At 49.2% G+C, this 71,611-nt stretch overlaps 1 protein-coding gene across 1 annotated transcript; it reads right to left on the bottom strand.

Moving 5' to 3' along the window:
* Positions 1 to 16,831: 16,831 nt before the first annotated feature.
* Positions 16,832 to 70,248, bottom strand: CRYL1 (crystallin lambda 1). Its single transcript, XM_065902172.1, has 8 exons — positions 70,094 to 70,248; positions 66,105 to 66,212; positions 54,236 to 54,362; positions 32,358 to 32,519; positions 30,362 to 30,556; positions 21,360 to 21,465; positions 17,730 to 17,836; positions 16,832 to 17,388 (listed from the first exon to the last, which is right to left on the bottom strand). The coding sequence occupies exons 1-8, from the start codon at positions 70,141 to 70,143 to the stop codon at positions 17,278 to 17,280; spliced, it is 966 nt and encodes a 321-aa protein (XP_065758244.1). The 5' UTR covers positions 70,144 to 70,248; the 3' UTR covers positions 16,832 to 17,277.
* Between the last annotated feature and the right edge of the window lie 1,363 nt (positions 70,249 to 71,611).

The raw sequence follows: 71,611 nt of genomic DNA, 5'->3' as shown, positions 1-71,611 counted from the left end.
ACTGGATGGACTTTGGCCTTAGTGAGGACACCCCTATGCCTGCAGCCTTCCCCCTAGCCCAGGTCCACAGGCTGCTTATCCTCTACTGGGTCCCTGGTCTGGAATTGGGGACCAGATTATGCAGCTGAGTGGACTGTCAGCTGTGGGAGGGGGACAGCCCTTGGCTGCTGAGCCCCAGGGAGTGGGCTGACAGCCGGGAGGTGGGGTGTGGGGCACTGGACATCCCATCAATACAAGACTCCTCCTGGGCCTTTTCTTGAACAGGGACTTACCTTCCTGATCGCCTCCTTCTCCATGAAGCAGGGACCAGACCCTAGAATCAGAGCTTTTTAATACATTCAGCATAAATCCTGATGGTAAATTCCTGAGACAGAAACTCAACAACAACAAGAACAAACAATCCGATTACCGAGGGGCTGATCCAGGGTCCTTCCACTGGGAGTCATATGAAGTTTGCAGTAGGTGGCATGTGCCTGTGCGAGACTGTGTATACATATGTGTGCATGCGTGTACATGTGCATACGTGTGTACAGGTGTGTGTGTGTGTGTGTGTGTGTGTGTGTGTGGACTGTGCCATTCAGAGGGAAACAAGCAGGCCACAGGTGGATACAGTCCTCAGCTGGCAGGACAGTGGACTGGCCTGGACCACACAACAAAGTCGAAGCAGAGATACTGCTTATGGCAAATACTTCGCCCTGATTTCCACACCCAGAAACCCTGCCAGGAGCCAGCTTGCACCTCCGTGCACCCAGGACAGAGTGTGTGTTCTGACCACAGTGGCCTCCCCTGGAGAAGTGAGTGGGAAGCAGATGCTCCCCCCACCCTGGCCACTTTCTCACTGGGTGACTTGGAGCAAGTCACTTCACTTCTCTGAGCCTTGGATGTCTCATCTTTAACTGGGGTTAATCATAACTACCCCACCCACCTCTCAGAGTTGTTGTGAAAGAGTGTTGCTGAAGGTAAGTCACAATAGCAGTGCCGATGTTATTATTGTGATTAATCCTAATAACAGCCTTGCCGGCCAGGCAGGGCTCTAAGTCACTCTGCAAATGGGGACAGAGGGTCAGCAGCGTGGGGCTGAGTCATGTGGTGTCACAATCTGCCTGGAGAAAATAGAACCAGAACACGGGCTTCTGAAATTGAGTCCAGTGCTGTCCCTCCTGTAATACAGGTGACCTTCATCTCACATTTTATTCACAGTGGATAATGTCAATGTAACTGAGAACTATGACGTTAGATCTTTTTTCTCTCCTAAACTATGATATGAGACTTGGAAGAATGTGTTGAATTTCCCGCTCTAGTAGTTTTTTTCATCAAGATTGTGTATAGTCGTGTTCTAAATACAGATTCTCACAGCTCAGTGATCAGGAGAAATGCAAAACTCACAAACAAGACTGCCAGTAGTGGGGCATAATCACCAGTTATCTTATTAGCAATGCTATTAACTTTGCAAACTTCCCTTTGAGAAGTTTTAAATCTCTGGAAAAAATAAAGCTGTAATATCTGGCCCCCCCCCCCAACTAACTCCCTCCCTTCTCCCCTCCCTCCCTCTCCCCCTGCCCGCACCCTCTCTCTGGTTGAATTCTGATCCAGCCCAGGCCGGGTGGACTAAGGGTCAGTGGTCTGTTGAGGGTCTGTTCCTGGCCGGCTGAGGGCACAGTGCCTGGTACGACGGGCTCTCAGACCTGGTCACTGGATACGTGATCAGTGCAGCGAGTCTTTTTAGCCCTGCAGGTGTGAGAAGGATGACGACATGGACATGAACTTGAAGGTCAGAGGTCTAGACCCTGGTGCAGGCCCTGCCTCTGACCCGCGGTGAGGTCCTGGCTGCATCCCGGCTTCACCACTTCGTCTCTCCGGGCGTCCACTTCTCTAAAAGGAAAGGGTTGGACTGGATCAGGGACAGGTCACAGGTCTGCAGCTGTACGCCAACCCCAGCTGCAGTCCACCGTGGTGATGGAGGGGCAGCTGAGAAGGCTGCAGAGGCGTGGTGGGGCGCTGTCCGAGGAGGGGTGACGTCTCCTGGGGAGTGGACACCAGGCTGACACCTGCCATCCCCGGATCCCATTGCCCCTGAGACCTTGCAGTTTATGAATCTATAACCAACAAGTGTGCTCAAATTTGGTAGAAACTGAATTTTAGAAATAACTCAGACTACGCTGGGTGATTTCTGTGCTTTATGTAGGAAACTTTCCTCCCCTGTGGCCCTGGGGTGTAAGAAATAAAGACTCAGGACTGTACTTGGGGCCAGACCAGGTTTCCGGGTTAAGACAGTTTCTATGAGTTCTCCTGCCATCTCTAGGATGTAAAGGAAGTGCAGTACTGTTTGTCCCATTTTATAGGGAGAGGATTTGAGTCATAAGAGGTAGAATTATCATCCCTGGGTCATGAGTAGGTCCAGGCGTATATTTAAGTCACTTAGCTCACCCATGTTTTCCCCTCCCAGAAAAACGGGTTCCAGCTAATTCCGTGTATGCCCTGCCTCAACACTGCTGGGCAGTTCTCACTGCTCTCCCCTGGACCCTTCATCCCGGCCGGCCGTAGTGATGATTTGCGGCTGCTCCAGTGAAGGGCCTGGGTTTGTCCCTGTCACGACCCAAGCTCCACCCCATCAAATCTTGACTCTGATCAGGAGCTTTGGGGACCAAATCCAACAGCAACCTACCTCATTTGACTTTTTTCCTTTCACATCACAGCTTGTGAGGGAACATCTACTGAGCACACCATTGATGCTAATTGGCCACTTTGTAGGCCAAAGGGATGCTCAGTCCCTAGGGAGTGACTGTCACTTGGACAAACTACCCATTAGAATGTGTGAAGGTTTTGTGGTAACATCCCTGGAAACAACAGCATTCACAGGAAAAACATATTAGAGTTAGATCTGAGTTTCAACCTTGGTTTGACTTGTTCACTTGCTCAGTCGTGTCCAAATCTTTGAGACCCCATGGACTGTAGCACACCAGGCTTCTCTTCTGCACCAGCTCCTGGAATTTGCTCAAACTCTTGTCCATTTGCCCCTTCTCCTCCTTCCTTAATGTGGTAAAGTGTACACAAAACCAAACATCTTAACTGCTTTATGGTTGAAGGGGCAGCTGAGAAGGCCGCTGAGTCACGACCGCATGCCATAGAGGGGTGACATCTCTTGGGGACTGGACATGGGCCAGACACCTGCCATCACCAGACTCCATTGTCCCTGAGAACTTTCAGTCTATGAATCTGTAACCAACAAGCGTGTAACCAGCTCAGAGCATTAAGTGCACTCACGCTGTTGTAAACCATCACCTGCTCCCCCTCAGCAGCCCTCTCATCAGCTTCTTATCAATTCCAGTCCTTTTCTGCCTCCTTTCTGGGCACTCAAGTAATCTCAGTGGAATTTGTTTAAAATTATATTATTGAATGTACCTAATAAAATTCTTTGCACTCCTTCACTTTGAAAGCTTCCCCAGAAAGCCCACCAGTGAATTTACTGTAAGTTGCTTGATGGGCTTTTCCCTCAATGAGAGAAGGACCAAACTCTCCCCAGATGTAAACTCAAATGTTGGAGGGTGAACACTATCCACTGTACCCCACCTGCTCAAATAGGAGTCTTTCAGAGAACAGACTGCCCTGGAGGCGACACAAGTCTTCCTGGACAGGACACTGGGCTGGAAGAGGCAGGACCCTGGGCATGTTTAGTGGCTGGACAGGTGGGGGACCTGTCGCTCCCTCCTCTGCACTGATGTCCCCTGGCCACACAGGACCACGGAGCTGGCTGATGAACTTGCAAACATGTTGCACCTCCTGTGTGCTGAGAACCCCTGGACCATACATTCACCAAGCCATTTGGGTGAATTGTTTTCCAAATGACAAGCTAGTTATTCCAACACCACCAACAGTGTGATCCACTATAATAACTGAATTATCCTGTGTACTTAATTTTGTTTTGAAATTTCCTCCTCTGGTCTGTTGATCTAACTATTTCTACATGTGCGTGCATGAACACCATCTATTTTATTATGACAGTTTTAATATGGGACTGAAAATATGATTCTTCATTTATATTTTTGATGGAATTTAAATCTAGATTCACATTACAAAAGCTTCCCACTGGGAATACATTAAACTTTCATAGTTTAATGTGGAATGTCTCTGTTTTTGCAAAATTAAGTTTTTTCATCTAGCCACTGGCTTCTCAGGTGGCTCAGCTGTAAAGAATCTGCCTGCAATGTGGGAGATGTGGATTCAATACCTGGGTAGGGAAGATCCCCTGGAGGAAGGCATGACAATCCACTCCAGTTTTCTTGCTTGGAGACTCCCATGTAAAGAGGAACCTGATGGGCTACAGTTCATGGGGTCGCAAAGAGTTGTACGTGATTGAGCGACTAAACAACAGATTTCTCAGCTAGGACTGTGGAATTGTCGCTGTTCAGTTGCTCAGTCTTGTCTGACTCTTTGCGATCCCATGAACTGTAGCATACCAGGCTTCCCTTCCCTGTCCTTCGCAATCTCCTGGAGCTTGCTCAAACTCAGTCCAATGAGTCGGTGATGTTATCCAACCATCTCACCCTCTGTTATCCCCTTCTCCTCCTGCCTTCAGTCTTTCCATCAGGGTCTTTTCTAATGAGTTGGGTCTTTGCATCAGGTAGCCAAAGTATTGGAGCTTCAGCATCAGTCCTTCCAAAGAATATTCAGGGTTGATTTCCTTCAGGATTGACTGGTTGGACTTCCTTGCAGTCCAAGGGACTCTCAAGAGTCTTCTCCAACACCATAGCTCAAAAGCATCAATTCTTTGGTGCTCAGCCTTCTTCATGGTCCAGCTCTCACATCCATACATGACTACTAGAAAAACTTTTTGACTAAAAGGACCTTTAACGGCAAAGTAATACAGCTCTCCAGTTATTCAAGTCTTTTTAAGATTGATCAAATAGAGATGACGTTTACAGTCTAGTGAGAAGACTAACAATCTTAAAATAGCTTATTAAATTGGTGAGTATCCATAGGGGAATGTCCACAGGACTTTGAAGATTGCTGACCGATCACTTAAGTAGACACACACACACATGGGCAGGCTCACCCACGATCAAGCATCTCAGGACCACCCCTCACTGCCTCAGACCCTTGCCTGTCTGGCTCCTTCGACTTTGGGTGCTACCTCTCCCTCTCCAGCCCCTGTGCTGTCCCAGGGTGACTTCCTGTCCTTAAAACCCGGCCACATCACCCCTGCGGTGCTCCCCTCCCCTCCCTGTACATAGTTCATCACCGCTGGGGTCACCTCTATGCTGGCCACGCCTCCACCAGGTGAGCCTCAACCAGGCGTGCTTTCCCCGCCCTGACCCTCCGCTGTCTGTGGGTGAGAGGTGGCCGGACCGCAGTCTCGGCCCGCCGCTGCCCCGATCGTTGCCGCCCTGGGTGAGGCCCCAGAAGAGCTGGCTAAGAGGTGGCGGGACCAAGTAGTCTCTGTTTGCTTCCTCTGCCCTTTCTGCAGTGAAGCTCCACGTGGCCCAGGCTCCTGGGCCAGTGTTGTCCTTGGCCGAGCCTGGAGGAACCAGCCGTCCTGGGTGGAGAAACAGAGGGTCTCAGAGCGGACGCCCCACACCCTGCTCTACTCTGAACCGCTCCCTTTGCAAGACTCCGCCTGAAACAAGAAGAGCACGAGGAGGCCCTGCCCGCCCCTCTCCCCAGGTGCCCAGCAAGAGCCCTTTGTCTCTGCTGGGACTGGCCCAGGCCTCGGCGGGTGGGAGGCACGCCTGTGGGCCCATCCAAATATTAGCTGTGGACTCGTTCCTGCTTTGAAAACAGGAGATGCTGTGCGGGAGCCTCACCTCCCACAGAACACAACCACCTCTGTTTTCATTTTTCCAGTGGATCGAGGTTGACACCTGCCGTGACCTTCCCTTCACTATGCCAAAGTTTGGGAGTCACAGTTTTTCTCCACTGGGGCTCAACAGCAGGAGTGAAGCTGGAGAAACAGGAGAACGCCCAGAGGGTCTACAGGGACCCCTGGAAGACTGACAAACCTCATCATGTCTTGGTGGAGGGGCGGACTTGCCCTAAACTGATGCTAAATCAGTGCTTTGCCTCCTGCACACCTGGTGTGAAGATGGTTCCAAGATGCAGCTGTAGCCTGTAACCAAAACCAATATTTTCTATCTCACTATCTGATCACACAACAAAGCCCAATTTATCAAATTAGAAAAATGCTACACAACAAGGCAACATTGAGTCATGGCTTTAAAAAAAAATACTAGACCCAGTTGCAACTCTTGGCAATCTCATGGATTGTAGTCCACCAGGCTCCTCTGTCCTTGGAGTTTTCCAGGTAAGAATACTGGAGTGGGCAGTCATTCCCTTCTCCAGGGGATCTTCCTGACCCAGGGATCAAACCCACATCTCCTGCACTGCCAGCAGATTCTTCGCCATCTGAGTCACTAGGGAAGTCGTTTCTCTTTCTTCAGAAGAACCAGTTGAAGCTAGATGTGGCTTGTCAGGATGGGTCTTCTCAGTGTAGACTGTAAAGGAAATCGACAAGTATGTCAGGAAAAGTGAGGCTGACTTCCGAGTGTATGCAGTGTTCCTTGGACAAGATCCCTGCAGGCTGGCACTGCCAGGACCTGAGGCCATAGGGAGGAGTGGGCATGGGGTCCAGTCAGCACCTCCCCACGAGCCCAGGCTCCAACCTTGCAAGTCTACTGTGTGAAGAAACTATATTTTGTATGGTTTTAAAAACTGCTGTAATCTGAATGTGGAAACAACCCAAATGACCATTAGCTAATAAACAAATAAAACAGGACCCCTCTGCAGAGTGGAATATTAGGCCACAAAAAGCAATGAGGAGCTGACACACACGGATGAGCCTTGGAAACGTTATTCTAAGCAGAAATCAGGAAAGGACCAGATACTATACAAGTCCGTGGATATGAAGTGTCTCACGTCCAGTAGCCGTGTGCTGGGGACGCACATAGCGCTCACCTACCCTAAAGATCTCCTCTCCTCTCCTTCTCAGGCTAGAGGCTCGCTTGCTGGGCAGCACGGAGGCAGGATGAAGCCAGACTCTCCTCTTGTGTTCGGAATTTGACTGCTCCCCCAGCCAGAGTCTCGGCCAGAGTGACCCAGGCTCCAATGACAGGAGAGCGAGAGAAGCGTCTTCCTTTGGTGGCTGCATTCGACATGGAAGACAGGACGAGTTACCTGGTGAGGTTCATCTTCCCTCTCTCCTGGGAGCTTGCCTTCTGGGAAGCATTTAATTGTCTTGGCACTAAACCAGCTGTGAGAACCTGCAAGTAGTGGGGGTCACTGTGCCGACTCTACAGACCCTCCGGGCCCTGAGGAGGTTGCACCTCGCCTTGGATCTGGACGCCTCCAGCCCCAAAGTCACTCTTCTGCCTCCATTGGGCCTGGAAGCCACAGCTGCTCTCCTGGCTCCAGCCAAGTCACCCTGTAGGGACCTGCAGGAGCACATGGGCATCCACCTCCCCTCCCTCTCCCAGCCACAGGCCTGTCCTGGCCTCCCCACTGAAAGGGCCCCCCCCAACCCCCGCCAGGCTTCCCTTGAATCTCAGTGGGTAAAAAAATCTGCCTGCAACGCAGGAGACCCAGGTTCAATCCCTGGTTTGGGAAGATCACCTGGAGAAGGAAATGGCAACCCATTCCAGTATCCTTGCCTGGAAAATCTCATGGACAGAGGAGCCTGGTGGACTGCAGTCCATGGGGTTGCAAAGAGTCAGGCACGACTGAGTGACTAACACTTACTTACCCCCACCAGACCTTGGCTGCTGGTGCTCAGAGGGGCTCCCCCTTGCCCAGGCCCCAGCACCCACAAATCAGACCCAGATACCTAGCCGCATCAGGGCTGGAGGAGACTCACATTTGTTTTGTGCGAGGACGGGGGATGGGTGCCAGGAACCAGGCCTCAACTCCACACAAGGGCCCTGAAGTCAGGAGAGAACGCGTGCCAGACGGGGAGCCAGGGGCCCTGAATTACAACCACGCTGCCCCGGCCTTGGTCTGGGCAGGCGGTCTTCCCTCCATCTCACTCAGGTTCAACACCTGTCCTGCACCCAGGCTGGACTCTCTGGGCCTTCACCACTAACTGCGTCTTCAGCCCATCTGTCTCCTGAGACCCCTCTGTCCCCCGAGGCCCCTCCGTCCCCCGAGGCCCCTCCCTGAGAGCCATGCCCCACAGGCTCCCCCAGACCACTCGGGGTGTGCGTCCCCCAAGCCTATGAGGACACTGGTTGGTCCTGTATAATAATGGAGTCTCTGATAGGATCAAAAAGTCCCGGAGGAGGAACAGAGACCAGGCCGGTAGTCGTCTCATCTCCCTGAGAGGATGGAACAGAAAAAACCCTCGACCCCCACCCTCGGGAGGGCCCACTTCCTGTGTTATGCACTGGGTGTGGTGACAGCCTGCCTCCCACGTGGGTGGCGGGTCAGGACCAGAGCTGAGCTTAGAGCAGAGGCATCAAGGTTGCCCCAAAACGGGGACAGGCGGAACCTCTCTCTCCCTGAGTCCACTGCCCATGAGCTCGGGATCTTGGCCCATGAGGCCTAGCCCTGGGTCTTCCTCTCGGGCCCCCACCCCCGTGGACACAGACGGGATGGGCAGCATCCTGGGAAGTGAGAGAAAGGAGATGTGGCCCTGGTGCAGCTCTGCAACAGAACTGACCACGATTTGCACAAACCCGCTGCTCTCCCACCTTCCCCAGCACACACGGTGAGGAAGAAGCATCCTCGGGCCCTGGGGCTCAGCTCTCCTTCCTCCTCTCCAGGGGGTTCCATGGCTGCCTGGGGGTGCCCAGTCCGGCTCTGCAGATGCAGGAGGAGGCTGGAGGGTGGGTTCCGACAGGAGAGAAGAGGGCATCGCCCTCTCCCCAGAGCGTGCCCCTAAGAGGAAAAGAAAGCAAGCTGACTGGGGATAGATCGGCATGTCTATTTCCAACGTAAACCCAAATTCACTCCAAGTACTTTAAATCTGCTCTGCATTCTCAACATAAAGTGTTTTCTCCAGAAAAGATGACTCGGTGTTGCTCTGAAAAGTACAATGAAAACACGCAGGGTCCATTGAGAGCTTATCCAGTAAGATGCCTGGCACCTGAGAGACACTGCACCTGCCCTGGACTCTGAGTGCAGACCTGGGGCACAAACAAGTCGTGGACCCCAGCCTCATCCCACCCCAGCCCACGCCCACCCAATCCCTAATTAATATCTAGGAGCTCGTGAATCTGAGCTACAACAGCCAACTTTCCTCCCATCTGTTTTTATTACTTGTTCATTTCTTGCCTTTTCTGGGCAAATTCATGCTGCAGCAGACATCACCCATTTTCCAGGCCGCACGTCTGGTCAGTGCAGGAGCAGGTTCGGAAAGGCCGTGTAGGCAGCTCTAAAGTAAAACCTGAAGGGCAGCGACTCTGATGGCTACTCCAGGAAACACCTCCATTCAGGAGGCGGCTTTTTTCAGGGACGTGGTTGGGAGGTTTGTGTCCACTCAGCTCTGAGAGTGAGCGAGGGTACACAGGCTCTGGAGGTTTTAACAAACGTTCTGCAACCAGACTCAGGCCTGTCAGGACTCACACCACAGACGTCAGTGTGCGCTTTGTTGTATGTCCATGAAGCTGATGAAAACCACAGAGGTGCCTTCTCAACTGGTCACTTGGGGAAGGCGCCACCTCCTCACGCCTGTAGACGTGATGGATATTGGTTCTGAGCTTAGTAACTGTCAGAATAATGTTTACCAGGACCTGTTTTTACCTAGGTTTGGTCTGTATTCACGCAGGGAGCCAGGAGGTTCCTCTGACTTTTCAGCGGTTTCCAGGCTTAGGCTTAGGAGCACGTTTTGCCTGACTTTAAATGTTCTGTGTAGCGCTGCTCCGCTTTGGAGAAACTGGAAGAACTGCTGATTCTGTGTTAGAGTTCTCCAGAAAAGGACTTCCCTTGGGTTCAAGGGTTAAGAATCTGCCTTCCAATGCAGGGGACGTGGGTTTGATTCCTGATCCTGGAACTAAGATCCCACATGCAGCATAGCAACTAAGCCCATGCGTTCTAGAGCCCATGGGCCACAGCTAGAGAGCCCACACCCTGTTATAAGTAAATAATAAAATTAAATTAAAAGGGGAAGGCCCGGATGTGTTCCAGTGTCTAGTAGTTTATAGTCTATGGGAACTTGAATAGAATCTGTATCCTACTGTTGTATGAAAATTGTGTAAGTCTTAATTACGTTGAATTGGTTCATTGTGCTTTTCAGGTCTACTATAGCCTTCTACTTTTCTATATATTCATTCTATTCATTTTTGAGAGTTTGATATTAAACTCCAACTAAAAATCATAATTGGTCTAGTTTAAAAAATAGTATATATTATCATATATAGTGGAACAATATGTAACGTTGTTCTGTATTTTCCAAGTGTCCCATAAATATGTTATTGTACTTTCATAATTTAAAAAATAAAAACAAAAGAGAAAAAAAAGGGAAAGATCCTTCCCTGGTGGTCCAGTGGCTAAGACTTTGCACTTCCATTTTAGGGGGCATGGGTTTGATCCCTGGTCAGGCAGCTAAGATCCCACATGACTTGCAGTCAAAAATAAAAAGGGGGGAAAAAAGGAAGAACCATTAAGGACACTGTGTTGCAGAGTTGTGTGTACTGAAAACTTGCCTGATTTACACTGTATTTTCTACTTGGGTCAGTGCTTTGAAAATATCTATAAATGCTGTGTCATCTGCCTGTCGTAAACATGTGCCAAAGGAAGAACTCAGAGCACCAACCAGTTCTCTGATCATGCCCTGGGCACCTCAGACTTGCACACGCCTGCTGTCTGTCCCCCTTCCCTTCCTGCTTTTCACCACCAAACACGGAGGCAGTCGGTCCAGAAAGGGTGGAACTTGTTTTTTTAAATCTCGTCTTATTGCTTCATCAACCTTCACAAATCAGTCCAAGGATAAACATGGTGAAGAATTTATGGCAAGGCGGCTGTGGCAAGGCACAGATGGCAAGGAAATGCTCAGGTGGCTTAAGGGGAAGTCTGGCTGTGGGTGACTCAGTAGACATACCTGCCTGATCCAGGACAGGTGAGTTCACGCCATGGACACAGACAACCCTCACCCTCTTCTCCCCACCAGGAAGCCCATGCACCTGCCGATGGGCAGATTGTGTGCTAAGTCACTCAGTCATGTCCAACTCTTTGTGATCCCACGGACTGTAGCCCGCCAGGCTCCTCTGTCCAAGGAATTCTTCAGGCAAGAACACTGGAGTAGGCTGACATTCCCTTCTCCAGGGAATTTCCCCGACCCAGGGATTGAACATGGGTCCCTTGCATCTCCTGCATTGGCAGGTGGCTTCTTTACCACTAACACCCCTTGGGCGGATGTGGAGTTTAGCAAATTTAATGTCGTTAGAAGGAAGATGTACTGGAAATTAACCCATTGTTTATTTCCCAGTAAAAAATGTGCCCACAGTCCTGGTGCACCCAGCATTCGTGTACACTCAGGGTCTTTGGAAATGTGTACCAAGATTTATAAACCTTTCTATCTAGTGAAAACCTGATTCCACTTCCAATAACCTGTCCTGAGTAAGCAATTAGAGACATACTTAGCTTTAGGCACAGAATATTCTATGCAGAATAATTTATAAAGTAAAAACATTGACCACATCCTGACTCTCCTACAACAGGGAAAACTGCAAATAAGTTATGGCAACATGACAGAGTGCTATTCATTCAAATCTGAACTTTCAGTCCCTTGCAAGCGTGCCCTCCCCATGTACTGTGATGAAGCATAGAGTTAATGTGCGGGTCTGAGTTCAGACTGGCCACAAGTCCTGGCTCTGGAATGTCCACATGGCCTTGGAATGCTTGTTCATCTGACTCTTAGTTCCCTTGTATGAAAATAATGAGGCTACCATAGAATTAAGAAAAATAATTCATGAAAAGTAGAGACATACAGGGCTTCCCTGGTGGCTCAGATGGTAAAGAATCTGCCTGCAATGTGGGAGGCCTGGGTTTGATCCCTGGGTTGGGAAGATTTCCGGGAGAAGGGAATCACTACCCACTCCAGTATTCTTGCCTGGAGAATTCCATGGACAGAGGAGACTGGTGGACTACAGTCCATGGGGTTGCTGTTAGACATGAATGACTGAGTCACTAACACTTTCACACTTTCATGCTGAGACATACAAGGGCTCAAGAAACATTTCCAGTAAGTTTGGTTACACAGACGTCACCAGGTGCTTTGAAAGATACTGGCGCTTGGGTTCCACACCTGGAAAATCTGGTGGGTAGTCTGCGGTGCAGACACAGCCTCCAGACTTCTCAAAACTGCTCAGGGGGTTCTGATCCCAGCTATGGAGGAGGGCTCGTGTTGGACTAACCATCCTCACGACCATGACAGAGTGGGCAGGCATAATGACCAGTGGTTTGAAGGGCAGGAGCAGGCGCAGCCTGTCCCCCACAGCAGGACGGGACCCTGGCCAGCTCCACACTGACCAGCCAGCCAGTCACCAAATACAACGTAAAACAGGTGCTTGAGCAGAAAGTGGCCATCGAATTGGGCTGAAGACAGAGGTGAATGTTCCAAGAGGCAGGGCAGGTGGAGGGGGCAGTTCTGACTCAGTGAGTTTTCCCTCTGTCCTCACCAGTCTGTGCAAGAGGTGGAGGCCCAAGCGCCCTGAGCCTGTACTCAGGGACGGGGCTCAGTGAACCCACAGGCCATTCCTGACAAATCAGATGGACCACAGCTCAGCCACGGCTTAAGGCCATGCCCCACAAGAGGGACACCTGGAGCCCACAGGCTTGAGGCCCTGCCAGAAACTGACTGCCCCCACCACCCCACGAGCAACCCACGACAGAGGAAGATGAGACAATTCAAAGTCTCCACAGCTTATTCACAATCCCCCAAAAAATCATTTTTAGAAAAGCAATAGACAAGCAAAAAAACCTGGAATGTAGCCCATAATCAAGATGGACCCGACAGAGTTAAGCAGCTTCCCACCATGCTGAGCAAGGCAGTTTACTCAGCTGTGTTGAGGGTTTGAGTAGAATAAGTATTTTTCTGAAGGATTCATTTTATCAGGCACAGTAACAGCAGTGGCCTTAACACCAGGAAGGGTGCCGAGTTCAGGTAGCCTGTGTTTTCCTACATTACATCAGAAAGTTTCTCCAACTCTTAGTCTTAGAGAAGAATTACTGGCTCCATTTTCAAAGGTGTACTAATATCAGCGTAAGCTTTTCTCACTCCATCAACAGCATTTTCTGAGCTGGCCCGCCATGGACTCTGGCCTCCAGGCCCAGTCCGGTGAGGTGCTCCTCCATTGTTTCTTTCTGGGATCACGCTGCCCACATGGCAGGTGTCTGAGCCCTGGAAGTGTTGAATGTCGAACTAGGTCCAGTTGCCTAGGCTTTCATGGGGAGTCTAACATGATGTCTCAAGGGCGCAGTTTACTTGCAGCCCACAAACTTGGGAGATCCCCTTTCTCTTCCTGATGGAAAGTACCATTTTCTTGAAACACACCTGCCTTTCCAGTTGTATAAGGGGAATCCCATGATCAAGTCAGAGGAGGTCTGTTGTACCAGGGGTTCTGGAAAGAGCGGGTCAGAAGTCAGCAGGCCGGAAGCTGGTTCACAACTGACTGGGAGCCAAGGGTTGGAGGGATTGACTAACCAAGGGTTAGTTGAATCCAGGAGGCGGATTTGACTCAGAGTGAAAAAGACCTTCCAAGTCAGTGTCCCGAGGGTCAGACGGTCCCCTAGGGGCCTTGCAGAGATTTCAAGATGGTGTCAGGGGTTGGGGGAGGCTGCTGGCTGCTCACCTGCGTTACCTGGAATTCCTGCAAAAACACAGATCCCTGGGCCCTGCTGGGGTGGCCCCGAGTCAGCAGGACTCTGAGAGACCCAGAATCCATCTCTTCACAAGAGCCAGGCAGAGCTGAGTCCCTGTGTGGTGGTTTCAGGACATCTGCTTCGTCCCTTCCAACCAGGACTCAGCAGGTTGATGCCAGCCTATGCCAAGCTGGAGAGTGTTTAACCGTCTCTCACACGCATGCACACGCAAGCACACACACACATGCACACACACAAACAGGCACACACCAAACACAGGACTTGATTCTGAGCCTTAGCAAGTTCTTGTGTCCACATGCGTACACACTGTGTGCGCATACTGTGATGAACCTGGGGCCGCATTTCAGGCTATGGATCTGACATCAGGGACTTAGAGCTGGGAACTGACCCCCACGATGGGCCTGTAGAGCTGCCTGGCAGTCAGTGGGGCACCTGGGGCCAGTGGGTCACCCAGGAAAGGGAACCAAGGACAGAGGAACCAGCCCTATGTCCAGGAGCCCAGGTCCCCACTGGGCACCACGTGTGTGAGTGAAGCTCCAAGCACGATTGACAAGGTTTTTTAATTTCTCAGTTTCATTAGGAGCTCACAGACTTTGACACGTTGGTTGTGCTTTAACTCGTGGTGTCTGTTTTTCTTACTGACACAGAGAGAGCCTGGCTGGCGGCCCTGGTGGTTCAAGAGGTGTCCTTGCGTGCATGTCCTTCCTGGGTTTTCAGACTGGCTCAGATTCCTCATGTCTTGTGTTAGCTCTTCTGTTTGAAGATGTTTGTGTCCTCGTTACTTTTTAATTTTTTTGGTTGCGCTGGGTCCCTGTTGCGGTGCACGGGCTTAGTTGCTTTGTTAACACATAGGATCTTAGCTCCTTGACAGGGGATGGAACCCATGTCCCCTGCATTGTAAGGCAGATTCTTAACCACTGGGCCTCTAGGGAAGCCCTGTGGGCTCATTTCTCATTTGTCCTCCGTGGAGAGTTGCTCCAAGTCACCCACCCAGTTGTTACCAGAAGAGGCCTGAAGTGGACCATCAAGTCTGTTTGTTTGTGGGGCCAGTTTTGTTGAAAATCTGCTCTGTGTGAGATGCCCCCAGAAACAAGACTTGAATGATCCCTTGGCCCCTGCAGCTGGCCGGGGGTCAGACATGTGCTGCCGCAGCCGCTCAAGAAGGTCTCAAGGGAGCGGTAGAGGGCCCAGAGGGCTTCAGGGAGGAGGTGGCCCCTGGACGCTCATGCTGGTACAATAGCCCAGGGGAGACTGGGGGACCAGCAGCCCCCTACTAGCTGGACCCGCCCTGCAGCCCTGCCTTTGAGGGGCTCTGGGCCCAGTTCACAGGCCCGTGTCTATTCATCCACACTGCACAGTAATGCAGCCTCTACACAATGACACTTAGAGCAACAGAGGAAGCTCTTGGCATCCACAGTCTCCTCTCTGGGAGCCTTGTAGGGTCATCCTCACAAGAGGCCTCAGGTTAGGAGGCAGACTTTGGTCTCCAGCCAGCTTCCGGAAGGAAAGGGGTGGTGGAAGTGAAGTTATTTTGGGAATTGTTCAGGTTAAATACCCCACTCCCCCCAAAAAAAGAGAAAAAAAAAAAGAGAGAGAGAAAGCATGGTGTGTCTAAGGACACAAAATTAAAAGGCAGTTTTTCCAAAAAGGTGAAGGGATCATTTGAGATCCTCGTGGTAAGTGAAGAGACTGTGGTGGTCCAGAGGTGGGACTGGGCAGAAACCCAACACCCACCAGAGTGGCGGATGGCGGGGGGGCGGGGTGTGCAGGGAGCCGGGCGGGGGGCCAGGACCAGAGATGTTCTCCAGCCCGGGAGCTGATGGCCAGCAGGAGCGGGGCTGGAGCAGCAGGACTCCAGAGGGAGGTGTGGAATCTGGTGGGTTGGAGGAAGGGCAGTGACCTTGCTCAGAGATCTGAAAAAAAGCAGAAACCAAAAAAAAAAAAAAAAAGCCAGCTCAAAAGGAACGGAACAGAGTCTTCCCTCAGCAGAATACCAATGACCGCCTTGCCGAGAAGGAAACAAAAGGTCACCACCTCCAGCTGAGGGACGCCTTGGGACAACCCTCTGAAGTTCCAGGGCTGGACTGGCTGCAAAGCCCTTGAAGGACAGGAGCGTCCTTGAGAGGCTCGGAGTCCCTCCCACCTGTCTAGAGTCACCTGGGCAGGTGAAAGTTTGCTGGTGGGGGAATGTGTGTTCCTCTCCCACCAAGAGACCCTCCAGGGACCCCATCTTGGGTCCAGCAAGCATGGAGCAGGCTGGAGCTGAGCCCCAGGGCCCAGCCCAGAAGCGACAGCTACAGCTCCTCCGGAGGGCGTGGTGTCCTGCGGGCTGTCCAACAGGAGCCCGGCCCTGGCCACAAGGAGGCTGGCAGGGGTGGGGAGCCGCCTGGGAGGGCACCCTGGGGCAGTGGGAACCAGGGGAGTGGCCCCAGCCGGGCAGCCCTGGGCCAGCTCAGGGCAGCTGAGGGTCCCACAGGAGAGCACGGGACCTCTGTCCTGTCTGCCGTCCTCTCAGGCTAGGAGGCTGGGGCAGGTCCAGAGACGAGGACACGGTGGGGGTGAGAGCGGGGGTGAGGGGGCGGCCCCAAGGGAAGGTTGTAGGCTCCAGGGCCCCTCCCTTCAGGGTGCTGCTCTGCCTCACGCCCCAGTCTCTGGTCCAGAGCTTCTATCCTGGGTGCAGCCTCCACAGCCCAGGGTCACCCTCAGGAACCCCTTTCTGAACCGTCCCCCACACCAAGCCCTTCTCTAGGCTGAGGCGACACAGGGCCCGGGTAATAGTTATCTTTGTGTGCTCCCTGTGGGGGCGTCTGGGGGTTGTCCGCCACCCTCAGAGGGGGCTTCCTCAACACGCCTGACCCTGACCCCAATAGCACCACGGGAAACACCAGCCCAAAGTGTGGGTTTTCACCGAACGGCAGACAGGGAGCTCCGAACAAAGCATCTGCTTTACGACCTGACTATCATGGTCACTTGATGTCCATAACCAGGACACGTCTTTCCCAGAAAGAGCAGAAGAAAAGATGTCTTTATGCAATCAAACACTTTTATTTGGAATAAGGATCAGAAAAATGAAGGGAACTCCTCAAACATGTAGGACCACAGGGTCCTCAGCAAGAGATCAGAAAATAATTACAAAAACATTTTGCAGCAGATTAAAATGACTTGAAACTACAACCACTGATCATGATATGTAAACACGTGGAATTACATGAAAGTAAGCAGTCAAATCTTTGGAAGATTTGCTCTCTTGTCTGCTGGGAGTTGGGGGGGATCCATGGCCCACAGACCCCAGTGGCTGTGACTAACCCCTGCCTGGGACACGCCCTCCCCAGGCACCTGCCAGGGTGAGGACAGCAAGCAGGGCTTCCCCCCCGCCGGGCTCCTGCAGCCCCCCTCCCCACACCGGTGTCTCCAGGCCGCGGAACTGAGGGCTGGTGGTCCCCACTGGGGGTGGCAGTGGTCACCACAGCATCACTGGGGTAGCTGGCGCTTCAGCTGGGCGAGTCTCATGAGGCATCCGTCCCGCCATGCCCTTCTGGCAGCCAAGTGCTCGGCATCATCTGGAATCTTCACGCACATGGCCTGGGAAGGGGAAAAAAAAAGAGAAGAAAGGGTAAAGAAGCGTGAAGGACAACTAATTAAGCAGAAGGAAAACCACTCCTATTTGTGCACACTCTTGAATCTGCTTTCAGAGACAGAAGAAGCCTGGCAAACCCTCAACTGATGTAACTCCCCAAACCCGGGGGAGCAGACAGCTCCTCAGGACACGCCGGGGTGCGCTGCCAGCTCTCTGGTCACACTGCTCGCAAGGTCCCCTGTGACCCTGACGGGGCCGTGGACGGTCAGCAACAGGAACCTGGAGGTCAAGGCAAAGACCCCGGCTGCAAGCGACACCTCGTTTCTGCAGGCAGGAGCTCACACACCTGGTGCACCTTCTCAGCTGTGGCCCCAGAGAACTCAGGAACGGGTCCAAAAGTCTTCAGGACACGCTTCATGCCTTCGCTGTACCTGTCACAGTAGCTTAACATACCTGGAAGCAGAAGGAAACAAGAATACCTCCGGGTCAGTGAGTTGTCTCCACCCAAACCTGGGCGTGTCCGCAGAGTCTGGCCCCTGTGGATGTCGAGGGCCGGCGGGTGGGACCCGCACCCTGCTCAGCCACACTGGGGTCAGAACTCAGCCTCTCCCAGCAGTAAAGTCCTGAGAAGCGACCCGACCTCCAGGCCCCCACGGTGCCCGGGTTAGCATCTCTCAAGGACCTCGGATGGCCCAGGTCAGCTCTGAGTCCTCAAGTACCACATGAGTCCTCTTTGCACCACAAACGTCTCCTTCATTATGTGCCTATGAGGTCACCTGTGTACCTGTGTACACCACTCAAATGCATTCCCTGAGAACCAAAGATGGCAAGTTCAACTGCATCCATTCCCTACTTGCCTCTTAACCATGGGCTCTAGTTGGTCCTTCATCTCCTGGGCAACAGGTTCTCAACATGGGCTATTTACCCCCACGGGGCAGGCCCGGCTATGGCCGCCAAGTTAGGGCCCCACCAGCCCCGGGTGCTGCAGGTGACCCCTGACCACACGCCTCCCAGCACACCCGCTGACACCAGGCCTCAGTGGAAGACGGAGTCCTAGGTCCGTGGCAGAGAAGCATGCGGAGCAGAGGCTGACCCTGAAGGGGCAAAGGGGACACCGCTCTTAGGGCAGTGTCAGATGTGCGTGGGGGAGGCTGATTCCAAGAGGAAGCTGTCGGCTGCCCGCACACGGGGTGGCCTGCCTGGACGGGCCGCTCCGCACACACACAGCCCAGCCTGCCCCTGCCTGCCAGGCAAGGAGGCTAGGCCAGTCGGTGCAGGCCTGCGCTCGGGGCAGGTCTCACAGGAGCCCAGCCCAACCCCCCTCCAAATCTGCTGTGCTGCCCTGGCCCTCAGCCAGCCTCTTTCAGAACCAGGGAGACTCAGCAGTTGGTCAGGCAGGCTAAAAGGATAACAGGGAACAAACAAACTGCAGGATGTGAAGCAACCCAGAGCAGGGCTTGCACCTGCCCCACAGACACTGCATGTGCGTGCATGCTAAGTCCTTTCAGTACTGTCCAATTCTGTATGACCCCATGGACTGTAGCCTGCTAGGCTCCTCTGTCCACAGGATTCTCCAGGCAAGAATACTGGAGTGGGTTGCCATGCCCTCCTCCAAGGATCACATACATTGCATGATTCACTTAAAAGTGATCTCCAATGGACATGCCTTAAAAAAAAAGACGTATAACTTCTGTGGGGTTAGTTTTTGTGTATCTACATCTGTGTGAAGGCTTAAATTCATGAATTTCAACTGCATTTGGCTCAAATCATTTCCCTTCTCTCTAAGAAGGATGACGCCCACTTTGTCTTAGAAGAGAAAGTGGTCCAATGGGTGAAAATTCAAACACACTACTTTCCTGACATCAGCACCTGCACTTAAGCTCCAGACGCTCCCTTTTAAATTGAAGAGTTTCGCTGCATTTACCAGAAGCATGGGAGACAGTTCAGAGCTTGGGGAGGCCCCCCCCGACCTCCGCCAGTTCTCCTGGATATGCAGCATCTCTGCAACGTGGAAAATGCCCCAAACACTTGCGTACTTTTGGAAATTAAATATTTACTTCATTGTGCCTATTAGGAGGTTTATTCAAACTAAAGGTGATACAATCTAGGCACAAACACAGCTTACCCATTTTGAGGGAGCAGAGATACCCAACAGAAAACGCTGGAAAGACAGAGAGGAGAGAGCAGGCAGGTGTGCTGTAGTTGTGAACTCACCCACTTTCGGGGAAAACGAGCTGCCCTGCCCCTCCTCCCCCACCATGAGCCTCGGGACACAATTCAGGTGCCCTGTTTCACCTCCGGCTACTTCACGTCTCTCCTGGCCCCAGTGAAGTCATCTGAGAATCCCAGGGGCTTTCTTGTACCTTTTTTCCTACTGCCTTTTATAAAATTTGTAGTTTTAAAAGAACTTTTCATTTCTTCAGAACAGAATAAAATACAGTAAAACTCTTAAACAATTCATAATTCCTCCCCAACTTGCTCGAAAACCAATTAGTATTTCAGCCCTACTAATATAAGATAACTTTCTGCAGCAGGCCCTCACCTCTTGGATAAACGCTCACTGTCTGCTAGGCCAGTAGCCTGCACTCACTCCAGACACAGAAGTTTGTGGCGACTTGGAACCCGTGCTGTGAAGGAAGGTCCAGTGAAGGAAAGTTCTCCCCTCCAATTAGGGTCAAAAAGGAGGGTTTTAATTTATTTCCAACTGTAGTTTTGGCTTCTCTACACCATGAAAGTGAGTGGTATGGGAATTACTCTGGAATAATGATCTCACTGACAATGTGAAGGAAAAAAGCCACTTCACCTTTTATCCCACTCAGCTGCCCACTCCCGCCCCCCCCCCAATCTTCTTTCCATCCATGCCCTCTGCTCGGTCAACAATATCCGCTTACAAAAACTCACAGAGCTTAGGTTTCTAGAAGACCCTGAGGGACTTTCCTGGCGGTCCAGTGGCTACAAGTCCATGCTTCCACTGCTGGGAGCCCAGGTTTGAGCCCTGGTCAGGGAACTAAGATCTCTCATGCTGCATGGCACAGGCTCCCTCTCCCTCCAAAAAGACGACTTTGAACCTAACTGCTTAAGAGCTGCTTATACAGAATAAGAAAAGATGGGGGGGGGGGGGGAAACAGATTCTTATGAGATTAGAGTTAGCTCATCTCACAGTTTCTGACTCAAGCCCAGTGTCTCCATCCAGCTTATTTTCACACCACCGCTGTGAGGGTCACGGCCGCTGTACCAGTTTTACAGGTGGGTAAACTGAGGCACAGTGAACTGACCTGCACGAGGTCACGTAGCTTGCAAGTCCAGTAGGGCCCCGCCAGACACAGCTGGCACTTCACAGGGGAGTAGGCACGCAGGCCTTCTCTTTCTCAGGCACTATTTCATTAGATTAAAAACACATCCTAAAATATCTCTACCACTTCCAGATAAACTATAGCTTTTAAGACTAGTAACCAGCCTTAACCTGAGATGCTGGCTTTATGAAAATTCCACCCAAAAGGAGGCATTCCCGATACGTTTCTGGTGGCACAGTGAGGAATCACGCACATGTCCGTGGTCCTGAGCCAGATCTCAGAACTGACTCCCTCTGCTCCCTGGAATGCTCTGAAGTTGAAAGCTACATCTGTCCACCACTATCACGGTCACCCAATTAGGCTTTCTTATCAGCTGCTTTGTTTAAAAAATTGTCGCGGGCCTCCTTCCTGTCTGCACGCTGTTTGTTCTCGAGTTTCATCAGCTTCTGTTTCTATTTGTTTGAGAATTAACTGTTCTCAGTCTCTCCCTACTGATTTCTTGTGATATCTGAATTATTTTTCTCAAGGAAAAAAAAAAGGAAGAAAGAAAAAGAAAAACATGACACATACTTTCAGGCAGCGTCTCCTACATGGTGCTGCGGTCTCCTCAGTTGTAAGAAAAGGCAAGCCTGTTTACAAACCATGATAGCAGCAACCGGCACAGACCCCTCGGCAGCCCCTACCTTCCGCGTTAAGGTGCATGGTCTCCAGGGGCCCGATGAACGCGTACCGCAGGCCCAGGCCATCTGACATGACGAGGTCAAGGTCACCCGGAGACACCACACCTTCCTGAGAGGAGAGAATGGGGTCCGGAGGTGAGCTCATAGGGAGGACAATCCATTACCATTGGTCTCATCCTCATTTCTCTAAACAGGACCCCAAACACCCCAGAAGCCCTAGAACAGACTTCATCAGATGTGGCATCACACAGCGATCATACACGAACAAACCCTGAGAAAAGATCAGCTCGTGAAGTGGTTGGACAAAAATTCAGTTCTTGTCCCTACGGTCCCCACCTCCAGTGTCCTGGCTTCTCTAGCTCCCATCACAGCTTCAGGGAAGGGAAGGAGGGGGCACGGGGGATGGGGCGCCAGAGGAAACAGCCAGAAGTGTTCCCTGACATCTAAGACCCGAGGCCATCGGAGGAGCAGGAAAGCCATCCTCAGGGTCTGCCAGCCTGCAAGCCCGACCTTGCCCAGCTTTTAACGAGTTTGTAGAAGAGTGCTTCTGTGATGAAACACAGCTCAGAGCTGTGTGTTTGCAGAGGTGGGGCTGCCGTTCACAGGGCCTCCACCACCCATGCGTTCCTTTGGGAAGGCCCAGGAATGTGTGGTGACAACCTGCTCGACCCCCGGCACCCCCGGGATGTCCTGGCGCGTCCTCTGCCAACAGCTGATGCCCCCAGCGGCCTGGGGTCCCTGCCCCTGGTGCCGACACTGGGGTGTCAGGCACCTTGTCAGCGGGAGGAGTCCTCCAAGTTTCCCATTAGTTCTAAACCATCCTCGGGTTCATGTGACCACTGATGAGAGCAGATCCACTCAGGTCGCTCAAATGTTCAGTCTACCAGCCTCAGCTCCTGGGGGCAACGCTGGGGGATTAGGGGGGTGTCAGGAGGAAACAGCGCACACGAGGCCTGTGGGACCGCTCAGAACCACCAGAAACGACTGCTGGACGGCAAGGTGCCCTGCCTCCCATGTCATGTCTCCGCTGGTCCTCTCCCAGGGCTGCCCTGGCCCCTGGGGATGCTGTGAGAGGTAGCCGGGCGGGGATGGCTGACTCCCAACCCCCCAAGCCCTGGTCCCTGGGTCAACATTCCAACAGCCTGGGGTTTTCATTCCAGCACCAAACTGTGAGGGATGTGGATCCGGAGGCCAGCCTGACCTGCGATGCTGTTTGCCTTGGCTCTCTTCTTCCACAACTACGTTCCACATTTTCAGAGCTGACTTCCAAAGATTTCAAAACACCTATAAAGTGAGCCACCCCAGAGCAGTTAATTCTTGATTTGTGTCGTGAGCGGGGACAGTGACCTGACTAGACAAAGGGTCAGAGGGCTTCCCACCACCCAACACTGTCAGGTCAGGAGGACCCATACCTCCTCTGGGCTCTGGGTCCTTCCCTCCTGCTTCATCCATGGAGGGCAGTCAGGTTTTTATCAGTTGCTATTCATTAGCTGAACAAGTTAGAAAAGGGAAAAGTCTTCATGTCTCCTCTTCCTAACTGCTTCTTTCTGCTCTATATGGATTTTCTGAGGTAGACTTCTTTGTGTCTTAGTCACTCAGTTGTGTCTGGCTCTCTTTGCAACCCCATGGACAGGCTTCCCTGTCCTTCACCATCTCCTGAAGCTCGCTGAAACTCACGTCCATTGAATTGGTGATGCCATCAACCACCTCATCCTCTGTCGTCCCCTTCTCCTCCCACCTTCAATCTTTCCCAGTATTAGGGTCTTTTCCAATGAGTCAGCTCTTCGTATCAGGTGGCCAAAGTACTGGAGCTTCAGCTTCAGCATCAGTTCTTCCAGTGAATATTCAAGGTTGATTTCCTTTAGGACTGACTGGTGGAAACCTCAGCTCTGCCCTGAAGGTCATTCAATTGATTGGATGAAGTCTGCCCAGATTATTGAAAACAATCTCCTTACTTGAGTCAGCTGACTAGATGCTAATCACATGTATCAAACACCGTCAGCACTGTGTGTGACAGAATGACCGGCCCTCTGCTCAGTCGACCCTCACAGGGGAGCCTCGGGCATCCTGGGTCTGGCAGGGAGAGAAGGCGGGAAGACATCTCTAAAATACCCACTGTGGGACTTGGCCTGGACCTGGGGAGACAAGGAAGAAGGGGAGGTCCTGGGGGTCGTGCACAGTTCAGGGATGCAAAATGTGTTGAGTGAGGCAAGCCAGGGAACTATTTCCTCTACTGATCACCAGCTACAGAAATAGTCTTCCTTCTAATCAGCCTATTTTCCTACTAAATTCTCTCATTTAATTCATGTATTTTGGCATGCCCTCATATTCATTTGCTTTTCTCACGTTTCTCCTGCCATCTTTCCTGGTCTCTCTTTTTTTTTAATCCTTTTCTAGAAATTACTAATTCCCAGCTCTTGATCTTCTTCTACTTTGTTTTGCTCTACTTTTCACCACACGTGGTCCTGAATTTTCAAGTTTTTCTTGTGCAAACACTTCTCCACCTCAGCCAGCACCACCACCACCAGGAACACACTTGCCCCCCAGGAATCGGGACAAAGTTATATACAAGTTTCCCAGACCACAACCAGAGCCATCCAGGCTTCAATCCAGTGTTTTGACCAAGGCAAAAAAACATTTTACTGTTACGTGTTAGACAATGAAATTCTGTATCTGAGGGTGAAAATGAGTGAAGCCTGAAATGGTCCAGCATCACCCCCGTCAGAGACTCAGGACAAGGGGTCTCAGGGAAAGAGGCCCCTTGAGGCTTAAGCCCAGATCCCCAGAGACGATCAAGCTCGAGCCAGATGGGAATGATCCTAATGCAAGACGGTAAAGCTCAACTGGGGGCGCCAGGCCCGCCTTTAGAAAGTCCAACTCCACAGCCCGTACAGACCCTGGATTCAGAGCAAGGCAGTTACAGATGGTGGAGTTTAAATTAAGAACTACCATGGTGACATGGAGGCCGGCTTTTCTCATGAGGAAGCACCTGGAGCCATGAATTCATTCCCTCCACGCACACACACTTGCGTGTTTCCTTTCTACACTCGTTGCCAGGCACCACGTGTCCAACGTGCACCTTGAAACTGGCTCCAGAGCAAGATCGAAAGATGTCCCTTCTGACCGTCCCCACCTACAGCTCCTTCCTGGAGGAGGTGGGGCAAGGACAGGACAGGACTTCACAGGGAGGACGGCCCAGTGCTGTCGGCCAGCTCTCATCACCCGAGGCTGGCGGTTCATGAGCTGTGCATTTTCTGGGAAGCGGGGCGGGGCCATTCCCTTGGGATGACTGGGCTCCGAGCACCTTGGAGATGAGCTGACTGAACACGCTTAGCTGATGCAACAGGGCACTGGATCATAGCCCTCCCGCCCCTGTGTCCAGAGCCTCAGACAGGATCCTGGGTGGGGGGATGTGATGAGATACACGGAGAGGACTATTCCGGCTGGCAGGGCCCTTGGGATGTGCGGGTCCAGGCGGGCCCAACCCCCGGTAAGGTATCCCTTCAGACGGGTGATCCTGCTGCCCTAGTCGTCCTAGGAGAAGGAGCCAGAGGAGGAGACTGACGTGCAAAGAGGCAACATAAGGCAGAATACCTGAAATGACCTTAAAACATCCTACAACAGGGGAAAGGATAGACTTTTTTCAAAAAGATCAATGAAACAAAATACCACGAAGCTGTTAAAAATGAACACAAACTCAAGGAAAGTATTTTTAACACTAGATAAGTGTTAAGTCTTCCTAACACAAGACTAGACAAGAATGTAGAAAAATAAAAACAATCTAACTCAGGGTGGGGAACAGAAGTGGTATTTTCCCTGTGAGTATTTTTGAGAATAAAGCCTTCAGTGGAAATAACCCAAAAAATGAAAGGGAAGGAGAGGAAAGACTTAGTGCCGATCCAAGGGACAGTCTTAAAGGAAATCAGCCCTGAATATTCATTGTAAGGACTGATGCTAATGCTGAAGCTCCAATACTTTGGCCACCTGATGCGAAGAACTGACTCGTTGGGAAACATTGAAGATAGAAGGAGAAGGGGACGACAGAGGGTGAGATGGTTGGATGGCATCACAGACTCAATGGACATGAACTTGAGCAGATTCCAGGAGAAAGTGAAGAATGGGGAAGACTGGCGTGCTGCAGTCCATGCAGTTGCAAAGAGTCGGACACGACTGAGCAACTGAACAACAAAGGGACAGTCCAGAGCTGTGTTGGGCCATTCTTTGGGCCACAGCGGTGTTACCCACTTCTCTTGTAACAAAGCTCTCAGGAAGAAAAATACCAGTGGTAAAGAGGCCAACAGAAACAAAAAGTCTGAACCTTAAAACCATTCACAGCAAAATCTCTTGTTTGTGCAAATATAAGTGCACTGGGGCTCGGTGAGGCTGGGACTGAGGGTCCTTGGGAACGAAGCTCTTTACAGAGAGGTTTGATGGCAACCCACCCCAGTGTTCCTGCCTGGGGAATTCCAAGGTCCATGGGGGTCGCAAAGAGTCGGACACAACTGAGGGGCTAACACTTTCACTTTGAATCAAGCAGTGAAAGCCCCACCCCAAAGCAGGCACACACAACCCAGTCTCTGCCCCTCGGACCTCCAGGGCCAGCTCCCGCCTGCACTGGGGGCGGGATGAATAGGCTCCTGTCCAGTTGTTACCTGTGGCCCCCTTCTCTGCCTCCTCTCCTGGGGACACATTCCCACCCCACCCCCACCCCCACCAGGGGCCCCCGGCCTGCCTGTCAGCTCACACCAGAGGAGCTGAAACCTCTCACTGCCCAAGCACCTGTGGGAGAGGACACGCAGTCAGGTGTTAGAGTAACAGCACCTCACTTTGTTTTTTTTCAGAGCTATTAGAACACTAGCATAAATGCTTTTGCTTTAAACACTGTTAGAGTAACCCCAGGCATGCCAGACAGGTTTTTCTTTTTTTTTAATTGAATGTGTGGTTGGTGTTTTCATTATGTTTATCTGTTAATGGGGCTGGAGTTGTCTCTAAAATAACACAGCAGCAGCATGTCTCCTTTGAATAGGGCTTTACTGCTCGCCACTGTGGCTACTCAGAAAGTCACCTCCCATAAAACAGTAAACACTGTTATAAAAATGGTCTACTTCTGACAGATCATCGCTGCTGGAAGAGTTCTAATTAACTGATGCGGGATCGAACCCACGTCTCCTGCACTGCAGGCAGATTGTTTACCGTCTAAGCCACCCGGGAAGCCCGAGTCTGCGCAAAACCACCACTGGCCTTAGAAAAGCTCCTGTAGCCTTCCGGTTCTACAGTTTGTCACATGTGGAATAACTCAGGTCAGCTATGAGTGACCTCTAGTTTCTCTGATTGGCTCCCAGTGGTCAGTGCAAGACATTAAACATTTGCTGAGCTGTGGGTGTGCTTCTGATATAGTTCTGGGGCTTCTTAAAAATGCTGAGACCATGGGGTCCTTCCAGACTTATCCTAAAACAAAAAACGTCTCCCGTTCCATCAATCTCTGAACAAAAGGCCACTGACAGGACGCTCTTCCAACTAACAGCTGAGAAAGCAGGTGTCAGTTAATCTGGAGGATGGTAGGAGTCCCCGGGTGGTCCAGTGGTTAGGACTCTGAACGTTCACTGCTGGGAGTCCACATTCAATCCCTGGTTGGGGAACTAAGATCCCACAAGCTGTACAGCATAGCCAAATAAATAAATAGACCATAAATTTATTTTTTTAAACTCTTAAACTTTTTCTTGAAGGGGAGGAGGGGGCATGTGGCTTATGGGATCTTAGTTCCCAGATCAGGGATGGAATCCAGGCCCTCAGCAGTGGAAGTGTGGAGCCCTAACAACTGGGCCACCAAGGAATTCCCAACCCCTAAACCTTCAAGCTTAAATTGTAGACAACATAAAATGTAGAGTCCTACAGCAGAGGGCGTGGTGGCATGGAGGCAGGAGCCCGGCTCCTTCTTGGCTCCTCTGATTTCCCTCACATCCTTCTACATGAATCTCCCTGCCAAATACACAGATGGGTGTCGCCAAGGTCTGTTCAGCAGCACTTCACTCAAGCCTCTGCTTTTCCCTTCTGGCCATGCACCAGGGGAGCCAAGCTGAAGCAGTCCTGCTGTTTGCAGCACCTTCCTCTGAAGAAACCTTCTAACCAGCCCACACCCACCACCTGGAGTCAAGCTTTGAACTTGCTTCCTCTTGTTGGGGCTGCAGCCTCCCTGATCCAGGGCCGGTGAGCATGTGGCTCAGCCTGGGCCTGTGCTTTCCTTTGCTTCCTCGCTGTCCGTTTGTTCCGGTTTCATTCCAGAACAGCTGGGAGGGCCCACACTTACTGGGCTGCAGGGAACCCACTCGGGGTGATATTCGTGGAAAAAACTTCCCCCACCACCCCTGAACTCAGTAAAGGTCCTTCTCAGAGGCCACGTGTGTGTGTGGTAAACTTCCTGGATGAACTTGGACTTGGGGAACTAGGAGCACGCATGCTGACCCTGGCTCTGAAAGGAGAGAAGAAAGCCAAGGACCTCCTGCCTCCAGGTGATCACAACCCAAGCGAGAGGAATGTGAGCACTCCTCGGGCATCCACTGCCTTGGGTCCTCTCGCCCCCAGACTCCCTGGGCCGCACCACCTCCCCCAGCTGCCCCTCTGTCAAGGAGCTGCTGTTTCCCCCAGTCTAAGCACACTCTCAGGACGAGGCCAGGAGCTCACCACCCAGTGGCAGGTCTGGCCCAGGAGCACCAAACTCGCAGTGACCGGAGAAGGGACTTCTCTCAGGCCTGAGGAGTTGCCCCATCTGGCCGCCACCTTTGGAGGGACCATCTGTTCACATGATGGAGATGAGGAAAATCAGGCTGCCATCTGCACCTCCACTCCTGAAATCAAAGGCTGCACCACGATGCCAAGATGCCAAGCAGGAGGCCAGTGGGACAAGGGAGATGCCGTCTGGCGGATGGGGCGGGATTGGGGGAGCAGTGAAAACTAGCGTTCGTTGTTCGGACATGTTTGTGTTCTAAGTGAAAGTGAATTAAATCGTTTTAAAAAATCAACGTTGGGCTTCCCTGGGTGACTCAGAGGTAAAGAATCTACCTGCTGATGCAGGAGACACCAGTTTGATCCCAGGTCCGGGAAGACCCCACAGACTGAGGAACGACTAAGGCCGTGTTCCACAATTACTGGAGCCCGAACAGTCGAGAGCCTTTCTCCATAGCAAGGGAAACCACCAAGATGAGAAGCTCCTGCAGTGCAACTAGAGAATAGCCGGAGCAGCAACAGAGATCCAGCACAGTCGGTAATAGAAAAATAAACGAAAACATTTATTAGACAAAGACCCAGCACAGCCAAAAATAGAAAAACAAAACATGTATTTAAAAAAACAGCTGTATTCACGTGGTATCAGGTATGTAAGCAATTAGACTTGATCAAAGTTTGCTGCAGGGAAACCCTGCACTGTCCTAAACTATACTCAACAGAAACGCTTGATGGAGTTTACCACAGAAAGCCTGGTCTGTTCATTTTACCACGTGACCTTTGAGATGCACCTTAGTAGCTGAAAGCAGTGCTCACAGCGGCTGCATTCATGTCCAGAATAAAGCTGGGCCACAGAGGCCTGGTCTCTTTCCAAGGTTCCCGTATGGACCACAGACCCCACGTCCCAAACCAGACACTAGAATGGAAGCCCTGCAGCTCAGGGCCCACGGGCAGATATCCACTTGGAGGTTCTGTTTCTCAGAAGCGTGAACACCACTTGAGGTCAGCAGTCTGAAACTCATTACAACCCACACATTCCAACGAGCTGAGAATCCTCGGAGGCTCTGTGACTCACCCCCGCTTGCCTCCACGACCCTCCTGCAACAGGACAGGAATTTACGGGCAGTGCAAGCTCAGCCACTGTCTGGGCAAGAGTCTATCATCTCAACGCTTCTTCCCTCATCGTGCCCATCAGCTTAAAAGAATGGGCTGAAAAGCACTTTCCCAGCAACAGGATCCGTCACCCACGGACCTAACCTCGGGCCCCTAGGTTGCAGTCGTCAGCGTTTCCCGGCCGACTAGGGCTGCTCCGGCCCAATTCTGCAGCCAAACGGGCAACAGAAAAAGGACCGAGCGGCTGTGAGCGCCCACCAGCCTCGTGCAGTCGCGGCCGGGGGTGGGACCATGTGCCGCGTGGAGCCCCTTCCTGCCCACCTCCCCTGGTCATGTCCCACCTTGTTCCCCACTACGACAGGCCCGCAGTAGCGGCCCCACCCTCCCACTCTGTCTCCTCTAGAATTTCTCTCTCCTGCTTGCGATGAAGGGACACCCTCCATCCACAGTTAGTGAGATGAAAAGCAGGAAAACTGTAAGGGGGAAAAAAGTCAGTGGAACAAAAAGCCTTCTTTTCAAGAAACTGATGACTCTGTGTGCTAAGTCACTTCAGGCATGTCTGACTCTTTGCAACCCCATGGACTGTAGCCCGCCAGGCTCCTCTGTTCATGGGATTTTCCAGGCAAGAATACTGGAGTGGGTTGCCATGCTCTCCTCCAGGGGGTCTTCCCGACCCAGGGATCGAACCAGTGTCTCCTGCATTGGCGGGTGGGTTCTTTACCACTAGAACTAACTGGGAAGTCCATATGTAAATATATAGGTGTATATATGTAAATAAACTCCTCTCTATATGTGAGACAAGCATAGAACTAACAAGTTTAAAAGCCATCCACTGTTTCTTCCTCAAGCTCTTCCTTTAAAGGACACAAGTTTACTCAAAATATAACTTCTTTTTCCTCTTGAAAAACAGTACCACTGGGGGTGGTACTGCGAACTCAGGGAAACTCAGCACATCACACAGAAAGTGGTGTGGAAATGACAGGAAAGGTCAAGAATAGAAATCATCACATGCAAGTATCAGGTGACTGGTGGTACAGAGGAATCTCTGAGAGGAAGGGCTTGCCCCTGGTCTCTGGAACAGATCGAGCGCCTGGTTCTCCACTCCTGCCCCTCCTAACCCCCCAACCCCCCCCGACCCCTGCTCAGCCATGGGCTGCAGCCCAGCCACACACCTCCACAAGCCGCCAGGCCTCAGCGATGACCGCATACTGGAGGCGGTTCAGGGCGAAGCCGTCAACCTCCCTCAGGAGCCTGACCGGGGACTGTCCGACCCTCCGCATCAGGGCATAGGTCCTGTCCACGGTGGCAGGGGCCGTCTCTGGGTGTGGGACCAGCTCCACCAGCGGCACATAATACGGTGGGTTGACCTGGGGAGAGAGATGGCCGGAGAGAGTTGAGAAGACGGCTCTGGCGTTCGGGGTGTCATTCACAATCCTGAGCGGTCAGGGTGGGTGGGGGGCAGGTTTAACACAGGAATGAGGGGCCCATCTGATGACAAGAAACTGGAGGAATAAAGTCGTTCACAAAGAAGGGAGACAAAGAAAGAACTTGGGCACAGAACTGCAGGAACTGTAACCAACCCTGAGGTTCCAGCTCACGGGTGCCAGTGGGCCCCTGCACGTTTACCGCTGACCTCCCAGGGCTGTGCCATCAGCTGTCCTCACGGGCTTCTCCCCACCTTCGCCCAGCCTCCTCTTCCTACATGAGTCACAGCCATTCTACCGCATCGGTGCCATGAGCAGTATCTTCCCCAAACCTGGAACTCCCTTAATGTCTCCATGCTGAGCCTCAAATATCGGCTCCCCTGATCAAATCTCACCCACGAGTCACATGGCAACACCCTAGAGCCTCAGTACTGAGTGTCGTCTGAGACAGGAAGAGAGTTTGCCCAAGGTAGGATGGCTTGCCTGCCCAGCATTGGTTTTCTTGGGGCTTCTTGGCTCTGGTTTTCTTGGTTTACTTTGAGAAATCCTTCTTGAAGATTCTCAGAGAGAGTTCTCCTACCTCTAAAGAAAATGCTATTTGACAAAAGGTTGCTAACAACCCCCACCACTAAGCAGATGCACGTTTGCTAAACTCTTTCCCCAAAGAATATTGTATTTTAAGTTGTTTTTCCTCTGAGTATGGGTGAAAACAGGTAAAAATCTCATATTTACCAAAAAGTATAAGAGGTATCCATTTTAAAATGACTTCCACAGGAGAGAGAAGAAAGTATTTCCCCTGGAACAGCCTGGAGGGGCAGCTGGCCCTCACACCTTGGAGGTTTCCTCTGCTCCCAGCCTGTCCTAGGGGAGTACCTACTTCAAATAAACTATAAATTAATTCTCGGCTGACTCACTGGCCCCCTGCCTGGAGTCACTGAGTTCCTTCCAGAGACGTGTGACCTCTGGCCTTTTTAAACATCAGAATTATAAGAACCCGGAGCATGTCTGTCTGTGATGAACTTCTCTTTACGGGAAGACAGGGATGCTGGGCTTGGGGTCTCTGCAGTGCTGTGAGCCTTGTAGAGGCAGAACACAGGTCAGGACAAACAGGTAAAAGGCATCTTTCTGTGCATCTGGCTCGCTCCTGTCTCAGTCTTGCTTGCAGGCTGCCTTGCAGACTTCCTGCCCACACTTCCTTTAAGCCCTGCTGCCCCTGGGCCGCCCTGGCAGCCAGCCTCCCTCTGCCCACTCAGACCCCCCAGGAGACATGGCGCCACAGGAGCGCTGAGACCACACGTGGCCTCCCTGTTCCCTGGGTCATAGTTCTAACTATGCATAGTATGTAACTATGTAACGCTCACACCCACCCCAAGCACATACCCCACCTGAGCACATGTCCCACCTGTCTTAGATCAACTCAGGTGGTGGGAGCTGAACTGACCACAGCACCCCAGGCCTGTGACAATGACTTGAGGCCAGAAGTCTGTAAGATTTGTTCATTCTCACAATGCATGAGATACAAGATACAATTCAAGAAATTCTGGATAAAATTCTTTTTAAAATGATGATAACATCCAACTCACTAAATATATTAAAAAGCCACTAGACTGTACAAGTTGAATTGTGTGATATATGAATTACATCTCAGGAAAGCAGTTAAAAAACACAAGCAGTTTCATCGAGACGAACTGCTCCTGGAAACCCCAAATGAGACTCGCCGGGTTTCCAGGCTGGACAAACTCACGGGGTGGGCCACCAGGCACTGCTTCACGTGTGCCAAGCCAGCGAACAGCTTGGAGGGCAGCAGGCATGAGCTGGAGCTGCTCAAGACGACGTGGTCATCAGCGATTTTGTCCAGCTGAGCGAACAGCTTCCGCTTCAGCTCCAGGTTCTCCGGGACACATTCCTAAAAAGGACAACCTCATGTTACCACGCAGCTTCGCCACACCCAGGCCCAAGCAGAGCATCCTGTGTTTGCGTCATTCCCAGAATGAACCAATTAGAAAACCACCAGCAACACTTAAGAACTGGTAGAGAACGGACTTGTGGACACAGCGGGGAACTGAGAGAGCAGCACTGACGTATATACAGTGTGTATGCTCGGGCGCTTCAGTCGCGTCTGACTCTTTGTGACTCTGTAGCCCGCCAGGCTCCTCTGTGCATGGGATTCTCCAGGCAAGGATACTGGAGTGGGTTGCCATTCCCTCCTCCAGGGCATCTTCCTGACCCAGGGATAGAGCCCATGTCTCCTGCATTATAGGTGGATTCTTTACCATCTGAGCCACTGGGGAAGCCCCCATATACACACTACTCTATGTAAAACAGAGAGCTAGTGGGAAGCTGCTGTGTAAAACAGGAAGCTCAGCTCAGTGGTCTGTGATGACCTAGAGGGGTGGGATGGCGGGGTGGGAGGGAGGCTAAAGAGAGGGGATATATATATATATATATCTCCCCTTAGAGCTGATTCACTTCATTGTACAGCAGAAACCAACAAAACATTGTAAAGCCATTATACTCCAATTAAAAATAAATTTAAAAAGAACTATACAAAATACAAAAATAAAAATTTTTTAAATATTTAAGAACAGGAAAAAAATAGCTGTCAAAAAGTACGACAGATCTTGGTAACTCTGGGAACTGTGTGATGCATATATGGGAACTGTATTTTCTAGTTCTGTGTCAGGCTGAAAATTCTCATAATAAAAAAGCCCTCCAACTGTATGGGGGTGGATTCTACAAACAGAACACCCAACAGCAGGCAAAGTGTATGAATATCAACAGTAGTCACCACCACTTGTGTGTCCTGATCATCAGATCAACTTATCTTCAAGGAAAAATCTTATCTTCATGAAATGAGCAAACATGCTACATCCATAATTCCCAAAAGGCTTCTTGAGAGTTCACTTCTAATCAGAAATCCTTTGAAAAAGACCTTTGCTACTAAAAATCTGAAATTATTTTAATAAGGGGGCAATGGAGGAGGGTAGAGAAGTGAATTTGGATTAAATGCCGCAGATAATGACGGTTCAGAAATTCAAATTATGCGCAGAGCGGGGGTGGGGTGGGAAGCTGTTCTCAGACGCACAAACACAGGCCCACAGGCAGGTCCATGAGAACTGGATGCTCAGGGCGGGTGCTGCCCTGCTGTGGAGGGATGGGGAACAGAAGGGGATGCTAGCTGGACCTTCAGGTGTGCCCTCCCCTCCCAGCATTGCCCCAGGAAATCCCACCAGGGGTCACTCCTACTAACGAGGGTCCCTGAGTTCCCACAGTCCCCAGTGAATTTGGGGTCATGGTTCCTAGTGGGGTCCGATAATAGAATCAACTGTTAACCATGCAATTCCTCAAGCCCCCACCGCAGACGTACTGAGTAAGACTCAGCATGGGGCCTGGGTACCTGCAGGCTTATCCATCACTCTGATGACTTGTGTTCACTGAAGTCTAAGATCCACAGTTCTGAGGTGCAATGGGGAGCACTCCCAATGGTTTGTGGCCAAATACATTCATTCCTGAGGGTCTCCCACTCTGAGATCAGGCTCTCCACCACCCTCCCCACCAGGAACTTGCTGAGGGTGCCCTGGTCCGTCTATCAGCACTGTGGAGACAGAAACTGCACAAACCAGAAGACAACGAGCAGCGTGCAAAAATCGACGCGAAATGCAGAAGTACTGCTTGTAACTTTATCAGAATCACCCCCAAAATAAAATATCTTCAAGTTTAATAATATCTAATAATCTAATAGAGTGAAGTTAGCTGGGTAAATAGTATGACATGAATTTCATTTCTATACCATCTACAAGGTTTTAAAAGCTTTCCTCTGTGGGTAAGGCATCAATATTGTGTCCGTTAGTAGTTTAAAAAAATATAGTCACACCACGTGAAATTTTATTCAGAACAAAAGGTCACATAAGCACCACATCTCAAAGACAGGATGAAAAAAGTGCAGTCATTTAAGAACTGTGAAGCCCATTGTGTTAAACCCCTTATCAAAGGGGAAAAGCTACAGTAGCTGGCGGGCTGTATTGAGTAATTCCTGGATCAGTTAAGTCTGTGAGTTGGGTTGGGTTTAAATGGAGCCTTGTAGTGAAGCCAGAGACGAATCGTGATGCCGATACTGTGCAGGCTAATGAAAGAGCCCCGTGAATGGCCTCATTGTGAGGCTGGCCTGCAGATTCTCCCCTGAAATTCTATGCCTTTCTTTAGATCGTCTGATTATCAAAGAGGCAAGAACACTCGAAGCGCCGGAAACCCAAGCCTGCTACAATTATGTAAGGGTTTTAACGGCACATTTGCTTGAAGTTTCATTGTTGCCATCATTGTTAACCCACTTGTGTTCCATGTGCTGGGCCAGGGTTATGACGCCTCTATCCATGTCAAGCCTTGAGTTCATCATCTCACTGTTGCTCACTGCTTGTCTGAGAACTGCTTGTCTGGAATGGTCATCTCTTGGGTGGATCGCGAAGCTTGAGAGCGGCTGCTCTCGCTTGGTGGCCACGGACAGCTGGGAGGAAGTGAGGGCAAACAGCTAGACATACATCCTGCTCCCAGTAGGTGAGAGTGCCCCGGGGCTCACTGTGCCTTTCCGGGGCCTGCCCAGGGAAAGCCACTAGATGTCGAGTGTCAGTGAAAATTCTTTTACTGCTGAAGGTAACTAGCTTGACTTTGTTTCATTAAACTCTGACATTTTCCAAGCAATGGCTATTATTTGTGTTTTGTTTGTTTTGAAGTGGGAGAGATGTATCTATAATAAGTGATAATCTCACACACAACCACTAGCTCAGATTCTAAGGACAAGGAAAGTGTAAGGAACTTTCCAAGTATCACAACTGTTATTGGCACATCAGAAGATTACTCGGCAGCAGCATAAAAGACTTAGAAGACACTGGATGACGGTGCTATTACGGGTCTAACTTTTTGTTCTTTCTCATTTACTTATAATTTTTTAAAGTAAACAATTTATATACTTTAGTGTTTTATTCACAAAGAGTCGGAAGAGACTGAAGTGACTTAGCACACATCAGTAGAATTCACCAAGGACAGTACTCAGACCCTGCAGGGCGGTTTTGGGGAGGGGGCGTGGCCACGAGGTGGGGGCGCGGCCACGAGGCAGGATTCTGGACAATCCCCAGGCAAAGGCGGGACTGGTTGAGAGGGCGCTGACTTCTGCAGACGGCCCACTCACTGTGCAACCCTGTGCAGCTTCCAAAACAAATACTTTCACGGGCAAAATGAAATTTCATTGATTTTTTTTTTAAAGGCAAGTCATGCATCTTAGATAGGCGTCCTGTTGCTAGAAAAATCTACATTTGCCTTTGCAAAATATCTGGAAACAGTCTTCAATGTTCTTTCCAGATAGAAAGAAAAACTAAACTAGAAGACTTTGGTGCTTAAGATATTTTACATGCAAAGAAGTTCTATTAGCCAATTTTAGCGGGAAAGAGATGGCAAGAATAGAAATTTGAGCTAAAATCCTACTGTAACCATGGCAGAAGGGAATCCATTCTGAACGTGAGGATGGACATGATCTACATCATAAGTTCTGTCTCTTTGCACTAAATACATCTCTTGCTTCAGTGTGTTTAATCATCAGCAATTTCTTGCTTCAACCTGTTTCAGTTCAGTTCAGTTGTTCAGTCATGTCCAACTCTTTGCGATCCCATGGACTGCAGCAAGCTAGGCGTCCCTGTCCATCACCAACTCCCAGAGCTTGCTCAAACTCCTGTTTGAGTCAGTCATTGAGTCAGTGATGCCATCCAATCATCTCATCTTCTGTCATCCCCTTCTCCTCCTGCCTTCAATCTTTCCCAGTATCAGGGTCTTTTCCAATGAGTCAGTTCTTCGAATTAGGTGGCCAAAGTATTGGAGCTTCAGCTTCAGCATCATGAATATTCAGGACTGATTTCCTTTAGGATTGACTGGTTTGATCTCCTTGCAGTCCAAGGGACTCTCAAAAGTCTTCTCCAACACTGCAGTTCAAAAGCATCAATTCTGTGGCACTCAGCTTTCTTTATGGTCCAACTCTTATATCTATACATGACTACTGAGAAACCTGTTTAATCATCAGCAATTTCTTTTTTTCGTCATCAACTATTTCTTTATTTTATTTCTAAAAATTACTTATCAATTTATTTATTTTTGGCTGCACTAGGTGTTTGTGCTTTGTGGGGGCTTTCTCTAGTTGCATCAAGTTGGGGCTACTCTCTAGCTGCAGTGGACAGGGTTCACATTGAGGTGGCTTCTCTTGTTGCAGAGCACAGGCTCTAGGCGCATGGGCTTCAGTAGCTGTGAGTCATGGGCTCTAGAGGGCAGACTCAGTAGTTGTGGCTTATGGGCTTAGTTGCTCTGCAGCATGTGAAATCTTCCTGGACCAGGAACTGAACCCGTGTCCCTTGCATTGGCAGGCCAATTCTTATCCACTGCACCACTAGGGAAGTCCCACTATTTCTTGAAAGAGGACAATTGTTAAAAAATCTATCAGATTAATAGACTACTATAACTAGACTTCTCAAGAGGTGGATGTTATAATTACAAAAAAAAAAAAAAAAATCCCATAAACCTTCTTAGTCTAGAACAAATAGCACATGTTAGAAAAAAGTACAGATTTTCAGTATCACAGATAATAAACTGCACTGTGTTCTAACCAAAGCCTCACAATTTTCCTTAAAAATCAAAACACTTTTAAAGCATATTATAAATCCTAAACAATGTTCTATAGTAATCTAGAATAAACTATATCCAATAAGAGTCCTTTCTAAAGTAAAAAGCAGAGCAGGCTGTCCTGAGGAATGTGACTTCCTGGGGACTGGGTGTCGAGGTGACCAGGGTGGCTGTGGTCTGCTTCCAGCAGTGGTCCTTTCTCAAGTAACCACAGGGGATGAGGTGAGAGAAGGGACACAGGTGACAACTGCTGGCCTTGATAGTGTGTCTACCCCCATCTCATTCCAATAATTTATTTTATACCTTTTAGGAAATCACTTATTTACAATTAAGTTAAAATGCTTGACATGAAAAAATATTATAATTTAAAATATTCTGGGACTTCCCTGGTGGTCCAGTGGCTAAGAGGCTGCCTGCCAATGCAGGAGACACAGGTTTGATCCCTGATCCAGGAAGATTCCACATGCTTCAGAGCAATAAGGCTGTGTGCCACAACTAGTGAGCCCACACACTGCAACTACTGAAGCCCCTGTGCCCAGGGCCTGTGCTCCACAACCAGAGAAGCCACCGCAATGAGAGGTCCCTGCACTTGGCCCCCACCACACTAGGCAGTGGCCCCCACTTGGGCAACTGGAGAAAAGCCCATGTACCTAGTGATGACTCAGCACACCCAAAAGTTAATTAATTAAATTATAAAAAATAAAAAGAAATATTTTTTTAAAGATTTTTAAAAAACATGTAGAAATGTTGAAAAGTTCTAACATACAGGTAAACTGTGGTCCAACATTTGACTCCTTCAGCATGTCACATAAATACATCTTAATTCACTGAAGTGGATGCAGACAAAAGCACAAAACCTACCACTACTGAAAACTCACTATAGGTGGGAGAAGGGAACTGAAATAAAACCCCTTATCCCTGGGGCAGGAAGAGGAATGAATGCTAGAGTTAGTCATTCAGTCATGTTCAACTCTTTGCGACCCCATGGACTGTAGCCCACCAGGCTCCTCTATTCAGGGATTTCCCACGCAAGAATACTGGAATGAGTTGCCATTTTCTTCTCCAGGGGATCTTCCCAACCCAGGGATCAAAACTTGGGTCTCTTGCATTGTAGGCAGATTCTTTGCCATCTGAGCCACCAGGGAAGGCTGCCTGAGACAAAGGCTTAATCAGTATCCCAAGAGAAGACCCTTCCCAGGCCAGCAAGTGTTAAGTAACTAGTGAGAAAAGAACACTTCTGGGAAGGGACAGAGCAAGAACATGGAAAGAGACTCTCTCTCTGAGAGCAGTGCAAAGGGAAGACTGAAAGCTGAGGGTGGAGAACATATTGAGGGAGAAAACCCTCTGGCAGCCAGTCCTCACCCTGAACACAGGTATTGCTTAAGGATTTGAAACTTGTAAGCACCAAGGGTGACTACAGGAACCTGCAAACCTTAAAACTTGCCCAACTCCTAACTAGATCAACTCAAATCCTTATAATAAAAGCCTTGTAAGAGGAAAGGCGTGTCAAATCCCAGGCGTAAATCTGCTGTCCTGCTCAAGATATTTGGATTTCAAAAACAAAAAATTATGAGGCATACAAAAAAGTGCACACCCAAGAGACAGAGGGATCACAGGACCAGATCCTGGTATGATTCAGATGCTGGTACAATCTGACATTGAACTTTAAGTAACTGTGATTAAAAATATTAAAGGCTCCGGTGAAAAATGTGGACAACATCATATGGGTGATTTCAGCAGAGAAATAGAAACTGGAAGACAATATCAAAGAGAATGCTAAAAATGAAAAACAAAGGAGCAAAGATGAAGAATGCCTTTGACTGACTCATCAGTAGACTCAACATAGTCAGGAAAGAATCAGTGAACTTGAAGATCTGTCAATGGAAATTAGCCAAAGTGAAAAACAAAGAGCAAAAGATTGAGGAGCATATACAGAGCAACCAGGACCTGTAGGAAAATTATCAAATGATCTAACACATGTGTGACTGAAATCCAAACATTTCTAGGGACAGGGAATGGGGCAGAAGACAACATTCAAGGAAATAATGGCTGAGAATATTCCAAAACTAAATAAAATCCAAAATTACACAAGCATGAAGCTCAGAGAACACAATGCAGGATAAATGCCCCCCTTTACCCCCAAATCCACACACATGGATGTGGATTTGGGGATAAAGAGGTATGTTATACTCAAACTGCTGAGCAAGGCAGACAAAGAAATACTGAAGGCAGTCAGAAAAAGAGTCACATAATATATACAAGAACGAAATTAAGACTTTTTGAGAGATCATAGAAGATGGAAAGTAATGGAGTGACATTTTTAAGTGCTAAAAGAAAAAATACCTGTCAACTCACAGTTCTATAGTCAGTAAAAATATCTTTCAAAAATGAAGAAACAAAAACTTTTCCGAGAAAAACAGTAAGTTTAGGAATTCATTCCAAGCCAACCTATGAATCTAAGAATAGGAATGAATTTTAAGGGAGTCTGCAGGCAGAAGGAAAAAAAATTAGACAGAAAACTGGATCTATACAAAGAAATGAAGAACACTGGAAATGGAGATAAGAAGATAAGAAATGAAGATAAAATAAGTGTTTTGTTTTCAATTGATCTAAAATATAAGTGAACATCCAAAGCAAAAATAACAGCAGTGCATTGTAATGGATTACATTAATTTATTTTCAAGTGTTGAACCAGCCTTGTATAGCTCCAATAAGTCCTACTTGGTCATGATATATAATTTCTATGTATATTTTTAGATCTGATTTGCTAATATTCTGTTAGGTATTTTAACATCTATGTTAAGCCTTTGTTAGACCTCCTCCTCCTACCAAAAATGTGTTTTGTAATGAAGACTGGATATAAAACTCTAACACTCTCTAAGTCACCATCGAAACAACAGGGTTATATACATATCCACCAGCCTGAGAGAAACGTCTTTGAAGGAAGTAAAACAAAAGTGGTCAAGAAGAAAATACTCATGAAAGTTCTCAAAGGAAACAAGTAGTGTCAAACAGAATTAATAGACCAGATTGTGGTCAGAGGTCACACATGGTCACAATGTGATTAGGAAAGACTCCACATTCCCAGTGCAGAGTGTCTGGGTTAGATCCCTGGTCAGAGAACTAGATCCCACATGTCACAACTGAGTTTGCATGCCACAGCTAAAAGATCCCACGTGCCACAACTGAGACCCAGAGCAGCCAAATAAAGAATGAAGTAAATGTTAAAAAGAAAAAAAGAAAACCTGAACTAAAATAAAAATCAGAAATAAAAATTCCAATTTCTCACTTGCTTAACGTGAAAAATCTGAAGGTTCGGGCAATTCCAGGCGTCCTTCCTGGGGCTGAGCGCCCACCTGCCCAGTCTCTCTAACTCTGAGAATAGCTGATGTGGGAAGGAGTTCACATGAGATGCAACATTCATCCAATTCCAGGATCGTGAGGGAAAATGCATCACTGAGCCAGAACTCTTACATTCACTTCTGGCTCAGAAACGAAATCTGATTCGAGAAGATAAACACTGACCTACCGCCACCACTGACTGCATGTTTAACCTTGGTCAGTTCGGTTCCCTGGTCGTAAATGAGGATACCGAGGGGCTGAAGGCTGAGCCCACTTAGCTGACTCCCTCTGAGCTGGGCGCTGCTCGGGTGCTGATAAAAAGGAGCTCGTTTCGCTCAGCTCTCAATGCAATGGAGCAGCTCCATGATCGCCTCATTTTACAGTGGAGGGGGCTGAGACAGAGAGACTGAGACAGAGAGCCCGCCTCTGAAGCCAGACTCCTCCACTTCACTGACACCACGTCCGTCATTCTAAAGGTCTCTGCAAAACATTACAAAGCATTTTGATTTATCATTTACAAATTAACTAGAGGAAGAAACTCAAAACACCAAATAGGTCAAGGGTTAGAGAATATTGCGGGTCACCTTCTAAGACGCATTTGTTTTCCTTAGCGTTTCTCACATTGGAAGACACCTTAAAATCAACAGCATCGTTGATAAGGTGTCATACAGTACATTCACAGATAATTCACTCAGAATATTCCTGGAGGTCTGAAGACAAATGTGCTAGCAGAATCACAGTGCACAGCTCCGGGCAGAGGCTTGACCAAATGTGCAGAGGTGAGTAAAACAAGTGGTTACTTCCCTTTAGACAGTAACCAAAAGGACAGGCCCTGCCCAGGGGAACAGCAGGGACCACAATTAACTGATAGAGCAGGGCCAAGGAGACCTCACGCTCCAGACCAGCCACCCAACGAAACACAACGTGAGTCATGTACGCAACGCTGTTTTCTAGTAGCCACATTAAGAAAGCAGGAAGAAACAGATGAACTTAGTTATACCAATAAATTTTATTTAACTCAATATATCCAAATACTGTCATTTTATTCATTGGAAGGACTGATGCTGAAACCAAAGCTCCAATACTTTGAACACCTGATGCAAAGAGCTGACTCACTGAAAAAGACCCTGATGCTGGGAAAGATGCAGGAGAAGGGGGTGACAGAGGAGGAGATAGTTGGATGGCATCACCGACTCAATGGAGTTGGTGATGGACAGGGACAACTGGTGTGCTGCAGTCCATGGGGTCGTAAAGAGTCGGACACGACTGAGTGACTAAACAACTCAATATACCCAAATATTGTCACTTTCATATGTAATCAGTGTTAAAAACTATTGAGATATTTTACATTCTTTTTTCCTTAGTAAGTCATTGAAATCCAGTGGGGATTTTACACCTGTGTCAGTTCGCAGCACCTGTCAAGTGCTCAAGCCTCGCTGGGCCTGTGGCGACCATGACCACACATTCTGGGCCCAAGGACACGTGTTAACCAAGGAATCACCAGCATCCATTCTGCCAGAAGTTACAGCCCCAAATCACAGTGCGGATCTCTCAAAGCCACTAAAAATATGGGTTGAATGTCACTCTTAAAAAAAACAAACCTAAAACTCTTAAAGAAACAGGGACTTCCCTCGCGGTCCAGTGGATAGGACTTCTCGCTTCTAAGGCAGGGGGACAGGTTCAATTCCTTGTCAGGGAACTAAGATTCCAAATGCCATGCAGTATAGCAAAAAAAAAAAAAAAATTTTTTTTTAAACAAAAATAAATGTGATGGGGACCACATTAAAAGAACAAACAAACAAAACTATTAAAGAAACAAGAGCTCAGGGGCTGGGAGGGGAGGGAAGCAGGGAGCAGGGTCTGTGAACCACCTCAACCCTGTGGGCAGCAGGGGGTGGTGCGGGTGGAGGGGGTACTGCTTGGAACAGCCCACTAGACAGAATCGAAAGCAAAGAGAACAAGAGCGGGACCCCAAACTGTCCAAAGCAGCTGGATCAGGTGCTGACGGCAAGGAGCAGCCTGGGGCCGGGAGGTGATGGGGGTGAGTGAGGTGCCAGGGGGCACCTGGCACCAGGAAACATCTGGAGAGTCAGGGTACAGACACGGTCTCTGTCTAGGGCATCTAGGATACCCTTCCAGCACCCACAGAGCAAGCGATGACCACATCTGCTGCCGGAAACCAGCAACAAGATCAACCCCGACACGTCTGAGCACAGAGGGTCCTGGGGCCCAGCCAGGCCTCCCAGGAAGAGGTGGGAACCGTTTCCTGGCAGCTGCAGGAGCTGAGGTGCATCACGTCCTCACACAGGCCATTTAACATAATAAGTAAGCACTTGTTTCTCTCTCGGCAGGCCTGGCAGGTGTCACCGGTCGGCTCTGGGGAGGCCCAGCCACCGCCCGACCCAAGGTTCTCAGGACGCAGGAGGCTGGACAAGCCCCGGTTGGGCAGCCCACTTGGGCCTGGGCAAGCTCCCGGAGGAGCTACCGAGTTTATGTCTCCCTAAAGCAACAGACTGCCAGTGCAGGAGACGCTGGACACGTGGATTTGATCCCTGAGACAGGAAGATCCCCTGGAGGAGGAAACGACAACCCACTCAAGTATTCTTGGCTGGAGAATTCCACGGACAGAGGAGCCTGGTGGGCCACAGTTCATGGGGATCACAAAGAGTCAGACATGACTGAACAACTGAGCACATAAAGCCATAGCCAATGACAGGATTCTTCTAATACTTGCAGGAAACGTACATTCACGCGTGCTTCATAACCAGAAATAAAGCCAAAACTGCCCAACTGAAACTCAGGTATAAAAAAAAACTTAAGGAAACCTGTTGGCATAAGAAACTCTGGTATTTCCTGAGTATTTCAACAGCAGCTGGTATGTGGTATGTGCTTTGTACACCTTTTCATTTAATTCTCAGGATAATCATTTTGTGTATGACCCACGTCTTAGAAAAGAGACAGCTGTTTCCTACACAGCTGAGAACGCGCTGAAACTTGTGTACTGTGGGAGAGATGCGCCGAGCCGCGGACCCCGCATTTATCTGTCTCCCAAGGCCAGGTCTTGACCACTACAGGCTCAGCTGCTCCCAGCGCACCTGCCAGGGGATCCGTGTGCTTTTTACCACAGAAGTAATACATGTTCATTGTGGAAAATCTAGAAAATATGGCCAAGGAAAAGGACAAACCTCACAAAACTCCACCTCCAAGACACTTGTGTCTTTTCCCAGCATTTCCCCCTGAAAAATCCTATCACCCCACAGATGGACTCCCATTCTATAACTTTCTGGTCATTGCAGCAGAAGTTTCCTTAGACACACGGTGCTTCATTTTACTCAAGAAGGACGTGTAGGAAGACTCCTCCCCCTCATGTAGAAGCTGCCTGTCCCCAAGGTCATTTGTACCCTCCCCTCGCCCTTCCCCACTCTGAGCTGTGTGTTCAATTTACTTCCAGTCCCACTTACTTCCCAAGGGAGGTGCAAGCTTCTCACGGGCAGAAGTGCCCTGTGGCCATGCCAGGACGCCAGCCTTTCCCATCCTTTTTCTTGACCATGGACAGGTGATAACTTGAGCAGACAGGGGTGCATTCCACGCCCCAAACCATTTCACCCAGACAGGAGGCTTCCAGAGCACTTCATCCTCCTCTTCCTGGCATGAGAGTCAGGCTGAAGAATATTACACAAAATGAGCTTTCCCTCCAGAGAGTCCTTTCCAGCCAGAATTGTCCTTCATTCCCCAGGCATGGCTCTCACGCCTCTAGGACACATGCACTTGGTCCCAGCTGAATGCTCGAACCAAGAATGCGAAAGAAAACGCACCAGGGAGACACCAAGGCAGCTGCAGCTTGACGCTATCGGCAACGACTGACCATAGCGTTTGCCATATTCTGTGTCTTCTTTAGGCCAGTAATGAAAAAATCTACCCCAGACAGGCTAGAAAACACATTACCAAAATCAGTACCATGGGATTCCCCTGGTGACCCAGTGGCTAAGAATTGGCCTTGCAATGCAGGGGATGCGGCTTTGATCCCTGGTCGGGGAATTAAGATTACACATGCCGAGGGGCAACTAAACTCAAGGGCCACAACTAGGGGGTCCACGCATCTCAATTAGTGGGTCCGCGCGCCGCAGCTAGGGGGACTGTGAGCCACAACCTGGGGTCCGTGCACCGCAACTTGGGGGTCAGTGTGCCACGACTAGGGGTCCATGAGTCGCAACTAGGGGTGCTCCCTGCGCCGTGACTAGGGGGTCTGTGAGCCGCAAAGAAGGTCCCGAGTGCCGCAGTTAAGACCCAACACAGCCAAATAAATAAATAAAAAGAGAAACAGGTCTTTTGTGAGGGTGGCAGGACTCAAGATAACTTGTTTCTCATTTCTCATTTTTAAAACAATGACTCTCACATATTCTAACATTTCAGGAATAATGTCTCAGGAAAGTACCCCAAACGTATCAGGTTAACTGGGTCTAAGGAACAGGGTAATTCCATTGTACCACGATGCTCATAGTAAAGGACATCCATTTCCAACTCTTCCTCTCTAAAGAAGGGGATTCCCTCCTTAGGGGTTAGGGAGGCAGCAGACAGTTAATAAAAATGTCAGCTTACACCCAGCAAAGTGTGGGTGTGGGCCCTGAATCTATAAGGAGCAGCAGCTGGATCTCAACCACCGCTTCGGAGAGCCGTTCTGTTTCAGGACAGAAACCAGTTGGAGTTTTAAGGCAGGAACATGTGTTTCATATTTCTGGCACTTTCAGCTGTTAACAGCCGGCTTTATGCAGGGTCACTGTGTGGAACCCCACTTATATAAGTAACTGTCACTAGTGACACATTGCCAGAGCTGAACCGAGTCTTCCGAGGGTCACTTCAGGAAAGAAGAGGACCACCTGGAACAAGGTGGTCCTTAAAGGGTTCTAAGTTAGTGTGAAAGCGCCTCCTCCATGAAGGCCTCCATGCCCAACACACAGCATCCATCAGGGCTGTGCTGGTGACCAGGCTTCCGCGTGTCAGGCAGACAGCTCTCCCCTGGGCAGCTGGTCTGAACCCAATCCTAAAAGGGGACAGTCACCAACTTGAAAGAAACCTCCTTATGTTTTCCCCCAGTTGTTCAAACAGATATGCTGGGCAGCAAGTCTTGGAATATTGACTTTCAAATGAAAATAAACATCAGGGTGGCTCATAGTAAGCAGATTTGAACCCTGGGTGCCTGTGCCACCGGGAACAGCCAGAGCCGGAGAGCTGGCGAGAAAACAAACACCACCCCAGGCCTCCACGGCTCTCGCTGCGGGACACGGGGCCCTCGAACTTTCACTAGCATGGCGTTTTGCCCCAGGTGTTCCTGGGTTTTTATTAATACTAAATTCCCAGATTCCTCATATGCCTTAAAATATCTCTCTCAAAAAGGCAGGACTTCATGATGTGCTGTATGATGCCTAAGGTTCTTGGTAAACAATGACCACCCACCACCAAGAGCAAAAAGGGAAAAAAATATTACAATTGCAAAAGTATTTACTATTTGTTGTTGTTGTTCAGTCGCTAAGTCATGTCTGACTGTTTGCAAAACCATGGACTGGAGCACGCCAGCCTTCCCTGTCCTTCACCATCCCCTGGAGTCTGCTCAAACTTATGTCCATTGAGGCAGTTATGCTCTCTAACCATCTCATCCTCTGCTGCCCTCTTCTCCTTTTGCCTTCAATCCTTTCCAGCATCAGGGTCTTTTCTAATGAGTTGGCTCTTCCCATTAGGTGGTCAGAGTATTGGAGCCTCAGCAACAGTTCTTTCAATGAATATTCAGGGTTAATTTCCTTTAGGATTGACTGGGTTTCATTTCCTTGCAGTCCAGGGGACTCTCAAAAGTCTTCTTCAACACCACAGTTCATAAGTCTTCTTTATGGACCATAAGCCTTCTTTATGGTCCAACTCTCACATCCCAAGCACTAAATATGCATGCCACAGCTACTTTTAAAACTGAATGATAAAGGTTAAAAAAAAAAAAAAAAACTGAATGATAAGATTAAAAGTAATTTCCAAAAATAAATAAATAAATAAATAAAAATAATTTCCTTGGTTGGTATCTATACATTCCATTTAACAGATTTCATAAAATAAAAATGTTTATATTAGACACTTGATTATTTTGACTTTGAGCATTAATTTAGCAACCTACAACTCCTAAGGCATAAGGGATAATTAAGTTCCTAACTATAGGAAGAAAGGTTTAGATACACAGAGATATCTAGATTTCTATCTATATTTATATTATATACAATGTTACATCACCATTCCAGGATTTGTTACAATGTCACCCCTTCTTTCTAAAAGAGTGGTACTGTACTTTTTTTAACAGAGATTTGAGCTTCTATTTTGTAAAGTTCAGGGGAAGTAGGGTTGCTCATTCAGTTTCACAGTAACTTTGGAACCAAATTATAAATGTCAGTGTTGGGACAAGGACATGTTTGTTGCTACAAATTTGGGTAATGAAATACCTGTTTTCAGTTATCAATTTAATAGGCATCTTAAAGATCAATGTACCCCACACTGGTGATCCTGAAATCCTCCGTCTTAATTGGCCGCACTTACAAGGGTGAGAGGAACTCACAAGACCAGCAACAAGCCACCAAGGGCCAGATAGGGGTCTAAACCTCGAGGTTCCATTTTCAATGAACCTGACCTTAAAAACACAACTCAAAATACAGAAGAATGATACACAGTGATCATCAACCAGGTTGCATTTGTAAAAACACTGAGGATGATCACGTTGATTTTGACTGACTGAATCCCACCTGCGCAGGGGCCTTGCAGAGAAAGCAGGAGATGGACGTGTACAGACGGGCTCACCTGGGGCCACAGTCCAGGAGGCGGCGGGGCCAGGCGGGCGCACGGACAAGAATGAGTGCGTGAAGGTGGGTGTCATCCACGAGCGCCTCCCCTAAGCCAGCAACGCCAGGGCCTGGAGGGAAAGCCCAGCCCACAGCCTCTGCCCCGGAGGCGCTGCACATCCACCGGCCTGCCTCGGGGGTGCGAGGTGCTGGTTTCCGTCTCCCTGACCCCACGCGGATGGGAGTCAGTCCCGCTAGGAGATCCTGCAGTGCGGCACACGGACGCCAGGGGAAGCAAGAGAGCGCGCCGGAAACGCAGACCCGGAAACTGCCGCGGAGACGCGCCCAGGAAGAGCCGGAAAGGCCCACAGGCTAGAAGCGCTGATGGGGGACTCCTTCCCCTAGGTCGTGGGGAGGAAAGCACCTCAGCAAACTGGAGCAGCGCCAGCAGGCTGCGATCCAGGCCAGTCTACGGCCCCCAGCCAAGAACGGCTTTTAGCTGTCTGAAGGGCTGTAAAATATGCAAGAGGCTGTACTCAGCTCTCAAAGCCTGAAGCATTTACTATCTGGCTTTTATTTATTTTTTAAATTTGCGGACCATATATTAGAGTAATGGAGAAGGAAATGGCAACCCACTCCAGTATTCTTGACTGGAAAATCCCATGGACAGAGGAGCCTGGCGGGCTACAGTCCATGTGGTTGTAGAGTTGGACACGACTGAGCACACACGCACTTTAGAGTAGGTTTTATTAGCACACAAACTTCCAGAGGCTGAAATACGACGTATAATGCCTTATTTTTAAAAATTTTATAATATTTTTAAATTGGAGGATAATTGTTTTACAACAGTGTATTGGCTTCTGCCACACAACAAGGTGAATCAGTCATAAGTATAATATGTGTCCCCTCCCTCTTGAACCTCCCCTCTACCCCCTACCCCATCCTACCCCTTTAGATGGTCAGAGTTCTGTGTTGAGCTCCCTGTGTTATATAGCAACTTCCCACTAGCTAGCTATTTTACATATGGTAATGTAAATGCATCAAAGCTACTCCCTCAATTCATTCCACCTTCTCCTTCCTCTGCTGTGTCCAAAGTCTGTTCTCTATGTCTATGTCTCTATTCCTGCCCTGCAAATCATACATTTTTCTAAATTGCAGATATATGTCCTAATACATAAGATTTGTTCTTCTCTTTCTGACTGACTTCAGTCTGTATAACAGGCTCCAGGTTCATCCATCTCACTAGAATTGACTCAAGTGTGTTTCTTTTTATGGCTGAGAAATATTTCATCTTATGTATGTACCACAACTTCTTTATCTGTTCATCTGTTGATGGACATCTTGGTTGCTCCCATGTCCTGGCTATAATAAATAGTGCTGCAATGAACACTGTGGTACATGTGTCTTTTTCAATTATGGTTTCCTCACAGTATATGTCCAGTAGTGGGATTGCTGGGTCAGATGGTAAGGTAGTCTTCAAACCATAAAGATTATTTCAATTGTGTTAAACTGTTTTATTTCTAAACATTAACGGTCAATGGTTAAAAACATATTATTTAGTTAATAATTGGATAGTGTACAAGTAAACGATTTCCCAACCTATAAGAAACATGCTAATAGGTAGAGCAGTATGCAAGGACATGAGGAAAAAAGTCAATATGTTACTAACTACAAAAATCAAGTCAAAAACATTACACCATTATATAGGATTCATGTCATTAAAATGTTAAGTCTGTAATATATGATAACAAGAGTTGTAGAACTCTGGATAAATAAACTTCAGACTCTCTACACAATATTCACTCCCAGAGGCTGGAAGATGAAGGAAGAGGGGTTTCACTTTTTACTTCATAATGTCTTTATGCCTCTTTTCTTTCCCCTACAAGTGTAAGCCATGTGAGTGTGTGTGTGTGTGTGTACACCACTTTTGAAATTTTCAGAGGGCACGTGTTTCATCCCTGGTCAGGAACTAAGATCCCACTTGCTGCTTGCTGTGCCAAACAATAAATAAATAAATAAGTAATATTTAATAATAAATATAAATAAAATTGAAAAAATTTCAGGAGAAATTGAATTTACACAAAGAAATGAAGAACGCTGGAATGGTGAAAATGCAGATAAATATAAATTTAATTTTAATTGCCCTAAATGTTAGTTGACTATACACGGAAAAGGCAGCAGCTGTACGTGCTGTGACAGGATGTGTAAAAGGAAAACCTGTGACAGCAGCAGAAAAGCGGAAAGGTGCTGGGAATGTGCTCCTATAAGGTTCTTACCCAACACATGAAGATAGATCATGACTAGTTAGAAAAAAGCTTCATAAACCCTATGGTAATTGCCAAAAAAATATTTCTAAGAGGTATAAATGAACAATCATGGAGATAAATGAAATGATAAGAAATGCTCCATCTACAAGCCAGCCGAAAAGTAGGGTGGGGAAGAAGAACACAAAACAAACGGAACAAATGGAAAAGAACAAGCAAGACAGTCACTTAATCCAACTCTATCAATAATTACACTAAATGCTATGGACCAAAACGTGCTAATTAAAAGGGTCTGTCAGAGGGGACAGAAGCTCAACACCCAACTATATGCCTGGTTTGAACTGAGAAATGAATCCACAATTATAGATGTCAATACTTTTCTCTCACTGATGGATAGAAGTAACAGAAAATCCGTTAGGATGAAAAAGACCTGGATAACACTATCCAGCAACTTTACCCATATTTACATATTACAGTTCACTCCTAAATACATTTCTCTCAACTGCATATGGAATATTCACCAAAATAGACTATATTATGAGTTATAAAACATGCCTCAACAAAATAAAAGAATTGAAATAACGTCAAGTATGTTTTGAGACTAGAACAGATTTAAACTAAAAATCAATAACAAAGATATATGGAAAACCTTCCAAATTTAAATAAACAGCCTACTTTTAACTATATTACTACATACTAGCAATGAGCAAGCAGAAGCTGAAATTTTGTGAAGGTACTATTTACGGTAGCATCTAAATCAGGACACATTTATGTGTAAATCTAACAAAGCACGTGCAGTCCTGGTGAGTCCACATTGTACCACATTACAGAAAAGGCAAAGCTGTGGGGACAAAACCAGACCAGCGGCTTTGGGGCCCAGGCCAGACCACAAAGTGGGAGGAGGGGACTTTGTGGGGTGGCCAAAATGCTCTGAAGCTGGGGAGGGCGGGGGGAGACGGGGGAGGGTGGTGACATGACCACATGCATTTGTCAGAACACACAGACCTGAACACTAAAACTGCCGGCTTTTATTATATGTGAATAATAATCCGATTTTACAAATTAAAACACACATGGAACAGGAAAAATGAAATTCAGGTTTCACCAGATCTGAAAGAGACACGTGCACCCCAATGTTCATCGCAGCACTGTTTATAATAGCCAGGACATGGAAGCAGCCTAGATGCCCATCCGCAGATGAATGGATAAGGAAGCTGTGGTACATATACACCATGGAATATTACTCAGCCGTTAAAAAGAATTCATTTGAATCAGTTCTAATGAGATGGACGAAACTGGAGCCCATTATACAGAGTGAAGTAAGCCAGAAAGATAAAGAACATTACAGCATACTAACACATATATATGGAATTTAGAAAGATGGTAACGATAACCCTATATGCAAAACAGAAAAAGAAACACAGAAGTACAGAACAGACTTTTGAACTCCGTGGGAGAAGGTGAGGGTGGGATGTTTTAAAAAGAACAGCATGTATATTATCTATGGTGAATCAGATCACTAGCCCAGGTGGGATGCATGAGACGAGTGCTCGGGCCTGGTGCACTGGGAGGACCCAGAGGAGTCGGGTGGAGAGGGAGGTGGGAGGGGGGATCAGGATGGGGAATACGTGTAACTCAATGGCTGATTCGTGTCAATGTATGACAAAACCCACTGAAATGTTGTGAAGTAATTGGCCTCCAACTAATAAAATAAAATTAAAAAAAAAAAAAAAAAAAAGAAATTCAGGTTTCAACGTGCACTCCTGCACACACTCAGTACTGCCGCCCCCCTCTCCCCTCAACTCCCACCAAAAGGAGGATCACTCTGAGTCTCAGTGGAACAAGACCAAAAAAATGGCCGACCTTGCAAATGTATAAATTTTAAACCATAGTATTTACTACGAATACTGCTTCCTGTAATTACTAACAATCTCAAAGTCCTTACCAAAATGACTAAGCATTTACCCAGTTTAGAGGTAAAGGTTCAGAGTGACATGGAAAAACACATCTGAGTTGTCTGCTGACTATAAGGAAAGTCCATTTAGAGCTCACAATTCCATGACCAAAATTCCCATGGCTCCTACCAGCTAGCTACCTGGATCTTAGGTAAAAAGTTGCAGAGATCAGATAAAGCCTCTGGGTCATAGCTAATGACCCTTAATGCTATGCAACGGTCAATACTTTAAAAGCTTTTCAGAATACACTTATTTCTCCAGCACACTAGATTTTCTTGCCAGGCCAGGTTTGATTTCAAAATTGCACTAAGTGCTAGAAATTCAGGTTCCATTCTCACTCCTTCCCACATTTTAGCAGAGGAAACCTTCTGACCCAGGCACCCGCCCACTGGGACTTGGGTGGAAGACAAATTGACCACTCGCATTTCTAGGGTGGTGATTCCCAGGGCTCAGTAACTCGCACAACTGGAAGGTTTGTGATTAAAGAAGTGTTTGTGTTAATTCACATGCTCTTCTCCTGCCTTTGGGCAATTCCCTAAAGTAACGATCGTTTTCTTTTTATAAACAAAGAAGTCTCCAAAAAGCCTAGGTGAATTTTTCTATGATGAGAAAATTTTCCTTAAACGGGAAAGAGGGAGCCATACAGAGTTGCTCAGAGGAGGCGGCTAGCAGGAGGTCTCTGAGCACTAACACTGGAGGTGCTGTGAGGCCCCTGGAGAGCAAGTGCAGCCCTGAGCCTTGACTCTTTAGGTTCAAGGTCTTTTTTCTCTTTTTTTTCCATGTGGCGTTTATGATCTTAGTTCCCAGACCAGGGATCAAACCTGGGCCCCAGGCCATGGAAGCACTGAGTCCCAACCACTGGACCACCAGGGAAGTCCCAGAATCCATTTTTTTTTTTAAATGAGATCAGGAGAGAAAGAAATTTAACACAAACATGTTAATTATTCCTGGGGCCTGACTTTGCAATAGCTGCATGTGTGCATGCCCAGTTGCTTAGTCATGTCCCACTCTTTTCGACTCCATCCAAGCTCCTCTGTCCATGGAATTCTCCAGGCAAGAATACTGGAGTGGATTGCCATTTCCTCCTCCAAAGGATCATCCTGACCCAGGGATTCAAACCCACGTCTGCTGCATTGGCAGGTGGATTCTTTACCACTAAGCCACAGGGCTTCCCTTACAATGGCTAGTGCTGAAAAATTTATAATGAGCCTCATAAAGATTGCTTTTGGAGAAGGAAATGGCAACCCACTCAGGTGTTCTCGCCCAGAGAATTCCATGGATGGAACAGCCTGGTGGGTTGCAGTTCATGGAGTCAACGAGAGTCGGACACGACTGAGAAACTAACACACACACAAAGATTGCTTTAGAAAAATAACACTGCCAGTTATCACATGGATCATACGATACCACTGCAGGGAACAAAAGAAACAACGGAAGGCTTGACAATTAGTACTTGAGGCTGGAAATGAAACTTTGCAGCCATCATCACACACAGATTACAAAGCACAGCAAACATCTCAGAAGTAAAAGCAAAGGGCACTGGAAACTGTTCAGAAAAGAAGCCAAGTCACTCTAGTGGAGACAGACCCAAGTGGACACCACTGTTCTGGGAAACGTGTGGTGACACGTCACATGCTCACCTGTCAGGTCACATCATACACGTCATTGTAAGCATTCACTTCCATCATGTAAATATCATGTATCAAATTGACCCCAAAAGGGGTTTCCTACTGTTCTCATTGGAATCAATGGAGCCTGGCCTGGAATAAGGGCCACTTGAGGTGACCACAACCTCTGAGAATGGAAATCGAGGCCTCAGCGGGCCAGGACGAGGGGCTCAGAGGTCAGGGACGGGTTGGTGTCTGTCCTGGACCCTTCACTGAGCGGGACACAAGATGCGGTAGAAAGAGTGGGAGGAGATGAGGAAGTCTAAGGCCTCAGCATCAGGCCTGAGGCCTCTGCACCAGGAGCCCCGCTCAGGCCCGGCTTTGCTCCCAGTTCTCAGTTCAACAAGCATCACAGACCAGATGAGACACCAGCACTGGCTGGACATGGGGCGAGGAGGGGCTCAGGAGCAAGGCCCTGTCAACCCCGGGCAGCTTAAGCGTCACGTTTTGGAAGCCAGGAGACACTGGGTCTTCATGCAGCAGGAGCTGCGTTCAGGCCCTGATGGGCTGGAGCCTGCGTGGGCACTGAGCTGCCCCCAGTCCGCTGGGCCTAGAGTGTCCTTGGCGGTGGGGACAGCCTGATTCTCTGAGTGAAGTCGTTGGAAAAAGTAAATGTAAACGTTACAAGACACGAAAGGGTTTCTCTTAGGTGATCTCTTATATCTCAGAACAACAGTCTCTCATCCAGTTAGATGAAAATAGGAGTGTTAGCTGTCCAGAAGATGTTCTTTTTGCTCAACATTCTAACAACCCAAGAGCGAACTCCATCTTGGGGAGGGTGTGGGGGGGGGTTGGGGAGACAGTGTTTCTGGTCACGTGAACGCCATCCGCACCTGTGGGCTCACGATCCCCGCGGCTCCCCCTGCCTTTGACCCAAGGACCCAGGGGACAGGCCCTGCCAGCTGGGTGGGCAGGTGTCCCCACTCACCTGCACGTGCAGGGCGCCCTCTACTGCCTCCCGTAGGTCGGAGCAGCCGCTGATGAGTGACAGCTGCTCCTCGGCGCCCAGCTCGCCTTTCAGGTACCCCGACAGCTCCAGCATCTTCATCTCCTTCCTGGAAAGCAGTGGAGAGTGAGCCATGAGCATTCAAAACAACTCAAAGGCAGAAGTCTGCTTCACCTATCAGCAGGAAATGCAAAGCAGAGCACGATGCAGCCCGTAGCAGCGAAAGAACAGATGAGAAACCAAGTGCGGTGAGACCTGGAGCAAGGAACCACAGCACCATTGGCCCGGCCTTAACAGCTGCAGCCAGTGTGGCCAACATCAGGTGCTTTCTCAGAAGATTAAAAACAATACTATTGTGAGCCAGCGATCCCACTTCTGGGCCTGCATCCCAGACGTAAAAGTGGAGACTCAGATATTTGTACCCCCATATCCACAGCAGCATTGTTCACAGTGGTCAAAAGAGGGGGACAACTCCATGTCCACAGAGAGATGAATGGACACACAATGGAATGCTGGGTTCAGTCACTCAGTCGTGTCTGACTCTTTGTGACCCCATGGACATCAGCACGCCAGGCTTCCCTGTCCTTCACCATCTCCTGGAATTTGCTCAAACTTATGCCCATTGAGTAGGTGATGCCATTCATCCATCTCATCCTCTGTTGCCCCCTTCTCCTCCTGCCTTCAATCTTTCCCAGCATCAGAGTCTTTTCCAATGAGTCACTTCTTTGCATCAGGTGGCCAGAGTATTGGAGCTTCAGCTTCAGCATCAGTCCTCCCAGTGAATATTCAGGGCTGATTTTCTTTAGGATTGACTGGTTTGATCTCCTTGCAGTCCAAGGGATTCTCAAGAGTCTTCTCCAACACAACTGTTCAAAAGCATCAATTCTTTGGTGCTCAGCTTTCTTTACGGTCCAACTCCCACATCTGTATGTGACTACTGAAAAACCATAGCTTTGACTACACAGACTTCTGTCACAGTGACAATGTAATGTTACTCAGCCTTAAAAGGGAAGGGAATCCTGACACCTGCTACTCCACAGATGAACCTTAAGGACATGATGCTGAGTGAAATAACCCATCACAAAGGGACAGATTCCATGTGATTCCACTTATATGAGGGACATGCAGTGACAGAATCCACAGAAACAGAGAGAATGGGGGTTGTGGGAGGGGAGTCATTCTTCAATGGGGGGGGCAGTGTTTCAGTTTTTCAAGAGGACAAGAGTTGTGGGGATGGATGGTTGTACAACACTGTGAATGTACTTAATACTGCCAAAATGGACACAACAGTTACTAAGATAGGGGACTTCTCAGTGCTTAAGACTGAACTTAACCACTGCCAGGTTTGGTCCCTACTCAGGGAACTAAGATCCCAATACCTTGAGGCACAGCTTCCCCGCCCCCCCCCCCCCCCAACAATGCCCGTGGGATGTAGAAGCAGAAATCAGGGCTTCTTGGGCCTCAGTTCAGTGCCCCTGGGGAGAGGGCTGAGAGCAGGTGCCTGGAGATATGGGCCAGGCAGGATGAAGACTCCTGAGCTGGACCCACATTCCCGTCTCAGTCTGCGGATGGTGCAGTGTGTCCTGCCTGTAACTCAGGACATGTTAAATACACAGATGAGCAAACACGCACAGGCTCCAGAACATTCTCTGGATTCCCATGCCAGTGGCTCAGTCACTATCACATAGTTTGAGGCTGCAGGTTTATCATTAAGCTCTCGGAGTTCTTGGCAGAAAGCTGGGTTTGCACTCAGGGGTGCAGAGTGTCAGCCAAGGTCGGGGAGGCCCTGGGATGGGGCAACGGCTCAAGCACAGCTGGCGACCTGAGGGTCTGGGTCTCAGGCTGGGGACTGTAAGACAGGCTGGGCAGTGGCACAGCTGAGTGTGGGAACACTGAATGGGAGGGACAGGCCTAGGTCAAGGGTCTGCAGGTCACCCCTGAGCCCAGGCACCTGTGGGGGCCCTGCTCGTCCTGTCCTTCCCTGGGAAGCTGGCGCTCCTGGGATGCCAGGGCCCATTTGAGTCAGCCAGCTCCCTTGTCCTGTTTCTTCCTTAAAGCTGTGCACTTCAAATTTTTTGTTTTAGCTACAAATAGAGGAAGGGAAACTCTTTTGCTATTGTTACTGTGAAAAAAAAAAAAAAAACTCCAGTAAGACGCGCTGAAATACAGATTTCTTATTATCTTCAACTGAAAGCAGCTTCGTGGCAAACAGAAGGAGTCCAAGACCCCTAGGCGGGTGTGGCCTCTCCTGATACCAGATAGCTGGGTGAAGAAGCCATCACAAGCCATCACACCAAGCAGGACTTGGGTTTAATTTTTTTTTTTTTTTAAGGAGAGACAATCTCTGAGGTTTTTGTGATATAAATGATTTGGAAGAGTTATAGTATATTAGCAAAAAAACCCCCACAAAACACTAGTTCTACTAGTTCCAATATTTTACACTGAGTATTCTAGAACTTCTGCCTCAAGCTTTGCAGGGAACGAACTATTTGGTGAGATGCTCAGCCAGCTTCTCTGCCTCATACAGCTACCTACCTGGTCAGGTGACTGCAGTGCACCAGTTTCACCTCTAGAGGGCAGTGGAGCACCGCCCAGGACTCAATAGATACTTGCCTCCTAACGAGCAAAATTACGTTTTGAATTAGGAGAAAAAGAAATGTTAACAATGATCAGTATAGGGTACATATGGTGATCTTTTTTAATATATTTCTGTTTATGAGATTTTATTCAAAAGCAGCATTTACTCATTTAAGAAGAGAAGAACTTCTCAAAAAAATAAAACAAATATTTTCCGAACAGAAGACTGTGTTCCCAGGTCAGATAGGGACATTGGACTGGAGACTGAGGGATTGGGTTATACACTCTGTAGTAGTAGTTGTCTTTATGCATGTATTTCCCTAAAAAAATTTTTAAACTACAACAACATAGGCTTTTAGCTGTTTCAGGGTATTCCTGGAACCTCACCGTCAGCCTGTCACGGAGTCCCCAGGAGGGTTTCTGTCAGGGTTCTCTGCTCCCCACCTCTTCCCTGAGGTGTGAGGTGCCGAGACAGCTGCTGATGACAGGAAAGAGTCGGGAAGTCAGAAGCAGGAGTACCAAGCTCACGAATGTGAGGTGACTTGGCCTCTGCCACTGAAAATCCTAACCCGCAGAGGCCAGCCAGGAGACAAGAGGCCAGCAAGGGGCAGCGGGGGGCGTCCCAGCCTCGGACCCTGTCAAGGGGCCCTGTTGGTTTCCACAGTGGAACACTGTGTAGATAGTCTTTTTTCATTCATTCATCTCATTTTTGTCATTTTTAATGTCTTTGAAGTGGGGGGGGAGGGGAGAGGCAGAATACCAAGCTTTTTATTAAAAACATGAGCTCCAGACCTGCTTTTTCATACTGTTCATAGGGTTCTCAAGGCAAGAATAATGAAGTGATTTGCCATTCCCTTCTCCAGAGGACCACATTTTGTCAGAACTCTCCATTATGACCCATCTATCTTGGGTGGCCCTACATGGCATGGCTCACACTTTCGTCCAGTTAGACAAAGCTGTGGTCCATGTGATCAGTTTGGTCAGTAAGCTGAAGCTCCAACACTTCAGTCACCTGATGAGAAGAACTGACTCATTGGAAAAGACCCTGATGCTGGGAAAGATTGAAGGCAGGAGAAGGGGACGACAGAGGATGAGATGATTGGATGGCATCACCAACTCGATGGACATGAGTTTGAGCAAGCTCCGGGAGATGGTGATGGACAGGAAGGCCTGGTGTGCTGCAGTCCATGGGGTTGCAGAGTTGGACACAACTGAGTGAACTGAACTGAGACTTCTGCTTGACAGCACAGGGCCCAGTCCCCAGTCTGCCAACGGCTGCACCCACCAACACACCACTTACTCACGCAGGTGACTAGCCCTGTGCCTCGGACACCTTAACCTGAAAACCTCCCCAGAGGCAGATAAAGGCCAGTGCGCTGCAGGCAGACTGTCCCTCCGTCTGTGCCACAGGAGACCTGGGGAGCTGCATGCCCTGACCCACTGCTCGAGGGAAACCTCATAGGGAGAAGCAACCAAAACTCACATTCCTGTGTCCACACCCTACTTAATCCTGTGTGAGCCTTCACAGCCCTCCCGCCCAGGGAACACATGTGTCCACACACCTGGAGCCCACAGGACAAGGACGTCGGCATGATTCCCTGAACCCAAGAGCAGTCACTCCTCACCCTACCAGCCAGAGACAGCCAAAGTACTCTGGCTTCTCCCCAGTTTTAAGTGTACAATTGGCATATGTGAGAGTTGGGCCACAAAGAAGGCTGAGCACTGAAGAACTGACGCAGCAAGACCCAACCAGTCAACCCTAAAGGAAATCAACCCTGAATATTCACTGGAAAGACTGATGCTGAAGCTGAAGCTCCAATACTTTGGCTACCTGATACGAAGAACCGATTCATTGGAAAAGACCCTGATGCTGGGAAAGATTGAAGGCAGAAGGAGAAGGGGGCAACAGAGGATGAGATGGTTGGATGGCATCACCTACTCAATGGACATGAATTTGAGCAAATTCTAGAAGATGGTGAAGGACAGGGAAGACTGGCATGCTGCAGTCCATGGGATCGAAAAGAGCCGGACCTGACTTAGCGACTGAACAACGATAACAGCTTTCACAAATCAGAGAAGGGGGAACCATTCCTGTTTGGGAAGAAGAGTCAATAAGTGACGTGAAGCAATCATTTGGACTGTCCTAGTGACAGCCAAGGGACAGCATGACCCGTGAACACACAGATATGTCAGGTTCAACGACCCACGGAACCCATGGCCCCTTGGAGTCAGCTTCTGGCGACAGTACTCAGGTCACTTGGGAACTTCTCAGCCCAGGGAGGTCTGGTCACCTGCTGCCCTGCACCCTCCTGGTTATATCCATGCAGACAGGCTCCTGCCCACTAACTTATTTGTTCTTTACTGGCCTTCATACAGCTGAAAAAAAAATCTCTCGGCGATGGCTTCCCTGGTGGCTCAGTGATAAAGAATCTGCCTGCCAATGAAGGAGACTTGGGTTGGATCCCTGGTCCAGGAAGATCTCACATGCTATGGACAACTAAGCCTATGCACCACAACTACTGAGCCTGTGCTCTTGAGCCCAGGAACCACTGCTACTGAGCCAGTGCACCTAGAGTGCCCGAAACAAGAGAAGCCACCATGATGAGAAGCCCGCACACTGCAATAGAGAGCAGCCCCCACTCACCACAACTAGGGAAAAGCCTATGCTGCAACGAAGACCCAGCACAGCCAGAAATACAAATTAATTAAATTAAAAAAAATTTCTCCATGAATGTCTTGTGCATGTTTCTTATAGTCACACCCAGATTGCATACATTTTTCAATGACTGTAGCAGACTTGGATGGGAGCCAGGGGAGGCCATTCTGTGATCTATTAACCTCAACTATTCCAACCAAAGCTACATGGACAACTAAAAGGCAACTTCAAACCAGACCAGTCCAGAGGAATCCAGATCAAATTCAGGTTCAAGATGTTGAAGCAAATGCACAGATCTGACTGGTTAACCGAGTCAGAGAGTCAGCTGTCAGGATAGGAAGTTCAGCTACTGAGGCGACAGAGCCCAGGGCAGCCACCCAGTTTTCAGAGACCACTTCTGCTGGTCTACTAAATCCACGTCCACGTGGAAAAGCAGATCCATTTTCAGTGACTCAAGTTCGGAATGACCATCTCCACACGACGGAGATGGCAGCTGAGATACAAGCAGAGTTCACCCAAAGATTGCGATTTCAGCCAGGGCTCCAGGCAGATGGGCAGCTGGCCCCCCGCCCACACGTGGGGCTGTCACTCAGATGTCACCACGGCCCAGGCTGGGGTCCTGGTCCCGAGAGGCGACCCCGTGGAAATGAAACTGAACCCAAGTCATGAGAAACAAAACACTCCCAATCTCCGAGTCCACATTTCAACTTTGTTTACTCGATCTGGGTTTTTCTTCTTGAAATACAACCACCCTCTCAAATTCTTGAGCCCTAACACAGGCCAAGCATTGAGCATTCGCTCGAGAACAAAAGCCAAGCAGCGAAGCATCTGCTAATAGGCTTTTCCAAGGTCAAGTTCCCTTTCTGTTACGAGTTTCAATACATGAGGTTTTAACAGTTTTCCCACTGTTAGAAAAAGACTAGGTGGACACCAGCAAAGGGACTCAGCCACACATATACATGTATCCATTCTCCCCAAACACCAGTCAATTCAATCCAGTCAAGAAGATACACTGTTTATGCTGCCGCTTCTTCTTTTTTATAATATTTATTTATTTGGCTGTGCTGGGTCTTAGTTGTGGCATGCGAGATCTTTTAGTTCCCTAATTAAAAAAGAAAAAAAGGGATGTAGGTGGCCTTACACAAGTCATAAAACCTAGAATTGAGTGTACCTTCCCTCCATCAGGAAGGCGAGGAGACACGATTCACAGTCGATCCTCCTGGCAGCTTTGCCAGCAAAAACTTGAGCAGAGGTGTCACGAGATACCCTGAAATCCTGCTTCCTGCCAGAGAAGCACAACTAGTTCCGCACATTAAAGTGCAGTCAGCTTACACGTGGTGGGGGGAAGGGGTGGGTCTAGAAAGAAAGCCACTCATGAGGAAAGACACATAATTCAGGACATTTGCTTTTCCTACAGTAAGGCTGCTAACTAATTTTTGGAGGGGGTATTTGTTTGTTCCTTGGTTCAAAAATCTTAGGCTGATATCTAAAAGCTCAATCTAACTGGCCACCAATAATACTTAAAATGTATGTTAGCTCTTAATTAAGCATAGCAGTATTAAAATATTATAGGAAAGCCTTTAATCTAGCCTAAGAAAAAGAAAACTTTATTTACAATTTCCCAATGTTCTCCTTTATGCCTGAAAGGACTTTAAAAAGTGGCCAAACTCTTTCATGATACACTTAAACAATAAAGTCTATCAATATAAATACCCCCAAGAGATAGGACAAAGAACTTTGCAATTAGGGATCTTAGTTTTCTCTTGGTTACAGGTACATCATAAGATCTACAACATAAGAGATGAAACTATAACGGAACTGAAAAGTACATCAGTCAGCAAACCAGAGTCAGTCCTGTGGCTGAGAGTTAAGAGTGATTTTTACATTTTTAAATGATTGGGAGTACTTTGTGACATGTGAAAATCATATGAACTCCAGAGCTAGGAAGAAAAGCCACGACAAACCTAGACAGTGTATTAAAAAGCAGAGATGTTAGTTTACTGACAAATGTCCATATATCAAAGCTATGGTTTCTCAGGTAGTCAAGTTCAGATATGAGAGTTGGACCACAAAGAAGGCTAAGCACCAAAGAATTGATGCTTTTGGACTGTGGTATTCAAGAAGACTCTTGAAAGTCCCTTGTACAGCAAGATCAAACCAGTCAATCCTAAAGGAAATCAGTCTTAAATATTCACTGGAAGGACTGATGCTGAAGCTGAAGCTCCAATACTTTGGCTACCTGAAACTGAAGCTCCAAAACTTTACGAAGAACTGACTCACTGGAAAAGACCCTGATGCTGGGAAAGATTGAAGGCAGGAGGAGAAGGGGGCAATAGAGGATGAGATGGTTGGATGGCACCACTGACTCAATGGACATGAGTCTGAGCAAATTCCGGGAGACCGTGAAGGACAGGGAAGCCTGGCATGCTGCAGCCCATGGGGTCATGAAGAGTCAGACATTACTAAGCAGCTGAATAACAATTTTAAAAAGAGAAAACCTAGAAATTAAAAAGGAGATGTTTCATTAGAAAATATTTATCAACTAAAAAAATGAAAGAAGTGAAACCAGCAAAAGGCAGAGTTGCCATGAAGGTACATGCAGGGGGGACCTGGGCCTGAGACCCCAGGTCAGGTGTGAAGGAGACAATGTCAGACCCTAGTCTGTCCCCAGACAGGTGGGTGGCCGAGAAACCCCTCCACGGGGCATTCACACTGCACCTCACCAGGACCCAGTGCAGGCCCAGGGTTTCCACAGATTAGAGCCAATGCACACAAACTCAGAGATCACCAAATACACAAGGCAACGAAAGGCAGTGGGTTTTTTCACCCCAAAAGATGCCACTTTGGCACAAGGACTATTCTGACCTAAAGGCAATCAAAACCCAGCAGGTTCTGGAGCTTCTCCTGAACTTCCCTTCAACTGCTTATGTTTATACTTCGGGGGATGGAGGGGCCTGGGTCAAAAGAGTGTTTCACCCAAGAAACACCCACACAGCAGGGCAGGTCTCCTCTCCCTCCCAGCAAAGGCCTCCTCCGCCTCCCCACATCCCGACCCGCCCTCCACCCATCAGGCCTTACAGAAGCCTCAGTCCCTTGATTCCTTGTGGGCCCCCACTGCTTCACAGGACTCCCATCACACAGAATAACATTTGTTTTTCTCCTATTAATCCGCCTTACATCAGTTTAATTCTCAGATCACCAAATGAACCTAAAAGCAAAGGACCATTTCTCCACCCCTACAGTGATAAACCTCGTGGCTCAGCAGTAATGCAGGAGATGTGGGTTTGATCCCTGGCTCGGGAAGATCCCCTAGAGGAGGAAGTGGCAACCCACTCTAGTGCTCTTGCCTGGAGAATCCCATGGACAGAGGAGCCTGGTGGGCTACAGTCCCTGGGGTTGCAGAGTCAGACACAACTTAGTGACTAAATAGCAATAGGGATAAACCACCACAAAATGTGTTAATATTAATATTCTCATCTTAGCATCTATTACTATTGTGATGTTGTGACATATAATAAGAAAGATGTAGTTGGCGTTCACAGAGCTGACACAGAGCTACTAAAACTCCTTGGAATATCCTGTTCTAGGAGCAATAATGTGTCTTTTGTTATGTTAATGAGGTGACTTTTGAAAGCACCTCAGAACTGGGCTGGTTGCTTATGTCACCAATCCAGTAATTTCAGGGTCAGCACTTGAAGTCCTGCCCCTGACCTCAGGAGAGGGAGAGGAGCTGGAGGCTAAGTACAATCACCAGTGATTTAATCAATAGTGTCTAAGTGTCAGAGCCACCAAAAAACCCAAAGAGGGAGTTCAGAGAGCCTCCAGGTTGAACAGGATTGAACAGGATATTCAGGGAGAGGGGACACCAGAAGGCAGGAAAGCTCTCTGCCCACCACATGTCTCCTGTGTATTTCCTCATCCTGCTGTTGACTGGACGTGAAACAGGAGGGAAGTACACAACCTTTAAAACACTGACACAGCCTGAGGACACGACGTAAACAGATAAGAACCAAACCAAACAGGACCAAGATGGCAGGCAAGTTGGCTTCCACTAGATCTTGAGCCTCAGTGTGTGAAAGTGAGTCACTCAGTTGTGTCCGCCTCTTTGCAACCCCATGAACTATACAGTCCATGGAATTCTCCTGGCCAGAATACTGGAGTGGGTAGCCTTTCCCTTCTCCAGGGGATCTTCCCAACCCAGGGATCGAACCCAGGTCTCCCGCATTGCAGGCGATCGCTCTAACACATCAGCATACTAAGTGACACACTCCCAGGTGCCATGACAGTCCCCATCCCGTCCCCAAAAGAGCTGGAATACTCCTCCCACTCATCAGCCTATGAAATTACCCACCCCTATAAAAGAAGTAAGGTGTTGCAGTAGTAAAGAATTTGCCTGCAATGCAGGAGACCAGAGCTCCATCCTTGGGTCTGGAAGATCCCCTGGAGAAGGAAATGGCAACTGGCTCCAGTATTCTTGCCTGGAGAATTCCACAGACAGGGAAGCCTGGCGGGCTACAGACTGTGGGGTTGCAAAGAGTCGGACATGACTGAGCACATGAAAGCTAAAAACCCTCTACCCTGGGGTGGCCCTCGCCTTCTGAGATGGTCCCCACTCTATCTGTGAAGTGTGTTTCTCTCTAAATAAATCCACTTCCCTATCACTTTGTCTCTCACTGAATTCTCAATGAGACATAAAGAACCTGAGCTTCTTAAGTCTCGAGACCAGGTGTGTGATCTCAGTTAAAAGACCATGGGTTCAAGTCCTAAGCTTGAGTTGCTTGGTTGTAGTAACCCTAATTCCATTTGTAATAAACCAGGAATCCACTGAGTAACTGGTCTCCTGAGTCTGGGAGCCACTCTAGCCAGTAAAGCAAACCCAGGAAGGGATGGTAGGAACCACAACCAGTAGGCAACTGGACTGAGCTGGAGTCTGAAGTGTCAGCGGCAGGGCAGCCCTGTGGGATGGAGACCCCCACCTGCTGGACATGATGCTGTCTCAGGGCTGAGCTGAGTTGCAGGACACACACTGGGGTCAGAGAACAGCTTGGTTTGGGAAGGCCCACACATCATGAGTGGAGACCAGAATCGCAACTTTTAAACATGTGGGTTGAGAATCTTTTGTAAAGAGCCACATTGTAGTATCTTAGGCTTTGTGGCCACATGAGGTCTTGCCTTGTGGGGGTCACTATGAGAATTCATATAGCAGGATCACCAGGCTGAACTTGTCCTGTTGGGAAGGACTAGCTTTGTCTTGTTCATCCACGTGTCCCTGGTGAGTGGCACATGCCTGGAAACAGAGGTCTGTGTGCCAAGTCCCCCTCCTTCCCTAATGGCACAGAATAAAGCATTGGGGAGTGTTGAGCTTTATGGTGGTTGCTTCATTTTTTGCTTTTTGTTTCTTTCAAATGATGTTTCATCTGTTGTTGTTCAGTTACTCAGTTGTGTTTGCCTCTTCACAGCCCCATGGACAGCAGCACGCCAGGCTTCCCTGCCCTTTACTATCTCCCAGAGTTTGCTCAAACTCCTGTCCATTGTGTTGGTGATGCCATCCAACCATCCCATCCTCTGTTGTCCCCTTCTCCTCCTGCCTTAAATCTTTCCCAGCATCAGGGTCTTTCCAGTGAGTTGGCTCTTCACATCAGAAGGCCAAGGTATTGGAGCTTTAGCTTCTGAATCAGTCCTTCCAATGAATATTCAGGACTGATTTCCTTTAGGATTGACAGGTTTGATCTCCTTGCCATCCAAGGGACTTTCAGAAGTTTCCAGCATCACAATTTGAAAGTTGTTTCACCTAGTCACCAGCTACCTGTTACTCTATGTAAGAAGCAACTTTACTTCTCTGGGTTTTGGGTTCTTATCTGCTATACAACAAAATTGGCCTAAGGCATGTAACTTCTTGAGGCCTAGAGCCTGACATCATGCCCTATATATTTGTCTTCTCAAAGAGCCAATGATAAAGCATCTTCTGTTACACAAAATGCACATTCAAATTAATGCTCATGGCTATGCCCCCCACCAGGAGAGTAACTACCTGACAAGCCTGAGATGATCAGAGCCGTGATCAGTGATGGCATCATAGGGGGGCAACCTGTGAATTAATTTGTCCTTCTGTCTTTGACCTCCCTGTCTCCACCTTTTTCCTTTCATTCCTATTCTTTTTCTTCCTGAGGTGGTCCCTGAAATGCTACGTTCCGTGGGCTCAACGCTCAGCATCTGCTAAGTCTGCATACTCTCACACCTCAAACAACACTCGTCCCAGTTAATTCCCGTCCTGCCATGCAGAGCAACAGGTAAGAACACACCTGAGGCCCTCAGGACCTCCGTGCCCGCAGGGGAGGGCCAGTGCAGCTCCCGGGCATGTGGCACAGAACCATTCACCAGTTCTTGGGCTGCAAGTTGAGGGTCTACACTGGGTTCCTCCAGCCCCCTCACACATCTCTACCCCCGGAAGTCCGTCCTCACAGTCTGAACCCCTGCTGTGGGGTGGATCCACGTCTCACTCAGCCTGGCTTCACCGGCTCCGAGACTGCGACCCCACAGGAGAAGGAGGACTCCAGCTTCAAGGGCTTGAACAGACAGGCTGAGGCCGCAGGGCCTCTGCATGCACAGGGGACTCACCTGAGGCTGACCAGCGCATCGGTCACCTGCCGAGGCTCGATGTCGAACAGTTTGACCCTGAAGCCCGCGCTGGCGAACAGCATGGCCCAGCTCCGCCCGATGAGCCCACTGCAGGGAGAGAAGGAAGAGGCGCAGGTCAGCTGGATAGTGGAGCCACTCCGCGCCAGCCCAGGGTGCGTCTCGGGGCACACAGCATCCTGTTAGTGAAACACCTGATGGCTTACAACTCCACGTTTTGACAGCGGTATCCACTTAAAATGCTGCTTCCACACAAGAGGTCCTGGGTCCTCACTGCAGTGCTCTCCAGACCTGGGGGCAGCTTGGAGGGGCAGGGCGTCCACGCACCATGCCACGGACCCCCGACTGACCAGTGTCAGCTGAGTCCCGGGCTGGAGAAGAAAGACAGCATCTCCCCCGCTGCCTCAGTTTTTCCTACCGCCACCAGCACTAAAGATGATGATGTTAAAACTGTACACATCTTACCTCTATTAATCTGAAAACTACCCCACAAGGGAGATGCTAATTTTTTTGTATATATTTATTTATGTACTTGACTGCACCAGGTATTAGTTGAGGCATGGAGAATCCGGTTCCCTGACCAAGAATGGTACCTGGGCCCCTGTAGTTTTGTTGAAATCCAAGAATGAAATACAAAAACTTAACCAGGTTTTAGCAGTTAGTTCACACTCCCCAACCACCTATAGGTTGAGAGAGAGAAAGACGAGATAAGGAGGGGAGACAGGAGAGAGAAAGGGGCCAGAGGGGACAGGAGGGGAGACGGAGGAAGGAGGGAGAAGGGAAGGGAAGCTGGGCTACCCCAGAAGTGAAGATGGCTGCTTCCTGAGGTGTTAAAGCTGTGGGAAGGTCGGTCAGTCAGTCAGTTCAGTCGCTCAGTCGTGTCCGACTCTTTGCCACCCTAGGGACTGCAGCACGCCAGGCCTCCCTGTCCATCACCAACTCCAAGACCTTACTCAAACTCATGTCCATCGAGTCGGTGATGCCATCCAACCATCTCATCCTCTGTCAGCCCCTTCTCCTCCCACCTTCAATCTTTCCCAGCATCAGGGTCTTTGCCAATGAGTCAGTTCTTTGCATCAGGTGGCCAAAGTACTGGAGTTTCAGCTTCAACATCAGTCCTTCCAATGAATATTCAGGACTGATTTCCTTTAGGTTGGACTGGTTGGATCTCCTTGCAGTCCAAGAGACTCTCAAGAGTCGTCTCCAACACCACAGCTCAAAAGCATCAATTCTTCAGTGCTCAGCTTTCTTTATAGTCCAACTCTCATATCCATACATGACTACTGGAAAAACCATAGCTTTGACTAGATGGACCTTTGTTGGCAGAGTAATGTCTCTGCTTTTTAATATGCTGTCTAGGTTTGTCATGGCTTTTCTTCCAAGTAGAAAGCGTCTTTAATTTCATGGCTGCAATCTTCAGTGATTTTGGAGACCAAAAAAATAAAGTCTGTCACTGTTTCCATTGTTTCCCCATCTATTTGCCATAAAGTGATGGGACCAGATGCCATGATCTTAGTTTTTTGAATGTTGAGTTTTAAGCCAACTTTTTCACTCTCCTTCATTTTCATCAAAAGGATCTTTAGTGCCTCTTCACTTTCTGCAATTTCTTGCAGTCAATCTACTTAATTCCTTGTCAGCCTCCCCTGGGGAATTGGAAATAGTGACTCCCAAAGCACGGGTCCTTTGCACAACAATCAGAGCTGGAGAAAGGCACAGTGGACCCTGGAACAACAGGAGCTAGACTCCCCGGAGCCCACCTATAAGCAGGCTTTTTAAAATGGTAAATCCTACAAAACTTGGGATCTGCCATTGGGTACCACTGATGCAGAGGAACCGACAGTAAATTACACTGGCTTCTCTGGTGGGAATGGACAAGTGGGTGCCCTCCACCTGCCAGTGGTCCAAGGGTCCCCTGTACCATCAACTCTAGACTCCACTAAACACTGTTGGGTGCCAGCAGCAGGCCAGTCCCAGCCCGTGGTTGATACACACTTGACTGTGACAAAGGCTGCAATGCAAGCAAGGTCACCACGCCCAGGACAAGGTGCACTTTCTTCTATATTTTATATCCCATCAGGAGGCAGTCGGTCGCCCTCCTGCCTGGAAAGCACACAGGCACAGGTAAGGCCACTGCTCCCTGCCAAGGAAGGTGACAAAGCACCCTGACCCCTTCCTCGAAGGGGCTTCTGCCGGGAGCCGTTATGGGGGGGTCCCGCCCGTGACGAGGTCATGAAGAAAATACCGGGCAGGCAAGGCTGTCTAGGATAAGGGACCCTCCAGGTTGGCCTCGGCCTCTACCCTACCCTATATTCTCCCCCCTTTTCTGCTGTTGTTCTTGTTTACTCTGCTGCGGATTCTTGTGTTGCCTGCCTAGAGCTCTCCTGCTCCTCTTTCACTGAATGAGGACCAACTTAAAAGCTAATTAATAAATCTCCTGGACGCTGGTACCCTATAAAGGGGCCAGGGATGAAGGAAATGCTTCAATTCAAACATTTTGCTGGCATTCTGGCTTGTTTGATAAATGTGTGCTCTCATTGCACAAAATGCTCTTGATTGTTCTAAACATCCTAAGCACAGTACGCTAACAAAAGAAACTATTAAGCATAGGTCCCTCCGTGGGGTGAAAAAAGCTCCACAAATATGATAGCCACAAATGTGCCTAATAGAAAATACTTTAGATAGAGATTAGCTGGCAACTTCTTGCAGGTGGTTAACTTTTAGACTAAGAGCCTGTTTTGTGCCATATCTGCTGTTTCTGCAGTCCTTCGCATTTCTGTTCTGTAAAAATGTAATCCTATCTAGTTCCCATAGAGATGACGCTTATTAGAAAGAAAATAGATTAATTATAAGAAAAACAGGGTCAGCTACTGAAGTTGCTTAAGTCACACCAGGTGCAAGCCATAAAATGTTAGCAGGCCTGAAGGCCAAATGGTAAGAAAGACTCTTGTGAACAAAAAGTATGTGGCTGACATCCAGTTTCTGTTGAAGGTCAAGTTGCTGTAATGTTTTGAGATGCCCTGTGTGTGAGCAACATGCACTCCCCCCAAAGATGTTGTTAAGGGTATAAAGGGGCCGTGCAAAAATAAACTTCAGACTTAGCCCTGAGCTTTGTCTCACTCTCTCATTCACCGACGCGTTCATCCTGAGGGTTCCCCTGGATCCTGCTGGGGCTGGACCCCGGCAGGCTTCAAGGAGGGGCCCCGGACACGACTTATTCTCAGGACGGAGCTGTGACTGGTCAGGCGGGCCAGCCCCTGGGCGGCGTAACCCGACACCGAGCCTCCCAGAAGGTGTACTTGATGACCAACAAGTATCAACAAGTGGGTAGTTCGCTATGCCAGCTTACCAACGGAAAGGTGCACGTGGACGCCTTTTTTAAAAAATGAAAACTGCAGGAGTTTTAAAAGAGGATGGAGTATCAACCAGGAAACCGTGGATGGGACTTGAGCTGCTAACCCGACACCGAAACCCTGGAGAACCCGGATGCCCTGGGGATAGGGTGCCCTCGCCATTCAGGAGGCCTGGATCCGGATCCGGACCGCGCGGTGGGTCCCCACCCCTCCCCGGCCAGGCGGGGTCGCCCAGCGACAGCCACAGGCCCGAGCGCGCGCCCCGCCTGACCCAGATTGCGGCTCCGCAGCCCCTCTGCGCCCCCGTCCCTCGGACGGGAAAGGAGACAACACACCTGTGCGGACCCGCGGCCCGACAGCCCTGCGTCCGCTCGCAGCGCCAAATGCCACCGTCCCCACCCGGCCCGCATCAACAACTCCGCCCGTAACCGCATAGCGCAGCAGCCGGGCTGCCGCGGGGGCCCCACGTAGCTGCGCCCCCCGCCGTCGCCCAGGCCCGCCCGGTCCTAGGGAGGCGCGCTGGGGTCATTGGAGCCGCGCCGCCAGCCTCCCCCCGCCGCCCGGGCAACGACGCCCGGGCCCACCTGCCACCCTCCCGGGCACGCGGGTTCGAGCCCTCACCTGCCGACCACCGCCACCCCACCGGGCGCCGAGGACCCTGGGGACGCCATGGCCCGCGCGGTGTCCGAGGAGACAGCTGCGGCGCGCGCCACCCGGGCACTGGCTCCGCCCGCCCCGCGGCCGCGACATGGCCCCGGGGCCTGGCCCGTGGGTGGGGCGCGGGCGGAGCCTCCACCTCTCCACGCCCCGCGGGCGCGCAGGGCTCCGGGCGGGGCTGCGGGGCTAGCGGGGCTGTGGGCGGGGCGGGCAGGGAGCCCGGGACTGGGCGGGGTCGGGGGAGCGGCTGGGACCGCGTGCGGAGCACTCGCCTCCCTCTCCCCGGAGCACGCACGGAGGAGGTGCCCGGAGCGTCACGTGGATGGGGGCCAGGTGGGAGAGCCACCCCTTCGGACTCTAGTGACTCACTTTGTTTTGGTCAGTTCCCTACTGAACCCCCAAAGTCCGTGCACAAGGAGGGGGACACCTCCAGACCACGACAAGGTGCGACCGCTAAAGGAACCCACAAATTTACCCCTGGAATTCCCTTCCCATGTGAAGATTTAGCACCACGTCCGGGCGCACGAGCTCAGGATCCACTGCTGGGTTCACACTGTCGTTGGTTTCGAGGAAGACCAGCCTTTATCCACAGAGGAGGCCGAGGCCCGGGAGCCCTGGGACGGCAGACAGGAGGGCTGGGGGATGGCAGGGGGTGTCCACCACACTGGAAGGCCCGGAGCCCCCTCCCGGAGGCCCAGCTGGTCTCTCTTCCAGAAGGAGGAAGTGTCCCCGCGCCGCCCCGGGCTCTTTTCAGAAACTGCGGAAGAATAGGCGCACGTGCCCGTGACCACGCGTCCCCGCAGCACCAGAGCGGGGGCCACGCCAGCCATCCAGGTCAACGCAGCGCTCCAGCGGAAACGCGTGACCCTGACCAGCAGGGCCCTTCCTCTGTCTTCCTCAGCCCAAACGGAAAGAGGAATGTCAGAGCCTAGAGCAGTTTCACAAGGTATCGGTCAGCATTTGAAAAGGCACTCAACTCACTTAAGAGAAAAGTGACACAGCAAAGATGTCCCCAAGATAAGGCTTTAAATGTTGAAATAACTATGCGTGGGGGCTTAGTTGCTCAGTCTTGTCCGCCTCATTGCGACCCCATGGACTGTAGCCCACCAGGCTCCTCTGTCCATGGGATTCTCCATACTGCAATGGAGAATACAGAAGACTAGAGTGGGTTTCCATTTCCTTCTCCAAGGGATCTTCTCCACCCAGGGATCCAACCCACATCTCCTGCTTCGCAGGCAAATTCTTTACCAGCTGAGCCACCAGGGAAGCCCTCACATAGCTATTTGGATTCATAATGAAGCCCCAGCTCCTGTGCTGCCTTCACCACAAATGACCCGAAAATTTGTCTTCTTTTAAGTAGCCAAGCCCCACTTCCTCTCTGAAGCTGTGACTACTCAACCGGGTGATGGGTGACTGCTCTTTTCCTAAAGCATCTGAACTTCCTGCAAGCACCTTTTGGTCCACTGAGTCATTCATTCACTC

This window comes from Muntiacus reevesi, chromosome 11, assembly GCF_963930625.1.
Source record: "Muntiacus reevesi chromosome 11, mMunRee1.1, whole genome shotgun sequence".
NCBI classification, from domain to species: Eukaryota; Metazoa; Chordata; class Mammalia; order Artiodactyla; family Cervidae; genus Muntiacus; species Muntiacus reevesi.
The sequence above is the reverse complement of the archived record's forward strand: the minus strand, read 5'-3'. Positions and strand labels throughout refer to the sequence as shown.

Coding starts and splice junctions, on each gene's coding strand:
- CRYL1 (XM_065902172.1), bottom strand. CDS start 70,143: ATGGCGTCCCCAGGGTCCTCGGCGCCCGGTGGGGTGGCGGTGGTCGGC. Junction 21,466..30,361: donor AGGCCTGGCGGCTTGTGGAG/GTGTGTGGCTGG, acceptor CTCTCCTCTCAG/GAAGGTGTGGTGTCTCCGGG. Junction 17,837..21,359: donor CATGCACCTTAACGCGGAAG/GTAGGGGCTGCC, acceptor TTCTGCTTCCAG/GTATGTTAAGCTACTGTGAC.